The sequence below is a fragment of the Anopheles ziemanni genome, chromosome 3 (assembly GCF_943734765.1).
Source record: "Anopheles ziemanni chromosome 3, idAnoZiCoDA_A2_x.2, whole genome shotgun sequence".
Lineage (NCBI taxonomy): Eukaryota > Metazoa > Arthropoda > Insecta > Diptera > Culicidae > Anopheles > Anopheles ziemanni.
The window spans coordinates 53892407-53964495 of NC_080706.1; the positions used below are offsets into that span (position 1 = coordinate 53892407).

A 72089-nucleotide genomic window follows, 5' to 3' on the forward strand; every position below is an offset into this window, starting at 1 on the left:
CACTGACCTCTGGTGAACATGCTCGCTGAGGAAAATCTTTAAGAGGGGGACAACAGCACCGACTGCCCCCAGCGGTAGGAGGCATTAGGTTACTCACGTTTTCCACCTTCGGAGCCCCCCGGCAAACAGAGTGAGAGTGGTAAAGGTGTGTCTCCGGGGAGTGGACCATCGAGCCGGGATCTGCTCGATTTGCTTGTGCAGGAGCAGACCACCGTCTTCTCGAGTGATGCAATACTGGCCGCATAACATCACAAATATGACTCGCCACCGGTGGGAAGTGCGACGACACGGGGGGAAAAACGAAGCAGATCATGGGGTCCCATCGAGGTAAAGTTCATTTCGGAGGGCCAAACCGTTGAATCAGGATTGTCGATTTTGTCTTCCGCGAATAAGTTGCGAACTCGTGCGATATGATGAATTTCTGTAGCGAAAGAAATAGCTTGAAACATAAAACCTGGATGAAACCGTAAGCAAGTTAGAAGTTATTTTTCACTTCAGTATTCTGTCCAGCAATTATTACTATAAAAATGTATGGCTCTTTATTAACTAAAATTCAAATGGTTAACACATGTTATTGGATTTGAAATGAGTTAAAAAATCGGAATACTTTCTCACTTTATTAAAAGGATCATCTCACCCTTATTCAGTGAAGTTTATCAAACCAAATAAAGTAAAACACACATACTGATCCCATTCTCTTTCTCTTCCAGGTACGGTCCTTCATTCATTGTAAAGCACAACCCACAACAACCTAGTTCTGTTTCCGTTGCCATTGTGTAAGTTAGCCGTTTGTTAAGTGTATATTGATCGCTGTTGCCCATGGTTCTTATCCACGCGCGTTCCCTTTCATGTTACTGGGTTTATTCGTAACCATACCATTTCTCTCCAAAACCATCGAAAAGGCACGATTTTCTTCCAAGATGTTTATTATTCCATTGCTGGTGGGAATTGTTTCGTTAGTCATTGTCTCATAACTGCATGCTTTTTTCGTTCTTTTCAAATTGTAGCTAACAATCAATTCTTTCGTAGAGCTAAATTTTCACTGTAAGATATAAATGTTTGAGGTATAAAGTTATAAACTAAATGCATTTCACGCAGGACCTGGATGTTCCGGTATTGATCGATCTAAGATCTTTAATAAATTGGTAGTGTTATCCAATTGAACCAATTGATTCGTATTGATTGACTGTAAGATAAAGGGACACATATCGTCTGGCCAGGGCTAAGACAGACGCTTGCGAAAAATAACCAACAGCTGTCCGTACCATTTTCCCAGCCGGCTAAAAAATGTCTTTTTCCCATTTCTCACGGTCTTTAAAGTGTCCATCCCATGACCGGGCGGGTTTTTGCGAGCGTTATCTCACGCACGTCACGGTATCCTCTGGGAAGATGCCACGCTCGGACCTGGCAAGGATAGTCACAGGGGTGACGCGCATCCTTTCCACGCATTTCCCTAGCCCTCGGAGGATCTCTAAGGATGAGCCCTCCGGATGTGCATCGCGGAAAGAATGGGAACAGATTCGCCAATGATCATCATCGCCACCGTGCGTGATCATTCCCAAGACGGTGACGAGGTTTTTTATTTTCCTTTATATTAATAACCCAGATGGATGAAGGGCGAAAAAAACCCTCATCCTAGGAAACGTTAGCCCAATGTCGACGAAATAAACCCCCTTGGTTTTTTGATCGAAAGCTGCCAACGGTTGCGAGGGCAAAAAAAAACAACACAAGACCCTGAATTAAACAAAAAATCATCCCCTACCGATGATTGCTGCATCCTTCCCTACCCTACCGGTACCGTCACCCAGGTGTACAAGCCTCGTCTTATCTCGCAACTCCTCAAGAAATAGAGACAGAGAGAGTGTGAGTTCCTTACGCACTGCCAAAATCTCGAGGCATCCTTTTTTCCGAGGGTCAAAATCGAGCGCTATGAGCCGTTTGGAAGGGAGCAAAAACTCCTAGGGGGTAGTTTTTCAATCTCCCGTCTCCCAATTCACTACCTCGGACCGGTAACGCCGTGAATCTTAGAACACACGAAAGAGAAAGAGCCGCATAAATTGTTTTTTAACGCTTACCGTACCCTCACGGGGTCCTAAAGACGCACACTCGTTGCTAGCTGTGGGTCGCTCGACGCAGTTTTTTCTTTCCAATTTCTTTCATTTCCACTACCCCCGGTCCACGGCGCGTTTGTTTGCCAGATCATACGGGGAGATTTTTTTCCCTGCTGCACTTCTCCCAGCGGAATCCAGTGGAAACGCGATTTGATGTACGATCATCTTACGCGGGGTCCTTCGGCTCGAGGCGGATAGTTGGTCCGCCACCGGGGGAAGATGCTGGAAAAAAGTGTTCCCTAGGAAAAAAAAACAGGAGATTCCTTCATCCATCTCGCTCACACATCCTTGGTGTGTTTTACCGGGAAAGGAGGACAACAAATAAATCACGCATTCAAACACGCACGCAATATTCTAATGTTCCTGTCGAACGGCGGGGCTAATGGAAATCTAGAAAGGCAGGAGAATGGAAAAAAATCATACCCTCAGCGGAACAAGGCATGGACGGAAATTTAAAAAAATTCATCCTATTTGGTTGCTTTTTTTCTCACTCCCGATCCCGTGTCCCGCCAAAGAGTGTAACGGTATTCCAAACGGTGGGTTGAAGGATTCTTTTTTTCCTTGCCCTTCGCCACACCACCAGCCACACCGGGAATGTTTTTTCTAACGTTAGTTTTTTCCCTTTGCATGCGTGCTGTGTGTTTCTCAATTTTCCGTTGTTGTTTTCGCCCAAGCTCCCCGGCGCTCAGGTCGCTTTCCGATGGCGATGGCTTTGTTATTAATATAAATCAAAGATATAATTAAGCATTCATTCACGATGCGTTCCGTCTCTCTTTTTACCCGCTTTTCGCTCAGTCGTTTTTTTATCTCCCTCTCTCTCTCTCTCTCTTGCCCCGTGTCCCGGTGCAACTTCCGGCCAGGCGCGAAGTGGGCCAGCGGATGGTTTGTTGATGGACGGCGGAAGTCGATCGGTCCAAAGGACGACGGATGTGGTGAATTTGATCCTGGTTTTTTTTTTGTTGTTCCAAAAGCCTGTTTAGTTTGGTGGCCGATTTTTTTTATTTGACGCTCTTATTCTGGCAAGATCTTTTGTGCGTGTACCCGATACCCGTTATATTGTGTGCCGGTAGTTTTTTCATGTTATACCACGATGATCCTTTCTACTTGGCGCAAGTATTGTAAGAAGAAAAAATGTCTTGGATGTCTTTTACAAAAAAAGACCATCTTACCAAGCAAACTAACACGCGATAAGAATGTGTTTTGGTGGTTTGCTTTGGAAAAAGCGCTCCGGAAAAGATCCGAACTGCCAAGGATGTGGAGATCTTGAGGCTTTTCAAGTGCAGCTCGAGCAGCGATGAGAGAAGCAAGGCTCGTGTTTTTGAATTGTTGATTAATTTTCAATCTCCCTGGATGGCTGGTGAATAACGGAAATTTTCTCTACCGGTCGCAAGGATTCATACCAAGGAGCATGCACACTCACACCCTAACAATCCTGCTCCTTCACGCTTCCTCCACCGGATGCACCGGATGACGATTTCCACGGTCGATTGAATTGTATCCACCGAGCGAGGGCGAGGCGAACGGGCAGGATCTAATATAATACCGTCGACCGGATATAAGCCAATTCCAAATCGAAGTAAAATGCGGTCCGCTGCGCTTCTGCAACCTCCGCCCGTATTGCGTTTGGCTTGCGCGATCGCCAAAGTGATGCTACTCGAAAGGATAGTGGGACGGTCCCGCTTGGGCACTTGGAAAAGGATGCGGCGAAGCTGTGGGAGGGACCGTTGATGTAAGATGATTATTTTCTTTACGCTGCCCCGCTTTCCTCCGTTAATCGGTTGCCAGCTGCGTGACGGTGGAGGAAGCGACCGTCCTTTGAAGGAACAAACATAAAAAAAAAACTCACGGTAGCAAACGGAGGCGGCGTTGTCGATCGTGGCGAAAGGATCATTTTCTTGCGCGGCCGTGTTTCGATTCGTCACCGGGACGTCGATATCGACGGAAATGAATTTCTTTACAATTGAGCGTTTTTTACTCCCAAACCAGTAACCCAGTCTCGAATTGCAAAATGAAATAGTTCTAATAAGAGTAAAGCACCGAAGACTTTTAGGAAGGGTTGGAGGGGAAGGGTGAAATCAAAAATGATAAAAACGAAAAATAAATGTGGAAGATCATGAAACATATAATTGAGGACGATTCCATTGGTTTTGTCACTAGACGATACCTTAAGTGAGCTAATAGATTGGTTGAAAAATACATATCACATCTCCTTGGTTTTCACTCAAGGAAATTCATTCGGAGTAGTTAAATTGGTTATACAAATGAAAGACTTTTTTTTGCATTTTATAATAGTGATGTTCTAGCTTTTATTGATACATTTTCAAAATTATTTATCAAATTGGTTTTTTTACGTTAAATTTAAGGGAAAAATATTCTATTCATAATAAATTAGTAACTTATTCTACTCGCATTATTCGGATTAAAGGATAAAAGTTTACCTCGAAACCGTTTTCACCTTTTTGCGGCAGCAAAATTCAACTTCGCCTTGAGCTTATACCATCCTCCGCCGCAATCAATGCTGGCAAAAGTAAGACAAAGAAGTTAATCGTGCGTGTGTCCTTGCGGGGAAAACTATCACACAGCAGGTCGGAAAATTTTTCACCACCGTTCGGCGATTCCTATCGCCCGCTCGTACCACATAACAAGATGCTTGTCAGTTTTGCTCCATTTCGCTCACACATTATCCTGCTTTCCGTTCCGCCGGCTCGGACACGATGGCTTTTCCCGATGGCCAATCGTGTGCCGCTGGTGCTCTCCCGCCAAGGGTCGGGTGGGGTGGGTGGAAAACTCTCTATCACGCGCGATCCATATCGGGATGGCGATAAGGTACAAGGCATGTGCGTATGTGTTACCGAATGTCCCGCACACATGCACGAAGTGGCCTCACTTATCGACAATTTCGTCTGGAACACCCTGTACCCCTTTCTTCGCTTTCGTGGAAAATCGTACACCGCAGTGTGTGCTAGTGTGTGTGTGTGTGTGTGTGTTTGTGTTTTTTATATATAGGCTTCTCCGTAGTTTGGGCCGTTCGACCGTCCTTACCACAATGGTCAGTAACTAGGGAGCCTACAAAAAACAAAAAAAACCTCTCCCCACAAAACAAATTAAGGACGAACATATATCCTTTCCCGATGAGTGACTTTCGTATGGGTTTTTTGTTTCGCCTCCTCCTGCGTGGTGTCTCTTTTCATCGCTTCTCCTCCGTCTATTCCTTTAGCCGAAGATGCTGAGAGTGAAAAGCGAAGAGAAAGTAATATTTTTCACATAGCGCGAGAGCATTCTACCCTCACGCCGTTTTTCTCCCCTTTCTTGTGCTTCTCCCTCACTCAGCTTTTCATTCTTCGGACGGTGAGAGTCCTTCGTGCGGACATACCGTCCACCGTGGGTCACGCAAAGGATATATCCTTTATGTTTCTTGCCGTCCTACTCAGATTTCCGTCGTCTGAGAGGGTAGGAAAACCTCCTCGACCGGGTGAGCGATTCCGTGTCGCTCTGTGTGTGTGTTTGTGGGGTGGGGTGAGATTTTTTTCCATCATTTCGTCTCACAATTCTCTCCCGTATCCGAACACGAACTCCGAATGAAAAAAAAACCCTCCCCGAGGGTTCGGAGTACACTCACCAACACCATCCTAGAGGGTGTCCGTTCGTTCGTCTGCCCGTTGGTCCTTTTTTTATTTGAAGAGCCTGTGTGTTTTCTGCCCCGACCAGGGTGAAGGACGACCGGGAGTGGTGGCAGTGCACACACTGTCGCACAAGCGGTGTGTCTCTTTCTCTCCCGTACCGTCCCGTTTTTACGCTCGACGCCGTACGTGACCCCTGAGCCGATGTGTGTCCCTTTGGTTGGGTTTTACGTGAGGGACGTGAGTGCGTGCGGGGTGTGCGCGCACGCGGTGTGGCGGTGGACAGAGTCTCTCTCCCCGTGTGCTCGTGCTCGTAACGACCGTCAGTGCAATTCTGCTGATCGACGAAACAACATCAGCACCAGCACCAGCAACAGCAGAGCCAACGTCCAAGACGTTGTCCTTTCGCCCCGTGAACCACGCGCCCTCTCTTTCACTCACTCGCTCCCTCTCTCCCTCTCACACGCTCTCGCTGAAGAGGTGCAGCGGTGGTATTGGTGTGGCTAGAGTGCCGCCTAGACTCCAACGGGCAGGACAAACGCGACGTCGGCGAGAAAACTCGACCACACACCGGAACGTCGTCAGCGCGAACGGACACGGAAACGGAAAACCCAGCGGGAGCGATTCCGCCAGTGCAGTGTATGTAGTTCCTTGTCCGGCGTGGACCGAAAACATTCGCGATTCGCCAGTCCCCCGCCAATCGGTTGTTTGCAGGGCGCGCGTGTGTGTCGGCAAGTGATGTCCAAGCAAATGCCAATGAAACAAACCTAAAACAGCAGCTCCCCGAATACCGAAACAACTGCAAAAGGAAACGAAGCAGGCATAATGACACGCGCCAAAAGTTTTTCCCGGTGACAGTGAAATGCCCGTGTGCGTTGAGATTTTTGTTTACGTCGTGCGTTGGTTATTGGTTTCTTTTCCATGCCTGAAGAAAACAAAACGAATCTTTTGTGTCTGATGCTAATTACACCGGTTTTCCTTGGTCGTTTCTTTTTTGGCTTGTGTTTGCCTTAGTTCGCGGTTTTGTGATTTGTCCTTTCATCCTCCGCTCGATGGAAGGTTTTGGAAAAGCACGTGTGCGTTAATATGTTGTGCGAAGAAAGCGGTTTCAACTAAAATTATGATTTACCGCTATCAACAGTGAACCTAACCAATAAGTTATACGAAAGATTATCAATCCTTTTACGAAAAGGATAAACGGAAGTGAATGTTTTGTGGCATCGTTTTCACCGTGACATTTGAGTGCAGTGATAGTTAGGGTCGTGGTCCAAAACGGGGAGCACGCAAACATTTCTTCGGGAACACACAAAAAACACCCGCCACAAGATGCTGTCCACCAGCGAAGATGCCGGCTTCTACTCGCACAACCGTGATCGTGAGTTTCGTAAAAGAAAAATGTGTTTTTGTTTTTATTTTCCCTGAGCGGATTTCTTTCTTCGGTGACGACGACGACGACGACGACGACGATGCCGACTTCCTCGGTGACTTTAATTCGTCCTCGATAGGACGTGAACAGGGCAAGAGGCTTTAACAGCTTTATTTGGGCCGTGCCGGAACGTAGGGTCCTCGGGGCATACGGAACCTGGGCGTTCGGGGTCATATTTCGAGCACGTCCTGAGAAACCTCTAATTTGCAACCCCCGAGTAAAGCACCTCTTTTGGGAAGATTGTGCCCTGCGCCCGCCAGGTGCCCGCACACGCCCATCAATGCCGGGAAACCGGGATTGTACCAGAGTTCGTTGCCAACCGCTGAACATAGTTCGTTGAACTTGATGTGAATGGAGTTTGTTTAATGTTTGCAACGGTCGAAAGGGTTTGGAAACCATTTTATGCAAACTGTATCTCAAAGAGGAAGTCAACTGAATTTTCTGGATTTGAAAATTGAAAGACATTACTTTAAACACACGCACACACCCAGCTCCGTTTCGAATCATTTTCAGCTGAAAGAGAGAGTAAGGGAGGGGGAGAAAAACCGTTGACGAGTGTACTCCCACGCAGATAAGCCCTCCACCACCATATCGCTCGTGGACCCCGGTTATCGGGTTATCGATCCGCGAAAAGCGAGATCCACCCAGGAAGGTGTGGGGGGGGGGGGGGGAGGAAAATTGCAGCTGCATGCACGAGCCTTGTGCCTTCCCTGTCACTTTGTTTGCTCTCCCGCCCCCTTTCGATAACGCCACCGCCCCATGCCCACCCCACAAAATACTTTAACGGTTGTCAACGTTGGTGGTTTGAATTAATACAAACGACTACGACTGTTTCGCGTGCGTGGGTGAGTGTTCCAAGCCGTGGCTTTTGGCATTTTGTCCATCAATTGGGCAGCGTGTGTCACCCACACGCTACTTCCTCTGAAGTCTCTATTTTTCTGCCGTTTTAAATTCTTATCTTTCTTATTGGGGTTTGGTTCGAGCCAACGAACTGTAAATATACACCTACACACTCTCACACACACACACGCTCCCCACTTCACCGGTATGGTTCCAGTTAGACCAGCAGGTTCCGTTGCCGACCGATGGAAATGAAGTTATAAACTGGAAAAAACAACATTAAAAAAAATACACACACTCCACCGTGTATTAGCGATCCGGTTTTCATTTTCCTTTCGATGCTGAAACACGACACGGAGCGATTCGGTCCGAAAACCGGGAACGCCTGGTGGGGGTGTGTGGTGTGCAAACAGATGATGAGCAACAATGTGCCGGCTTGTTTCAGGCTTTTTTAGGCCACAACAAAACCACCTTGAGCCCGGGAGGGTGCCCCGGTTGATGTGCCGTAGCTGCGTTTCGTTCTTGTTCTTCACCGTTTTGCCCCGGAAGTCTCGCGCTTGGCTTGGGAAATTGCCCAGGGTGGCAGGGAGTGAGCGTGCGGTGGATGGAGGTGGTTTGGTCCACCTCCGCACACCGCAAACAACGCCGCACTGATAAGAGCGTCCGCCGGTGGACGAGAACCGCGCACAACGGACCTGACCAAACTTTCAATGGAGAGAAAAAAGAAAACCTAAATAAAGAAAGGAAATTATATTCTCGAACTACCCCTAACCAGTGTGTGTGTGTGTTCCAGGCGGGTGGCCACGAAGGTGTCGGCGTGGTCTAGTCCAGTCCCGGCGCCCTTCCTCCCACCCCGCCCTACCCTCCGCAACTTTTCTTTTCCATCCGTCTGCGCCGGTGCAAATGTTTAACTTTTGCGATAAGAGTATTCCTCGCGGTGCCGCGATCGTGCGAGGGCGTTCGGTTAAAAAAAGGTGACCGACTATGACCACCCTCTCACCTCTCCCCCAAGGCCCGGCCCCGCCTCAGCGTGTTCAGGCGGATGTGTCGCGGATGCCACGCACTGATAACGCGATATATGGGTCCTGCAGGCCTGTGTGTGGCCTCAACCGATTATTGCTCCAATGACCAGAAGGTTGTCAGGGTGTTGCCTTCGTTTCTGGCGCTGGTGCGGGCCCTGCACCTTCCCTTCAACGGTCGCTTCAACCGTCACACCGTTGTGGGGTTTTTTTTCATCGTTGTTGCAGGTCGTTGAAAGGGTCGGGAATGGTACTCCGAGGTGGAAGGGCTAGTGGCGTACCCGTACACCCACACGTAAATGCAAATATGTACGACATCATTTTCTTCAACCCCCCTCTTCGATACTCCTGCGGCCCCATGCTTGCCCCAAACTCCACTATCATCGATGGGTTTTGTTGGACCCCCTTGCTTTCTCTATCTTGAATGGTCGCGTTCGTTTGAGGTTAACCTTTTCTTCTTCCTCTTTTCTCATGTTTCGGTTCTGTAAATGTTTCATCCACCCTTTTTGGGGCATCATACCGCCCGCTCCGTTCGGTCCATTGTATGCAGCGGTTGTCTTAAGTACATGTGGAGCGGCCAATATTTGCACTATGATTATTCAAATTTACGACCACTGACGAGCTTGGGGTTTTCGTGCTTCCCTGGTACTGGTCTCTATTGACACCGGAACGAGGTGGCTATCGGGATGTTGCTGGAACGGGTTGTTTTATTTAATTAGCCAGTTGTTTTTTTCCCTTTTTTCTGTTCCCCACACTAGGAGCTTACTCATCGAGTTGCCTCGAGTCGTGGGATTTTTGTTTAGACTAACGGGGAACAGTTTACGTCTGCTCATTTCTCGTCAACGGCCGATCCGATTGCGTCGTAACGAAGCTGCGTTCTTCAACCATCCCACTCAGTCACAATATTCGAAGAAGATCTTTGCTTGGTTCCTGTTTTTGTTCTGCTTTTTCTGCGTTGAACGTTAATTCACTTATCGTGGCTGCGAGGTTCGCGAATCAAACAATCAACCTCCTTCGAGCATTTTCCACGTGCGGAACTGGCTTTTTCCACCCGGGTTGCCGCGGGGCGATTGTTTTCCCGTTCCGCACAATCCCTCGGTGCACCATGTTTCCTACCAAACGCCTCGAGCATCCTGGCTGGTTGACCGCCTCTCGTGACATCAAATCAATAATTCGACATTTGTGCCTCCTGAGCGGAGGAAGGAAGGAACGAATTGGAAGTGGAACATGGCTAAACAAAACAAAAAAAACGCACACCCAAATTGGACATATTTTCCGGGGACAGTTCCGTACGCTTTGTCCCAAATTTTTTTTTCGTACCCAAAACAGCCTATAATCATCGGAAATCGCCAGCGGCATCTTGCGGTGCTCGCGTCCTTGTTTTTCTCGGGTTTTGTTTCACCGACCTATTGTGGTGTTGCTCGCCAAGGGTGGTGGTGGTGGTGATGGTGGTGGTGGTGGGATGCTGCTACTGGCCCAAATATCATTTACAACTTCCTAATCGAATTTGTCCGTCTCGCGTCGATTCATTGGGTTCGCCCTTGTCGCCTTGTCCTCGTGCAGGACTTCCTTTCCTCTCGGTTGTTTGTTTCCTCTCGCGTCCTCTCCTCGTTTGTCCTCGTTGAACGGTGGTTTCCGTTTCCGGCGCAAATTTCGACGGTCCGCTGAGCACACGCAACCCCGACCCTTCCAGGGTGAGCATCGGTTTCAATCAAAATCGGTATGAATAAATAAATAAAAATATTCTTCCATCGACCACAACATCACTCTTTTCCTCTCTAGGCTTGTCGATATCGACGAGGGTGTATGGTTCGACGCTCGAATCACCCATCCAACATCGATAGCGCCGTTTTTCTACACGACCGTTCCGCGACAGTATCAATGAGCGGATAATAATTTATGCATCGAAAGTCAATCAAATAGTGATCAAACTATGGCGACCCCGCTGGGGAAAAACAACCCACGCCGAAACGACACGTTATTAACGTCGATTGGTTCTCCGAGGTCGAGATTGCCTGGCGACCTGCCGAATAAATGCGTCCAGTCGGACGTCTTGCCGTTTCGGGGATTTGCTGAAGGTGCAATTCCGCGGATTGCGATTCCTATCAGCTAATTTAGCGGAAAAATTGCTTTACTTCGCAAGAAAAACAACCATCTGGGATTGCTGGTACTCCGAACTGGTAGCGCGGGTTCCTTATGGCTGTTTGGTTAGATTTTTTGGGGCCAAGAAAGATTCCTGCTTTGGTGGAGAATATGTTTGCCAAATGTTGCCAAGAGCTTTGCTTCGTTGCGAATATGTTCGATCGGAATTTTATTGGCTCCCGCTGCGTGGACATGGCTTCACGTATCGTCTTGCCATCTTTTGAGAGCACAAACATCTGATAAGGTTGACTTCTATGTAGGGAGCGAAATAAATTAACTCATCATACATCATCATCCATCTCGTAGAATAGGATTTCAAGAGATTCTAATTAAAGTCCGTAGTGATGATTGCTTCACGAGCAGGATGGAGCGCGGAAAAATATATTTACTTACATTCTGTTATTTTCCATTTCAAGTCCGCTGAAGATTTAGACCTTTTATTTGTTTTCTTTTTCCTGTTTTTGTTGTGGTCCGTCTGTTCAAAGGATTCTTATGCGCATTATAGTTTACGCAAATGGGACAATTCGGATGCTGTGTCAACGAAGCACGACAAGATCTTGAGCTTGAAGGACAACTAGTTTGTTGCTCGTTGACCCCTTGTGGAAAAGGGTGAAAACTTTATTAAACCGTGTGCGTTTTTTTGTCCCAAGATGGTAGCAAATCGGGGAAGATGGACCAAAGAGAATGATGTTTTGCGTTTGTAGTTGTTTGGTGCGTGTTTCAAAAGTGGGGAACAAATTTCATGGAACATACAATATGTGAAGATTTTGGTGGATGGCCTTCTAAAAGTTCTCATATGGGTTTATGCTTCTTGAAATATGTCGTTTTCTCAATAACCTTATCGTAACTTCCATAGAGTTTCGAATTAAAACAAGCTTCAAACAGGAATGCCGCCGTATTTTCCTGCCCCGCTTTCGATTTGCATCGTTTCTACAATCAATATTCGCCAGCCTGATTCGTATTGATTAAACCTTTCCGCTTTATGGCTCCAAGACGCTAACACCAGCGCTCTAAGAACCACCGGCCTTGGCTTGGCATAGCTCCATTGTCGAGTGCGTGCATGCACTCTACGTGTACCTCAAGAGCCGTGAAGTCTCGTTCGCGGATCAAACGCCAAGTAGCCGCCCAAAAAGTACCCTCGAGTCGGCGGCCTCCAGCGCTCCGGGACGAACTGGACGAATTTCCATTCCATGGCTGCAGCTGCACCTCGGCTGTCGCATGCATACACGGCTGCAGTTGCACTTCTCAAGTGAGGGGAACCCGCGAGCATGAAGAGAAACGCGGAGAGAAGAAGGACCCGTAGGACCAAACGGTCGAATAAGGGTCCGATAACCGTGGAGAGGACGGGACGGTTTGCGGGGGCGGATTGGTGTGGAAACAAAACTGATCGCTGCAGATGATGATGATGTTGATGACGGTGATGATGGTGGTTGACAATGATTGACCGATTTGCCCGACCTTCGACTCCATTTCGGCCGCTCGTCCGCTCGACAAATCGGAACACGGAAAGACAGGCGGCTGACCGTGATTCGATCCGAGGGGACGGTTTGGCTTCGCAACGGAAGGACATTAAATCGAATTGAAACGTAAAACCTCTAATCTTCGGTTGTCACTTCCGTTGTTGTGCTGTGGAACATTGGAACCGGCAAAACCGGGGACTCGACAATGAAACATGGAGTTTCAGAAGCAATAATGAAGGGCTCGAATCAATGCGTTTCATACGCATTTCAAATCAAATGTCACTTTTGACGTTTACGGTCGCTGTCAACGAAATTTCCCGTTGTGCATTAATAAAACGGTTTAATCCTTTTTCGCTGTGGTCTAAATCAATCTGTTTAGAAACTGCAGCAGATGCCCTCGGTTGCAACAATTTCCTTTGGAGGACTCGATGCTCCCTTTGAAATTCGTAGGCTTTTCTCCTCCTCCGTTCGTCGTTCGTTCGTTTGTTTGCTTTCTCTTCCCTTCGCAACGCAACGCAGTCTCCATTGGTCAATTTCTGCAACGCGTGTGTGTGTGTATGTGGCAACCTATCTTCCGGACATGCACCAACGTGGAGTGTAGGCACGCATCACGCACCCCTTTCGGTTCGAACTCAACGGCCGTCCGCCCTGTCCATTGGTCATCGTCATGTCAAAAGAAACGGAACAAGAAATAAAAACATTCCCATTGCCCAAAGCCTTTTGCTTCGGCATGCGTGTGTGTCCGAAAGTCCAGCGAAGCGTAAAGCGGCGAGAGAGAGCCACCGAAGTGGACGCCCATTTTTCCACTCTACACGCTCGAGCGCGCACACACACGCACACTCGCCACTCTTCTGCTGGTCACTCTCTATCTGTCTCTTGCTGCAACCAGCCATCTCACTCTTTCTCCACAGGTGTCTCATTCCTTTCCATTCGACGATAGGGTTTACGATGTCGACATTCGGTGCGGGATATCGGTCAAGCCGATATGGTTTTCCAACCACTTCCCAATACTGTTTTCCTCCCCCTTCATCCCTCACTAGAACTCGTCCTTAGAACTGACCAAAAGGCGAGGGAAAAGTTCGGGGCGTGCTGAGACGAACGTGCCAAGTGGTGGGATTATTTACGTCCCTTCACGCAAGTTTTCGCCTGCCTTCCCGTGGTGCGAACATCCCGTGGTCCTCCCGGCGACATCGTGTCCATTGACCACTCTCAATAAGGGTAATTAAATAAGCCTGATTTACGACCGTTCGGGAACCGTCATCGCTCGGTGGGGGATTTAGGGCAGTCGAATCGACGGAAAGGAAACAAGTGTTATCCTGGGATGTTGTTGGGGCGGTCGGGAGGGTGGTGTTAATCCCGATGGTTCGGAAGTTGATGGTGGGCTCAGCATTCAATCCATCCAATCGAAGCGAAGAGGCCGAGGATTTAATGTCCGGCTTCACGACCGGTTTTAATGTGCTCTGTGCGGTGTGATTTTATTAATTTAATGACACCATGGTGCGGGGAGTGGAGTGCCCTGGAGCATTATTTTCGCACTCCCACCCCCGTTCAGTGAAAGCCCCTCGTTGTTGTCATCCCCTTCGTTCGCCACAAACACCACAAGTTTGCACATCAATTTGCTCCCGATTAGTGTTGCGCAAATCAATCGAATTGGGTTCGAACGACATACATCGTTTGTGTACGTGTGTGTGTTTTTTCGTCCTTGTGTTTCTTGTTTGCCGTTTAGCTTATCTCGTTCGCTGGCTCGGTCGATTTCCCCCCAGGGCGACTAAAACGCCGACGAGTGGTTATGTCCGCGGGGCCAGCTCGACCATTTGGCCAACACGTTTGATCATTAGTCATTTCCGGCACATCGCCGAGGGTGGGGCGGAGAGGGTGATGCAAGTTGTCATAATGCTTTGTTTTTGCGCACCAGAAAGAGCCCATTGTTCCCGGTCGTCGGATCGAAGCTGCCACCGGCCACCGAACCCCGCATTCGAGTCCGCATCTCTTCGCAAGAGGCGAACGATAACAGTTGTTTTAGGACGTTTTTTTCCGGTGTGGGTTTGGGAAAGGGATGGAAGCACATTCATATGACCGCTCGTGTGGACATGCTGTTCATTTATCAAATTATCGATTGTTGTTGGCGCTGTGGGACGAGGCCTTCGGTGTTCGCTTGACACAAAGTTGACGTTGAAGATAAGAACGAGAAAGGAAAACAATCGGTTGCGGTGTTTCACAAAAGAATCCGCTGCTTGAGTCACTTTCATAAAGAGTTCTACAATTAATTGCAGAATGTTAGCATTACATCTATATTTTTACGGGTGTTTCTTGCAAAATAAAAAGGTATTTTATGTTTTACGTCTTACTAACGATTGCAAATATATTCAGCTTCGTCAGCTTAACTACTCCTTCTTTTAATGATCCCCATTAAACCATTAAATAAAAGTGTCCTTCACATATGTCTTCAGATTCGCTTTCTCGAGAAACCGATTCGCCGCAGAGGACGCATAAACTATTATCCTGCACCAAATCTCACGTCGTAAGCAAAACACATTTACGAGGCCAGTGTTATTGGGACTGCCGCATATCGATACGACCGATCATAATTTATCGATTGGCCATTTCGCATTTTGGCGACAATTAACATGCACGAGATTTCTCGCGCTTCAGCGAAATAGGAAAGCGCTTGAGTCATCGACAGACCGCTTCGGCAGATTCGGGTGAAAATTATCATATTAATTGTTTTATTTCTGCGCCACAGTCGCCATTGAGGATGAAATAGTCAGTGTGTTTAATGTTGTCGCCGAGAAGCCACACCGTTTCGGAATCCCTTTCTGCTCAAGTGGGTCAATTTCGGGTCGGCGAGCATAAATATCAGCGAGCACACTTCTCGCAGGGATTGATCCAACACCATAGTGTGAGAACTCGCCTCTTGCCTTGCGTAGAATTGGGTTGTAGATGACACTTTATGGGTGGTACGGAATCTAAGAGCCAGAGGCGTTTAATGACTGCCCAAATGCGTCTGCCCGAGTTCCTCCGCTTCGCGCGAACGGTCTGTGATTTTTATTTCAATTTTATTTCCACCCTCGAAGTTGGGGTTTTCCGGATCCCAATGCGCTTGCACTTTTACGGTACGATCTTCGGTCGTCTGCTCGATTCAGTGAAGCTCGATCCAGCGAAGATGCCAGACCGTCGCAAGAACATCGGTTCCAGGTCGTGCCGGGTCTGACCGAGGGTGGTGGGAGGTGCACATTAATTACACATCTCTTCCGAACTGCGCCCAAGTGGTTCTCGGGCCGCCGCGAGAGGAGGGTGAAATTTGTGACCATTTTCTCTTCCCCTTCGGCTGGGAAAAGGGAAGAGATATAAAATCGAACGGATTTGTCCGACCGACCTTACGCCTGCATCGACGGGCGCGTCAAGTATCGAAGGAAAATGGCACCCTTTTTCCACCCGGTGGCCTCCCGACCGATGGCGAGAAATTTATTAGATTAATTCCGGAAAAATGAAAATAGCGCAATTTATAACTCCACTCGATATAAATAAGATACTCGGTGGGGACAGGCCGGTGGGAAGCCAGAGGCGTGGGGAAAGAAAGAAGGTGGCACTTTTATCACTCACTAAAACCGTTATGCTTCGGTATGTCCTTTGTTTTTCCCGTCACAAGGGAAGTGAAAGTTGGAGCGCACGGGTGAAAAGACCTCCCGGGACTTTCCCGAATGTAGGAATTCGTACATCCCAAGCGGTAACTTTATAAAAGTGCCAAGCTGGAAATTCCTCCCCCGTCCTTCCACAAGGAACTGGTCGGCGTGGTTCTTGGGAATGAGGGTAGCTATTATTCTTGTAGCTCATAAAAATAAAACGAACGTCCCCGAGCCTCTTCGGGGCCATTTGTGTGGTCCGTGTTCCTTCCTTCCGGAAGGGCTAACTGGTCAGATTTGGTAGTCCACTATCTCGCTCCACGGGCCCCGCTTACCCATTCTCGTGGGTTGAGAGTTTTGAGTTGCTTTAATTAAAATCGTAAAGAACAACACAGTGGCTGGCGTACCGTCTTTTGCCCCGCGCGTTCGGAATGCGTTCCGGAATGGACTTCCGGAATGGAATCGTGCGATCTGTGGGAGGTGGAGACATGATACAGGACATCCCGATACGCGGGCTCCTGGCTCCGGGTTAGAACTCTTTCACGTCTTGGCCTTCCGGACAATGGGAGCATACGCGCAAACTTGCCAGTTGCGAATGCGGGGGCCCGAAAAAGTCATCCCTCCACCGTCTTAGAACTCCGGGAACTCCGTCGCCACCGTCGACCGCTCACCGAACCAAAGAAATCTAATTAAATTCATTAAATTAGCTGTGATGAGATAATAATTTTTAATTCTTCGCCTATTTTCCTCCCCTTCCTTTTCCGCGAACCCAACGCCCTCTTCACATCTCTGCAATCCATCCGAATCCTTTACCCCCGTTTTTTCCTTCTTATTTTGCTCCTTTCTCCCTCTCTCTCACATCAAACACCAACACACACATTCCCACTCAATCACCCGAACCCCTGCTCGCTGCTGCTGCGCCCCCCTTCGTTTCCATTCGCCACCATTTGCAGATTCCGAAACGGGAGAATCGGACGGCACGCAGGATATCCTTACATGCGGGTCCTGTCAGAAAACGTTCGCCCTGTCCGACATCGTGCGGTTCATCCAGCACAAAGTGCTCCAGTGTAATAAGGAAAACTATGGCCAGTGTTTCACGCAAGGTAAGTTCGCGCCTGGTGGAGTCCTGGCGGAGGCCAATTCGCCTCCCAAACCCCAACACTCGCCCGTTGCTAATTTGAGTCCTGTTTTTCCCGTTCTTTTCTCGGTCGATCTCTCGACACGTTGGTGTTTGTCTCGGGGACACTTTGTGCCTCTTGCGACCTCCGGTGTACTTGGTGTACGGGTCCGGGACCTTTTGGGGTGTGTTTGTGTGTGCGCGTGTGTGTGGATGTATAGGCTCGTCCGGTGGCGCCGATCGCGACTCGGACGATGGCCGGCGGCTGATGTTGGCCAACACTAGCGGCGGCCTCGCGACCCGACGGGCCTCGATGCCGAACGTGTCCAGCCGAAGCGTGTCCTCGAAGCAGGCGAACAGTACCTCCACCTTCGATCGGGTCCATACGCCGCCCCCGACCAGCCCGGCGGAGCTGTTGCGCGATGGTGCCTCCAGCACACCGAAGCGGCTTGGCGACGGTGAGTATTCTTCGCTAGTGTATCCTTGTATCCGTGGTTAGCTTTGGCCTTAGCTCGCTCCATTCGGCAACGTAGAGAAGTTAACATAGTGTCCTTGTCAAGCTTATCCGCCTGATTGGGTTAAAAAAATCTTACTTTAAAAAATCACAAAATAAATCATCCGAATTTCGGTAAATTTTTAATGTCAAGTTCACTATTTAAATTTCAATAATTACCACTGTTTTGCTTGGCGGTATGTTTATGCGGTATGGCGGTTAAATGTTCGTTATTATTTTTATCTCTTTAGTATTGTTATTTTGTTGCTTTCTTCTGCATTTATTGTTTAATCTCGTTCAGCTTACTCCGAGTTCAAATTTATTTTCCCCGATTTAAATTATTTACTCCGTTATGAAACAAATGATCAGAAAACTAAAACACATCCATAAGTACACACAGAACTGCAAACAAATCTAAACCAAGTATCTCATTTTAGCGCGCCCTTATTTCCCACAAAACACGAGCCCGGGTTGTGTGTAGGTCCACCCCGCACATTTCGTCCGAGCTACTCCTCTTCCGTACCGCACCCAGGAAGACCCAAGCAGAACCATACGTTCCAGGACTTAATTCCCTTTCGCTTGGCCACAACGCGATCGGAACCGCTGTTCTTTATCCAATTTGTGCTAACCGAGTTAACTAACGCTCTTCTTGGTGTGTTTTTACTTTCTTCTTTATTCTAGTGAACAGAAAAACCGTAACTGACTCTCCGATTTCTTCCTTCCGAAATCTCTCTTTCCCATTGTTTGTTTTTTGATGGTATCCTTTCTCCAATTCCCTGTGCCCTGTGGCGCTCCGCCCTGCCCAACCGTTGGTTTTGATTTTGTGGGAAATGGGAGAAAAACTATGAATAAATCATTGGATCATGTAGTGTAAGGTGTCGATGTTAGTGGATGTCTTGGAAGAAAATAGAGAGAAAAAATCTGAACATCAAAAAACAAGAAAATCGTGACCTTTCCATCTAGCTTCGTACCGTGTTTTAGCCTATTGGATTCTACCTATAATCCTTTTATTTGTTTTGTGTTATTTTTAGTTTTGTGGGTTGTTTTAATCCGTCCCAGAAGAATTGTGCTTTGTTAGATGTTTTGTGCATTATTTAAGTAGAGCAAAGTTTCTTTTATCTCTTGCAATATTCTAAGAAATCGCACTCACTTCAAACACTACGACCGTTCATATATGTTGGTGCGCTCCCTTTTTTTTTGCAGAACCAGAAAACGCTTCCACCCACTGCGCGTCGCGAGGAGCCAGCCCGCTCGGTTGCAGCCTGGACGACGAGCACGACCAGAAACCGTCCGTCCGAGCGATCGAAATCAAACAGGAGCGCATGGAGGTCGATCCGCGGCCCGAGGACCTCGACTACGTCAGCCGGAAGCAACAGACGACCGCACAATCGCCCCGGCGGAACGGTTCGCTGGACCGGGCGGACGACATGGCGCTGCGCAAGAGCCGCACACCCAGCACGGTCTCCGACGGTCCCGAACCGCACACGGTCAACAGTGGTAAGTACGCCTTTAACATCATCGTTTCAAAGCAAAATCTTGATTGGGCATCGCTTCAAGTGCCCTTGCGGCTCACCTGTATGTCCTTGTTTCGACCGATGGTCAGCAAGGGCTCCCTCGCAGGAGCGACACACGAAAAGAAATAAACGAGCCAACATGCTCGAGGGAAGCTTATTGACGAGGACACTCATGATGACATGTGGGATGATTTTCATAATCCACCGGAGGGGGTTCTCTGTCCACTAGCGACCTGGACAACATTCAGAGGGGTGTTTTTTTTTGTTCACGCTGCCAAGACTCTGTGAGCGTGCAAGGGTTGTGTCCGGTCATATCAATTACGGTTGATTAATTATTCATCGCTTCCGGGAAGGGTACAGTTGGAATGCGTGAGCGAGGAGGATGCACGGGCTCTCGTGTACTAACCTTCCCGTCTAGGCGATTAATGCTAGCCAATTCCTTCTTTACCGTTGGCTGCGAACTGTCCTGCATGGGCACATTTTGCATATGCACTTTGCATTCTTTTTCTGTGCCTCGCTTGTATGACAAACCGAAGGGTCAGACCGGATGCAATTTACTTTCCGGCCCAGAAGCGGGCGACATCGCATCGTTGACTGCAGATGGTCATCATCTTTGGCGAGACGGCGAAGAAAAAGGGGTGGAAAACATCGTCAAGCACATGCCACTCATACGTGGCCAGGGAGAACTGATTCCGGTTCAACAAACGCAGACGGGTGTCCACATGCAAATCCTTTTTGCCAGCTTTGGCGAAGTAAAGTGGCGTTAATGCGTTCTGGTCAGCGAGCAGAGAGTAGTTAAATGCGTCCCTATTGTGAAGCCCGTTGAGGGAAAGCCTTAAACCGTGCTTTATTTTGCAGAATGGAAGAAATAAAAACACGCTCCAAGAACGCCGGGATGTGTTTGATCAACGTGGAAAGTAAAGCCGTGCGTTACGTTTAATGCCTTTAAACGTTACGCTTTCCGGCCTTTTCAAGGACACTACCAAACTCGAGCAAACATGGTCTCGAATTCTTTTCTTTTCCTCCGGTGGCCTGCGGGATGGCAGAAGGGAAGAGAACACCTTGGTGGTAGGTTTGGGGATTGTTTGCCGCCGGCCTAACTTCATTGTGTCCCGTAACACACCGGACAAACAGCTCCGAAGAGCCTTTTCCGTTTTCCATCCCCTCGTCGATGACGTCTCGACGTCGGTTCTCGGTTCTTGGCTGGCTATTGAAAGTGTCACGATTCTTCTGTTCGTTCGGATCGTGTCCACTTACATCGGAAAAGGGCGCGCCACACCGACCACCCTCGACCGCTCGGAGGACGTGGTGCTGTCAATAGGATCCCTGCTTTTCCGTTCGCCTCCCATTCCGATCGAAACACATCAAGTGGCCGTCCACCTTTGTGCATGCGGGATTCTTTGTTTCGTGCCTATGGGTAGATTAATGCCGGACACGACACCCATGGCCAGCTACTTGGCCTCTGAGGTCGCATCCACGTCGCCACACTCACGTCCCACGTCCGGCTTCCGGGGAATGTGTGTGTGTGTGTGTTTTTCTGTTTTCGGTTTTTCGTGACTTTTCGGTCATATCCTATCGTCGTGTGGCGTCGGTGGTGCACCATCGATTTCCCTCCAAAGGCCACAGGAAGTAATCCTATTTTCCCTGTTCCAGGGTCGTAGCCCTTTTTTCTTCTCCCTCTTAGTGTGTGGGAGGTGTATGTTTTTCTCGTCTTGTGTTGGGTGTTCTCTTTTCCTTTTATTTACATTGACTGCAATCCTGGCAGGTCGTCCCATACCTGAGTGGACTATGGAAAGATGGCTCACAAGAGTGTGTGTTTGTACGTGGAAAGGCTCAAACCATTAGGGAATGCAAATGAGCAGCGATGGATGTGGGCTAGGGTGCGTCATAATGACGCAAAGTCTCGGACAGCCCTGTCACTGGAAGCCACCGGAAGGACAGTAAGTTCCGGTGTTCCGTCACCCGGTGGATGACAAATGGGTTTGGGTGGCTCTATGAGACTTACGGCTTCAAACTGACACTTTCATCCCGTTCGCAAGTAAGTGGATTCGAAACAAGGGCATCCGAGAGAAAAATGATTCCTTGTGGTGAGAGGGGGTTTCCAGCGGAGGAGGGATGGCCGTTTTTACCGGTCACATGCTTGACGATACGCGTGTGAAGTGAGTGACTAAGGTGACTTACTTGATGACCAAGCACCGGAAAGCAACGATTGGCAGTGGCCTAAAACGTTCCAGAAGCCGAGTCCGGAAGTTGACCGCTGAGTGGTGTTGGGGTGCGGGGTGTCGTTTATCGTTCTCCAACGACGCACACTCCTGCGGGGCAAAGAGCAAGGGTTTTTTTTATGATGAACTGGAACGAGGCGATTCGTTTGGAATTTGTTTTGAATATGCCAACCTCCATTTCCATCATTTTCCACCCACCGTCGAGTTGAGTTGGAAGAGAAGGGTTTTTTTTATGGAATAACACTCTTTTCACACACAATTCTGCTTTTCTTTCGTCCCCCAATTTGGGTGGAAAATGAAAAAATAAAAATCCATCCTCCCCAAAGGCGACTCCTTCGGTCAATCCTACCCGGATGAGTAGCGTTTGATGGGGTTTGAATGTTTGCTCGCCTCGTTTTATGGTTATATTTTATTGCATTCGGAACAAGCTCTTGTGGTGTGTGTCTAGCCTGTAGTAGCTTGACCTCCCTTGCAGTGACATTGTTTTTTTTTTTTCTCCTTTTTCTCCCTTCGACTGTGCGGTAACTGGACCCTTTCCTCCACTCTACGGGGGAAAGCCGGCAGGGATTCTGTCTCTTGCAGCGGCTTCTTGTGGTGCATTGTTTCCTGGACGCCACCCGACGCGACCCCCACCTACCTGCCCCCCACCTCCTCTGATGATGGCAGGACACGGGCGAAAGGGTTTAACTGTTTTCGCTCGGTTTCGTCTTTCCGCTTCTTCAGCATATGGAAGCGGGCAGAGAAATATGCTCGCCATGCTCGGTCGATTTCGCAGCTTCTTTTGCAGACTATGGGGAGTTTTTTTTGTTTGGTCTCGCAGTCCGAAGTCGTTTTGCTTTTTCTGGTTTGTTTTGCCCTGCGGTTTTGTGGTACATCCGACTCCATATCCGCTGGCAAGTTACCAAACTGTTTGCATTATTTTTCACTTTCCATCGACTTTTCTGGACGCACGTTTGAGGCACGCAAGGATGTTGATGGGGGCAAAGGAAATTGTTCACTGACTTGTGGCCAGTTTACCCTCTTCTTTCTTTTGATTTTTCTTTTTCAATGAACAAGTTGTTAAGCACATTTGATAGGTTGGCACTAGAGAAGGTTGATTCGTACGACATTAAAGTTTATCGGAAAAAATTACCTTATCTAAGCTACTCCCCACTGGGAAGAGGATTATCTCACTCAATGGATAGCTGCAAGAGGTCGCCGTATACTAAAGAAAGGGATTCTAGAAATAGTTGTCCTAACGTAACACACTCCTCTCCCCGATCCTGGTGAACCCATCCCCGGGACGATGAAATTGACTGCCTTTTATGTGAAATCCTATTCCGGTTAAATAATATGAGATTTCCTTGGCGTATTATCCGCGCTCGGCTAATAGCCCTGCGTTGCCATTGTGCCTTGCAGCCCGTTTCCTACACCCCGTAGGTCCAAGGGCGGCTAAAGACCCGCTGCGACAGCCTAAGGTGGCTTAGTCCTAGCCATCGACGAAGGAACGGATCCTTTTCGCTCAATCCTTTCGATGTGCATGCTGCAAAATCCTCACTCGCGCGCTGGCCTCTTTGGAGCATCCGGGAAAAGGCCACCCTGCTGCCAGCGATGGTGTGGTAGTGGTGGTCCATTGGAAGGGAAATTAAAATGTCAATAGTAGTCCCCCGGAGGGACACGGCCATACGATCCCTTGAGGACGCGCCCACGTTCACACACACACACGCCGAATCCTTTTGGTCCATTCCTTGAGCCAGTTCGAACGAATGGACGGATGATGACGTCATGTGTCATGGCCAGCAGCGGAAGATGATAGCTTCTAGTTCATAGAGCTGCGATAAGACGCCCGGTCGCCATCTGTTCGTGACACGTCTTCTGGCTGTCGTCAAGCTCCTGGCGCGACTCCTCTCGAGGGTGGACGGGGCCGTAATCCTGCCGGTGGAAGATAATCCTTTTTCTCCTTACTCCTCATCTCACATCGCCAGGGATGTGCCTTTCGGTGATCGTCCTGTTGCGCCAGTGATATTTGTTTTTCTAAGATGGATGCTCCAAGCGGATCCGGCTTCCGGTTGATTGACAAACGAATGTAATTGATACGCACTCGTCAAGGGGAGACTGTTAAAGGATTGTCCTGATGGACACAATTAAAGACTGCGATTGTTACACGAATCCGGCGATGGGATCGTTTTTTATTAGTTCCTTTCCAAACAAAAAGAGTTTACTATTGATTTAATGTTAAACTTTTCGCATTCGTTAATATCGCATTAGGTTAATTTAGTCCCCTGTTGCGAACATTTTTTGACACATTGCCACTACACCGTTTGACAAATCCGGTGCTGGTCGCTTCCATCTCCAACCCTCACCCGATGTACCCCGATGTGCGGAGGGATTTCGGAAAAATGACGCAGCATCTGGCTGCATAAATTTATATTTTCCTCTGCGCTCGGCTCGCTCCTTCTCCCTTCTTACAGCAACCCGTTACGCCACCATAATCGAGCTCGAGATCATCAACATCATGCATCGCTCGGGCCGATGTAAAGGACGGCGTGGCGTAACCGAAAAAATCCAACGTTTTTATCCGGGCGCATTCAAAACCGGGTGCATACCCAGGGGGAGGAAGGTGGCAGTTGGTTTTCCAGCCGGTGGCGCACGCTGACGGGCCTGTCTGCGCGGGGGGAAACAACGGGCAAAGAAGCAAAACCAAACTGAAACCATCCCGAGGAGGAAAAAGAAAAACGCAGCTAGAAAGAGCATAATTTCACTTTCGAACAAAAGATCGACCCGCGCTTTCGGGCTGCATTCTTTGGCCGCGGTGTTTTGGTGTGTGTGTGTGTGTGCACCGGTAGCCGTGAAAATGAAACGAGTGTCCTTGTGTTCCTGGCCACCGTTGGCGGTGTGGTTTTTTGTTCCCGGTGTTTGTGGAATCGGTACGCTCGCTAACCTATTTATTAACCTTCATTTGATCCGCGTTTTGTGTCGCTCACAACGGGCTCAACGTGAGGTAGTTTACCCCTTCCGGAAAAGGGGTAAGTTTTTCGGCTCGACGCTCCGGGTGGTTACGCAGAACCAGCAGAACGACGCATAATGCACCAGAATCGCTCGTTCTGGCAATGAGAAGGGATGCACATGTGATGGATTTAATTTGATCTTCCATGTTGTTCTTGTCGTACTTTTGAGTTGCGTTTATGTTCAAGAAATTTTGTCAACTAAATTTTCTAAACTTTTTTCATTCCACAAACATTCAACATGTTAATGAATGGTAAATTACCAGGAACAAAACAAATCGTGCAACCAAAGGTCAATTTAAGTTTTTACCTTTTCCGGGTGCGTCGACGTATCGAAAGCGAAAGCATCAAACAGGAAGTGAAACTTTGTTGACTCAGAAAAGGATAAGGGAGGGGAGGAAGCTAAGGAGAGGAAACGACACGACACGGCAGGCGTCTGTCTCGGTTTGTCGGCTTGTCACCCGCCACTATCCTGGCCGCTTCACGGTTGACGGTATAAATATTAAAACCGTGTCGTCTCACGGCGTACTTATGTTAATTATCCGGCGATGCTTTAACAACCCCTTCGAATTACATCGGGGAAATCGAGGGGGTAGACAAAACAAAAAACTAAAAAAAAAACACCGCCGCGCTCGTGCCACGGACGCGGGCTCGGATGGGACTCGATTCAAATTAGGAAGGATTCATCGTTGCGTCTCGTTGTTTTCCTTCACGTTTTTTTTTCCATCGTCGCTGCTTCTCTGATTTCCGATGCGTCCCTTTCGCGGAGGTGATGGTTTCATTCCGGTTGTGTCGTGTTTTTTGCTCGTTCCGTACTTTTTTATGCCTCCCGAGCGCGCGCTTCATTGACGGGTTTCCGGTCGGTCGCGTTGTGGCTCCCGGTGGCTTCCCATCTTCGTTGGGTTTCACTTTACGGGTTGTACGTGAATAAACGGATGAACGGGTGTGACCGGAACCGGGAGGTTGACAATTAAACATCATCTTCTCCTCGGGCGGATGGATGCGGTCAGTAAGGCAGTGGAGACGATGGCAGGACACCATCACGCTCTCAGGAAGGGTTTACTAATGTTTGCCATCGTAAAGTGCGTCGGAAGCGGTCGGTGTTGAAAATGAATCTCCACTTCCGCTGCTCGGACGATGAATTCTCAACCTTTTCCGGAGCTTGCGGAACCCCTCGAAGAGGGTTAAGGGAACGATAAGCTGATAATGGCATCGGGGCGTGATGGCGGAGGGATAGTAAAATTGTACCCAAAAACGCAACAGAACCCCTTTAGGGGAGGCAGTAATAAAAAAAGAGGGGAAAACACCCTCACTCTCCACGCGGTCGCCTGTGAGCCACGTGAATGGGAATTCCTTTCCGGAAGTGATAACAATTTTTCGCTCTTCGGCAGATTAAAATCCCCCCGCCCGTCTCGGCACATCCGGGAGAAACGGATCCCACGAACCCTACCGTTGGCCGTTTGAGGTGGTCAGATTTTTTACCCCCACGTCAATGAAAGCCTAGTGAAAATAGATAGGAAAAAAAGGGTCAACAATATGTAAATCAATCCACCGGAACGACGCTACTCGGACGTGACTTTTCCGAGGAAAAACAACCACCGGCCCTCCGAGTCCTTACAGGCCACTTTGGCTTACTTACTGTGGATGTCCGGAATATTTCAAACCTAAATCACACACGTAAACCGGGAGGTAAATATTGCCCCAATGATTGAAAAATGCGAAAAATACCGGATTGTGGTTTGCGAGGTGATTTATTTATTTGCCCGAGCCTCCCCTAAAAGGAGCTTAGGAGGATTGGTTTCACATAACACCATCGACATGAAATGATAATGTGGTCGGAAAATGGATGGGAATGTAAATGTAACAACTCTAGGTCTTTGATTTTCACATTCAAACCTTAGAATTTTCTGTCCAAATGGTTTCGTTGGTTGAAGAAATTAGTCTTCCTGAAGCCTGATGTTTGAACTCGTTGGTTATACAACTCCGAACAGAAGCACAACATATGGACAGTGCGCGGAAAAAAATCATAAATTGTCTCCCATCGGGATGGCCATCCCGGAAGGACATTGAGAAAAAAGGGAAAAACAAAAACCAAACACATAACGATGACGATGAATCTTTTGTTTCCTTGCGACCAATCGTAGGATGATAAATGACGAACTTTCGGGAGGCGTTCTTGGGCGATCCTTGGAACCGGGTCCTTCACTTAGCGAGCAAACTCGTTTCCTAGGAAAGATCATTATCATCGCATCTTTCTTAACCGGTTCTCAACGGCGAGTCACGATCTCCGGGGTCCGTGCAGGATCTCCTACCCGTCCTGGTTGATTTATGAAAAAAAGCCAAACAAACCTGCCAGGGCAAGCCAAACCTTCTGGGTGCCCTATCTGCTGCCCTCTGTGTTTGCTTTGACACGACATTTTGGTGGGAGGATTGTGTTTATTTGTTGTTGTTTATTGCTTGATCGTGTAGGGATTTTTTTCCTTCCACTCTGACGTCTCACCTGTGACCCTTCTGATTTTTTATTATTATTATCGAACCGTCGTGTTCACCATTTGATCAGATGCTTTCGATTTCAAGATCCCCCGGCCGAGGCGACTGCTGGAGACTCTGCTTGTTGTACCAGCTGGCCCTGGAACCTGATGGGATCATATGCTCCGTCCTGTCCCGGGACCCCACTCTCGGATACGGAAGCGTCGACGTCCTCCCAGGGGATCGCGTTTTAGGCAGCCCGTGCCCAACACACGCACCTCATCGGATCACTTTCCCCTTTTCTTTCGAGATTCGTTTACTTTTCCGTGGTGTCTGTCGGTAGCTTTTTTACTCACCTCCCATTCACCTCTGCTCCTTCCTTCGGTCATAACCAAATCACCTGGCCGCAGCGCTATCTCCGGGTCGAAGTTGCGTCGAACGGGTTCCGCACGCGTGGTCCTGTTTGGAAAAAAGAGCGCGCGCGGCGTGCGCACGCGCCTCTGTCGAGCACACTTCAAAGGGGTTCCGGGGCGATCGTGCGCACGCTTTAAACCCTTTCCTTTTTTCATTTAGTTGTTTTTTGGGCCGATTTCAAAAGCAGCACGCTTGCGGAAGCGGATCTTCATCGGATCGTCGGATCTTATCCTTGCCCTTCCCCTCATGGTCATCTGTCGTTGTACCGAAATGAAAATGAAAGGCAAATAAGGTGCCCCTGATGGAAAGGGTGGAAAAAGGTGCTTTGGCAGCCGGGTTGCGCATGCCTGGAATGAGGAATAATTGTTTTTTTTTTGTCGTAGTTGAACCCTGTGCCACTTCAGGTCGGGCTTTAAATAATCGATCTAGGTGGTTGCGCATCAGTTTCCCTTTCCGCGAGGCTCGTGAAAAAAGCGAATTTGGAAAGGATAGTAAAAAACCACACCCAGAGGAAATAGACAAAAAAGGACGGGAGGTCATAAGAATTCTAGGGGGTCACTCATGTTTTTTTTTTTTATATATTAACGCTACCTGAATACACTCACCTACTCGTTCGTCCTGTAGAAGATCTCCATCGTCTGGGTCGCACCTAGTCGCGGTTGGACACATTCCTCCTTTCTGTGTGGGTGAAGGTTGGTGGTTGCTCGGTACAAACGCATCAGCATAATCGGCCCGGCGCACAATGGGTGTAATAACACTGAATTCGCCCCGTGTGGGCGCTATGGCGAAGGTCCACCGATGCAGACGTCCCTTCGCGTGGGGAGCTTTGTGTGTGTGTGTGTGAGGCGTCAGTTGTTCATTAATCTTTTCGCGCAAAGATGCTGTTTGCAAGCCAGAAAACTAACAGAAAATCCTGCAACACGTGGCACACCTTAAAATCGATGTGCAATCAAAAATGAAACGTGCTCGGAAAAGGAACAAAAACGAGTCTCTATGGAATGCGTCCCATCCGGGGAAGATCCGACGGGGGATCTGCGATGCGTCGACGGTGTAGACATTATCGGCCAGTCGAACAGCTCAAGCCGAGTGTGTGCAGCGATGACAGCTTCTTCTTTGTCTCCTCCACGCAAAGAGAGTTTACATGAGCATCGTCTGAGGAGGAGAAGGCCAAAGAGTGGTGAAGTAAACAATACCCACGGAAAATTGCCACGTCGATCGGTTTGAATCCATTCTCCCCGCCCCGGACTCCCTTCGATCACGGTGGATCGTTGCCGACCAAACTGTCCACGATGGTGGCGAACCTAGTAATTACAGGATTTTGCACCGAACGGGGCGTGTGCGCCATGTCGCGGTTATGTCTTACTTTAGATTGTCGAGCATTCTTTCCCTCTTTCTCTCTCTCGCATGCTGCATGATTAATTTGCCACATACGAGATCACACACACACACACACACACAACCTCTTCGACTCGTGGACAGTCTCGCCAGGGGACCTTCTTCGGGTCCGCGCAACAGTGGTGCGATATTTGCAACCCGAGACCCCCACGACGGTTGATGGCCGGGCAATCAACTTGGCAACACGATGCGTGCGGAGTCGCTGCGTTGGCGTACGGAAAACAATGACATTATTGTTTCCGACTTTTCCCGCATTATCGTCACCAGGTTGTAGAGTGGAAGCCCATTACTCTGGCGTGTGGCAGGAATAGTTTGGCGTGAGGTTCGTCGACCCAGTTCTGTCATCCCTGGCGGGACTAGTTTGGACATAATCACACAGACGGTGGCGATTGTGATCGATCGTGTGTTTTTTTCTTCTTAAATAACATGAATTAACAATGTGACGTCAAATAAAAAATAAAAGATATATCTGTCACCCTAACTGAGATTGTCCTGGCGCTTGGTAGTCGCGAAACACACCCGATTATTGGCCGTGATAAATGAAGTGAAAATCGTGTCCAATTTTGCTTTAAAGTAACAATAAAATGTAGTCCATTCCTGTGTCGCAACGATGAAGAGTGAAAGAGAAAGAATCGAAATGGTTTCAGTAAAGCCACACATGATGCCTAAAAAACCTATCATAAATGTTGTGGCCAACTGTTTCATCCTCCTTCTGGCCCTTATTTTTTCTCTAGCCCTCCCCCTGCGCGTTCGGTTGTTGCGATTTTTAGGATAGCAAAATCAACAACGCATGGATTTAAAAAAAAAGAAAGCATCCAAAATCTGTCCTTCCCGAAGGCGGGGTACGTATCGCTACCGTACGTGCCCGGAATGGTGGAGTGGCATTGAAAATGTGTCGAACGCGACCGAAGAGCAGCAATTTGGAAACGGCTTTTCCCCCTCGTCGACAAAAAGCCAGCTCCGGACGATACTGATTAAGTCTTGTTCGGACAATAAAATAAATGTTCTCGCCAATGTCCTTTGGTTTTTTGTCTCTACACACACTCGCACACATGTACATTGAAGTACATTTATCATGTGTCGTATCGAAAGTGATTACGAATCATTGATCATATCAAGCGTGCTTGTTTGCTAGCCAACGTGTTCGAGGTCCAATTCCCGGGTGGGCGGAGGTGTGAAAATTATCTCCCAAACCCCAAATTCAATTTTCCAACCGACGCCCATGTTCCGTTCGTGCATGGTCAATTGGTTATGGTAGTTTTACAATTATCCAACGGTAGGCAGTAAGAAGCTACCGAGCTGTCGATTTTAAAGGAAAATTGTGTTGAAGGGAAAAAACTCCGGCCACTTTTACCTATTTTCTTGATGGCTTAACGAGAGGCACGGACGTCCTGTCGCCCTCGTTATGCTCGGGATGGGATGTGGTAGTTTTTTTTTGTCACTAAAAAATTACATTTGACACACGAAAAACACACGAGGTTATTCCAGCTGACCGTGGGTTGCGGTAATGGTGTTTAAGGGCTGTTGTTTTTTTAATAAAACACTATAAATTTCCATAAGGCAATATAAAAATGGAAAGTCCCCTGTTTTTCTACACGGCACCGTCCACTCCTCGCACCCTGTCACACATGTGAATGTTAGTGTGTTGGTTTGTGTGCGTTTTTACAGTGCACAGGGTGGTACTCGATGGTGGGGCTCGGAAAATTCACCACGAGGCCACGATGTGATGGGAAGGGAGAGCAGCAGCGTGCACTCGCAACGCTCGATGGATGGATCCTTGGTGGGAGGAAGTGACTGAAGGATGCAACTGTGTGGGGGGAGGGGGAAATAAAACGATTCCCGGAACCATCTGCTGCGCGTTGGCCATCCACCGGTTTCTTTGTGTAAGGGAATGCCACCTTTTTTCCCCTACGCCATACGTACGCCTTTTCCCGGAGGCTGCAGAAGAGACGTAGGGTCCGGAAGAAAAAGCAGAAGCCCATCGACCATTGGCCCATTGGCTCGGGCTGAAACTGAGGGGGGGGTGGGAGGGGGGCTAAGGAGAAAAAGAAAAGGAAAACGACAAACCACCATCCATGTGTCCGGGCTGTCCGCTCATTTGTATTCAAATGATGCCCACGAGCAAATGCGTGTATGTGTCTAACGCGGGGGGAAAATGTGTGCCCATCCGTTGGGATCGATGGGAAGAGTCCTTTGGAAATCTCCCCAAGGTGGGCGGCTGTGGGGAGAGGAACGGTTTCCTTGGCTTAGAAAATGGACGGTCCGATGTGTGATGTTTCGAGCGCAGGCTCTTGGGGAAGCTTTTTTCTTTCCTCCGGGAAAAACACGGACCATGTGCAGATTATGGACAGTTTACGCATAAGATTGAAGGTCCCACGTACGAAGGACGGTGTTAACTGTAGGTGTTTTTAAAAGTATATATTACACAAAGCTGTTCTGTTTTTAACACAAGACAAATAAAAACGCTCCTCATTTTTCTTTGGAAAACCTCAACCGGTGGTCAGTTATCAGTTAAAAGTGTCGTTGTGTGACTGCGGAAAAATGACAAACACGAACTCGAAGCTATTTTTTAATTAAAAACCAGCACCAGGTTCTTGCAAACAATGCAATCTGCAGTTGCGTTGCGACAAAGAATGTGGCTTTCCGTCCGTTGCACCCCCCGTGTTCTATTTTCCAACCAATCGCACATACGCACACGTGTGTTTGTTCACAGGAACTGCGAATTAACGAACCTTTGAGCCGATTTTTGTGTGTGTTTTTTATGTCGTTTTCCCCCTCCTTCCTTAACCACCCCACCACCCGTCCCGTAACTGCATATCCACCGACACCGAGCGGTGCAATTTATAAACAGGACATCGACGCAAACGACGAATGTAAATAGCGCTGCGTTCCGTGTGTTGTTCCGCTCGCTCTTTGATGCAGTTTTTCCGTTGCGCGGGCCAGGCTTAATCCATGTCGGCGGACATCCTCTTCAGCCGGGCCGCGTCCCGGTTGCCTCGCTTTTGGCAAAGAATTCGTTCATCAACCGCCTGCATTCCTCTCCACGTTTTGGGGCAGTCCCGTTTCCCACAGGGGTTGGAGGTTACAAATATTTATATCATTCGCCCGTTCGTTTCGTTTCCCAATGCCTACTATATCAAAGGAAAACAAAACCAAAAAAAAACTGAGCATCCACTGTAGGGCGAAATGTCGAATTCGATATGAAATACTTTGATGTGATGGGCCACCCAGCGATCACGGGGTAACACCGCTGGCGGAGAAGAGCTTATGTTATTTGTGTCATGTATATGACCAAAACAAAAAATAATCCTTTCGTTCCTGGCGTGCCACAGTATGTTTCATAACTATATGTTTTATTTTTCGTTCTCTTCCTGCTCTCTTCTCTCCGCGCAGAACCCAGCAATTACGTGTGCTCGACGTGCAAAACCAAGTACCATTCGGCATGGCGGCTCGTACAGCATGTCCAGCACGCCCACGGCGTGAAAATCTACGTGGAGTCGCTGGCTAGCACCGGCAACCAGGATGGAGGAGCCGCTCCGACCGAGGACTCCGACGCGCCGGAATCAGCAGCAGCCTCCGATGAAGCTACGCCACGAGACGAACCTGAAACGATCTGCTCGGAACGATGCGCGACCGACACGAGCGAGATGCTTCCGGTCGATAGTGCGTCACCAGCGATCACCACTTCTCCGAGGCCAGCATCACGGTGTGCGAGCCGTAGCCGAAGAGATGTCTCGCTGGACACGACCACTGAAGAGAAGGACCAAGCACGTGACGTTCGGGAAAAAGACTCCCAAGAGAAGGTTACGATGAACGGTGTGGAGAGGAAAGAACAGAGGGTGCTTAACGGAGATGGGTATGGGTCCGACGAGGAGATCGAGGTGCGACCGAAGCGGACCAAGTTGTCAAATGTAAGCAACAGCAGCTCGGACGGTGGCGAAGGTAAAGTGTCCACCGGCAGCCCGAAAGAGGTGATAGCCTTATCGCTCACGAGTCCACAAGCGCTGATGGCACCGTCCGCCGCTTCGAGGCAATCGACCACACCGCAACCTCCGTCTATGCAGTCCCCTTCGCACCATCAATCACCACCTGCCTCGAGTGTTCCCGCCTCGAGCAGCGCGATGGCGACGGTCACGACTCCCATCACGACCACTCCGGCGCGTTCCGAATCGACACAGAGTTTGCCACCGCCGGGATTGCGCGGCCATCACACACTGTTGCCCCCGCCGGAGATACACCAGAATCCGTTCGGACTGCTACGAATGCCCCACCATCCGCACAACCCGCTGTTCGGGCGGGCGGCTCACCATGATTTCCGCATGGAACACCTCATGTCGGAGCAGTTCCGGAACCACGGCCTGAACCTAGCAGCCGCCGCCGTTGCCGCGGCTAACCAGCTGAAATCGCACAGCCAACCGTTTACCCCCGCCACCGGAGCGACCGCCTCAGAGCGGCCACCATCGGCGGGAGCGGCCGCTGCAGCCGCCGCCGCCCTCACCCTCACACCGGGCGTGCCGGGATTGGAGCCGCACATGGACTACTACTCGCAGCGGCTTCGACAACTGGCCGGCACGACCAGCCCCGGGGCGAACATCACCTCCAACTCGTCCAACTCGCCCAGCCCCCGCAAGCAGCCACACTCGCCGTCGCATTTCGCCAGTCCCTCGCCCTCGCAGCTCCCACCCACGCCACTCACCAACAACTCGCGCCCGCAAAGCCTTACGCCGCCGGAGAAGCACACTGAGCTGGGGCTGGACGCCGGTAGCCTCATGGCCAATACGCCCCGCTCGGCGTCGACGCCGCCGAATAAGCAGAGCCAGCACCACAACCACCAGGCGTCGGACGGTGCGCTCTACTCGTGCGACTTCTGCGGCAAGAAGTTCCGATTCCAGAGCAACCTGCTCGTCCATCGGCGGACGCACACGAACGAGCTGCCGTTCAAATGCACCAGCTGTGACTTCTCGTGTGCGCAAGCGTCCAAGCTGAAGTCGCACATGAAGCTGGTGCATTCGCGCACCCGACCCTCGGTGGCCATCAGCGAACCGGACACGGCGAGTAACGTGGACTCGATCGAGAGTGACTCGGACGATTCGGACCACGACCTGATGGACGCGGATGATCTCGATGCGGATGGGCGCGACGGTGAGGATCGGCATATGGCGCACGATGGTGACGGTGAGGACGACGACGACGACGAGGACGATGATGAGGACGATGAGGCGGAGGATCTGAGTATGAGCAGCACCCAGAGTCAGTCGAAGAAAGACGGTGGCTCGCTGCAGATGTCCACGTCGCTTGTTGGCGAGCTGATGGATAAGTTCGGACTGTCCAACATCGCGCAGTACTCGGAGGCGTACAAGCAGGCCCTACAGGAGTCCGGTAACGCACTCAAGCTGCAGCTGACGAGCAAGGATCGGGACAACAACAACAGCGCCATGGCCATCCCGGGGTTGGCGGAAAAGCTGAACGGATTGCCGACGGCGCTGCGGATCAAGGAGGAGTTGGCGAAGAACATGCTTCAGCACCACAACCCTCAGCTGCCCCAGGTACCGCTGTTCAATCCTTTCGAGAACCCGTTCGAGGCGTCCAAGCGAATGAAGCTGGAGGGTGGTGAAAGCTGGTGGGGCATCCCCGGACTGCACCGGAACGAGTCACTGTTCGAGAACATGAAACCGGGTCGTGACGGAGGAGTGCGAGGCCCTTCCGGCGGTGGAGGATTGCTTCAGCCGATGATGAAGAAAGAGAGTAAGCTGCGCAATGACACGTGCGAGTTCTGCGGGAAGGTGTTCAAGAACTGCTCCAACCTGACTGTGCACCGACGGAGTCACACCGGAGAGAAGCCGTACAAGTGTGAGCTGTGTTCGTATGCCTGCGCCCAGAGCTCAAAGTTGACGCGCCATATGAAGACGCACGGGCGGCTCGGGAAGGACGTGTACCGGTGCCGGTTCTGCGAGATGCCCTTCAGCGTACCTTCCACGCTCGAAAAACACATGCGCAAGTGTGTCGTAAACCAGGGCAAACTGCAACAACAGCAACAGCGTGAACTGCAGCAACTCCAGCAGCAACAGCAGCAACTGCACCATCAACAATTAGCCGCCCAGCAAATGGCCGCCGCCGCCGCAGCCGCCGCACAGCGTGACCGCGACCATCATCGCGACCGTGAACGTGATCGGGATCGTGAACAGCACCACCAACACCTGCACCATCAGTCGCAGCAGCAACAGTCGGCGGCCATCCTAGCAGCCGCCGCAGCCGCCTCACCATCCCATGCCGGAGCGCCTCAAATACCGCCCGGCTTACTGTTGCCTCCACTGCCAGCCGCCGTCGCAGCAGCCGCCGCCGCAGCCGCCGGCGTCTCTCCGACGGACGAAAACCTCACGTCCGGATCACCCTCCAGCTCGTCGTCATCAGCCGCCGCTGCAGCAGCCGCCGCCGCAGCCGCCCTTATGAAGGAGGAGGCAGCATCGGCATGACTTTACCCTCCCTGGAGTGCGTACGAGCTACCCCCCAGTCGAATGATGTCCCGCATTTACTAGCCGCCAGTTCGGCTGCAGTCGCCAACGCCCTTGACCCTGTCGGCCGCCCGCTTCGAGGAGCGGCGGACGATCGGGCACGGCATGCCAAACGGGGGAAATGCGCTGCTGTCGATAAAACCACCAACACAACCACTACCACGCATGCCCTGACGGTCGTCCACCACTCCCTGCGTCACACTTGTGCCGGCAGAGCACGCCGGTGGCCGACGGGACAGTTTGGCGGCTGAGCTACTGGCGGCTAGGGAACAGTCGCATCCGCAGGAGCGCACGATATAAGCAAAAGGTGATCGATAAAACAACAAAACCATACCTTTTTATTGTTTTTCTAGAGGCATTCATACCAAAGTTACAGTACTTAGAGTGTAGCCAGACGGCTAAGTAGCTGGCGGCTGAGTTCGGTTTGGATGAATTTTTTTTCCACCGATCTCGAGATGTCTTTCCAGTCCTGGCGGGCTGGAACTGAATCAGTTCCCCCCACCTGTCCCAGCTGTTCGTATTTCTCATTCGAAACATAGTGTACATAATAATTTTAGCAGTTTCCCTACATCGACGTTCACACGTTCCCCTCCCTTCTTCCAGCCGGACCAGTCGGGTAAAAAGAAAAAGATTAAAAAGACGAACAGGAAACAGAAAGGCATTTATCTTAGATTATAGCATAAAATCGAGGAACAGAAAAGGAAAATGGGATTGCGTCGGAGTAAAAGACGCGAGAGATAAAGAGAGTTAAAGGTTAAAGCACGTCTCTGTGGTGTGCCGTACAAGAGCACACTCGAGAAGTACAGTGTACAGTATTTTAAGCGATGATAAAAAGCAAAACCCCAAGTATAAAACAACAGTAAAAAGAAATAAGAACAATAAACCTAAAATGATACCCTATGTAAAGGCAATTTAAAGTGGTGTAATAAGTAGAATGAATTGAACGAAATAAGCAACCGCGCATCTTTGAAAAGCATTAAAACACACACAAGGCGTTGGGAGGCAGGTAGCATAAAGGACGATAGGAAAATTTATGGATGTCTCGTGTGGATGTGTGCAACTAGGTAGTATGCACGAGTGCACCACCAGTGAGGATGTTGGCCAGTAGTATTTAATATTTTCGAAACGTTTTTTTAATGCTGTTATTTTGTTGAGGTGTACTCTCCGGCCCTGTTTTCTTTTAGGCAAATTGAGGAAGAGGTCCGTTTTTCAAGCACAAGAAAATGGAGGACACAGTGTACGATTATCTAGTTTGGCCTTAATTCGATCAATGTTTTAGCCTTTATTTGTGGCATACCTCCGATGAAAAACACTGTAAACGTTTCTTTTGTTCTTTGTCTTTCTTTTCTTTGTTTGTTTAGCCTCTGTTGACCGTTTATGCTTACATTAATGTGTTAGGATTTATGAATGATTGAACTTTCTTTAGCACCCTAATTGGGAAATTGTAAAAAAAACCTTCTTTGAAGCACCCTGTATAATATAGCATAAGAATGCAACAACTATATTATTTTATCTTGTGCATTTTACTTTCCATAACAGTACGGCATAAGTTGTGACACCGTGCGATTGTTTCCTTCATCTTACTTTAAGACTGATTAAGCATGATAAATTGCCTTTGGCCTTCTTTTACATGATATGTGTTTTTTTTAAATTACTTAATCAGCAATTAGAGCGGACCCGTGGCAGCTAGGTTTGTTTCCATTTATGCATATATTTATTGAAAATCCACTGATTAAGTGCGGACTTTTCTAAGAACTTCAAGCGTATGCGTCGCTAGCAAAGAAAGCTAAACAATTCCTTTCAACCGATTTTCCAACGATCCCGGTCATGTCAGAGGTGAAAAGAATTGTTTACCCAGCTGTAATTCCGAGGAACTCCTTGCAGGGCTGTTCTTTTGATAGACTCTGTAAACATTGTGCGAAAATAAAGACGACACAAATTATTGAACAATGGTAAAACATGTTTTTCATTCTTTCAGTTTAGCATGTAATTTGTTACTTATTTACACTCGTGTTGCATTTTCGTTTTGTACATTCCTCAAGTGATGAGACAAGTCTTTGCTGACTTGAAAACTCGCAGCGCAACATAAACTCTTTCTTTAGCAGAAAGCAAAGAGTGAGACGAAAAAGACGGAAAAAGAAAAGAAACATCCTTGACATGGTAAAACGGCACCGGGGAAAAATTGTTCTAGTGACTCTCAACAAGAAAAAGATTCCTATTAAACATTATGAATTTATATAAATGTACAAATTGGAGCTAAGTGTATGACGTACCGGCCGTAACATGACCAGCGGGGATAGTTTAAGAGGATAGGAAGATTTAAGACATCCCTTGGACAACCTAGCGTCTATATATGAGTCGTTAGTGGAGGGTCATAAGTCGAAAAGTGCGGCGAACATTTTTTTAAAAGGACAGTAAATTATAAAACATAATTAGATCACCCATTGGTGAAATTTATTGGGTAGAAAAAAGTGAAGTGATGGTGCACATACGTAGGCATTATAAACACAACATACTAAAGAGACAAACAAATACCAGAAAATGAAGAAATAGTGACTCTCACAGATCGTTTGAAACATTAACATGTTCTCTGATGTGAATTCCGATGCAGAACGTGTTCATGCACAACGTTCTTTTAGAAACAGGCGAAGCAACAAAAGGCAATTAATAGAGTTAAATAAACATCTGAGGTTTGTAACCCAACCGTCGACTAGTAAGAAAGAGCCAGTCTTAGGTTCATTCCAAAATCATCGGTGAATGAATAAAACAGATAAAATTCAAAATGAAAAAATTGTACAGAAAATCTACAATCTTACAAATCCCACGGAAAAGCATTGAAATGTGCTAAAAGTGAATAAAAACAATTCCCAAAATAAAGAAATCACCTATATTGTATAACGAAGACGGAGAAACGTACTTACTGAAAAAAGGGTAAATAAAACTATAAATGTTTACAAAAATTAAATCTTGTGTCATTGTTCAGGGATTGTTCAGTATTTCCGAAAAAGGGTAAATTTCTTTAAATGTGCTCTCTCAGTTTGATTTTTTAGAATTTTCATCATTTTAGCTTGAACGGTAAGTAGTTTAATGTTTGAATCATTAACATTTTCATTGTATATTGATAAAAAGGACCATTGTTTAGAGCAGGTGTCGGCATTTCCCTAAAGGGCCAGATGATTAAAAGGAAACTGAAACCGCGGGCCGGATACCTGAAACGTAGACTGAATATTTTCAAAGCAGTAACCTTTGTAATGGAATATCATCTTTCTAAATAGTAAAGTTAGAACATCGCCCCATGAGCGCCGGGGCTCACCACCTCGACGGCGTGGGTTCGAATCCCAACCGAGACCGGACCCTCCCCTGTACGAGAGGACTGACTATCCACGTACAACAGGGAAACAAGTCTCGTAAGCCCTTAACGGGCAGGCATGACCAAGAGGTCGTTACGCCCAGAAGAAGAAATAGTAAAGTTACATAAAAAGTGGTAAAAGATAAAATATTTGAAATTTTAGTATTAAACTTTTTAAAACATTTTCATACTTGTTTTTGTTGAATTTTGATTTTGAATCCCAACATATAACAGGAACACCTCGTTCAACAATTTTAATCTTCATTTTTGGCAAAAAATCAAACCTGACAAATCCGACAATAATTTAGATGGGTTTTATGTATGAACCACGAAAATTTTCTTACGGGCCGGATAAAATCAGTTGGCGAGCCGGATTTGGCCCGCGGGCCGGACTTTGCGACCCCTGGTTTAGAGAACAAACTCAGTTCGTTTATTTTAAATTATTTGGGAAAACGTTTGAGCTTATAATCTACACAAAAACTTTTAAAAAGTAATGCGGATTGGTTTCGACAAATCATCAATGATCAATAAATTTTACAGGAAATTCATGAACCGTTAAAAAGCGATCGATTATTTGATCTATAAGATCGTTGCCCCGAAATATATGCAACACAATCAACACGCATTTTAAGACCCTAGACCTCTGTCTACACCTCGGTCATCTGGCACATCTTTCTGTAGCCACCTCGTCCAAAGACCTTACACGAACCGGTAATTTAGCCGGTTGGACAGGGGTCATTGAACCGGGAACCCTCTAGCGGCCGGGACGATCAACGATCAACGATCTGGTTCTGATCTATGATCTCAGATTTATTTAAATGAACTGATTAAAACGGAAAATGGATCGCAAACTTTCGACAATCACTTAAGTGCAGGATTATGTAAATACCTGTCTACGATATTTTCTTATTCCAAACCGAATTGGGTTATTATTGGAATAGGAACCTATCGTGCTGGATAAATACAGTTAAATTAACTGATGGATGGCTTTAGAATCTAACGTTTTAATTCTAAAATAGTTTTGCTCACTATGCTCTTCTTTTCTACTAGAAAGTTTGTATTATGCTTGATGTCGAACGAACTCAGCTCAACTTCATATTTTTAGTTTGTTTTCTGTGTATTGATCCAGCACGATAAGTTCCTATTTATTTTACACTTTCACACAATTAATTTTAATGACACAAAGCCCCACGCTCATTCAAGTTAGCTGTTTGCGATTTTTGGCAACATCCTGTAAAATATTTTGTCATCGTTTATAAGTAGCTCATTGCCAAAACACTTTGTCTGAACAGCCTATGTCGATTACTTTACGATCACTCTTAATTGGTCCATTTTCTGGTTCATTTTACTGGACCAATGTTGTGGAATGGAAATTCATGGTCACTTATAATGAAATCTTGGAGCATCAGAGGAAACTTATCGCGCTGCGTAATCTATTCAACGCGAAGAACGATGCCCGGGAAGAGTCATTGGCACATTCTGGACGATGAACATAAAAATATTGATCCTTGTATTGATAGTCGGTATCGTACATAAGAGACAAATAATTGGTGATGAGATAGGTGCAAGGTCTTGTGACTACCTGATGTTCCATACTTTCAGTTTGCTCTATCCTATGGATTCCACTCTTACGGAAAGAGTTGCCTTTTGCTGCTAAAGCTATTATTTTTGTGTTTAGCTTGGTGTACGCTTTACGGCTTCAATCGAAACATGAAAGCAACCATTCCGCCACACGACCATTAATTATGTCAAACCACATGTGACAAATACATCGCTAATGACAATGAGCCGGATATCCTTTTCAGTTGGCAATGTCATTTGTCACTCATCGTTCACGCATTAGCATACGCGGTCGCCACTTTCGACTCCCCGTCGAACGAAGGCGTTTTCCACAGTTTTACGCGTATTTCGACCTTCGATAAACGACTGCCGGCCGTTAAGGGAGGCCCACTGGAAATACAATACGTACATCATGTTCGCAAAGAAGTGCCATTGAACGTGCAAACCACCCAAGATTTCGTATGACGTACTACGAAAAGTTCAGAAAATCATCCGATTTAATTACTGCCCCACCATTTCGTTGGCCGGTGGGTTTTCTTCTGGCCGGGGTTTCACGAATCGATAAGGAGTTAGCATCGAAGCGGACTTGCGCCCCAAACCCGTCGGGAAATGGTGAACAAAGAAAAACGATTTTCAATACGGTATAAGAACGAGACCTTTGGCCAAAGTCTTATAAGAACTTGGTCCCCGCTCGTGGCCCAATGCGTGTGAAACAGTATATGTGTGCGTGTGTGTTTTATACGATTAGTAAAAACCGAGGTGATCCTTTAGAAAAACGATTCCATGTTCAGCCTTTCCCCCCCCCCCCCCTCACCCCCTCCGAACATACCAAGCATTGCAAATACGCCGTTTGCGATGATGACCACCAACACAAGCATACACTCAACGTATATTAATAATTTATTACGACTGGATCACTTACGCCGCCTGTGTTTTTCGCGGCATTAAAAAAGTAGCAAAAGGAAAAACCATAACAACCAACACACATGGGAACGGACGAACTGAAAACGGGTCTGCACACATCGAGGAAAATCGGTTGGTCGGGCAGCGTTCGGATGGTTTTATGATGTGTGAACACGTACCGAACACAAACGCGAGTCCATGTGTACGGTCAACACATGTACGCGAAACCGTGTGTGAGCATGTGTGAGATTGAATGTGGTGGGGGGAAAGGCTCGCCGGAAAAAGGAAACGAACGGGGTAGGTTAGTTTTTCACGTCGTCCTCTGTCTCCTTTGGCTTCGTCGATCTTTCATTCTCGCTCACATGCCTTTAAAGGAGGCTGTGGAATCTTTCTAATCATGCTCTCTCCCTTTGCTATATACTCTCTCTCTCTCTCTCTCTCATTCTCTCCATTTTCTATTACCCTTGTGGTTTCTAGCACACATACCGACACTGCCGACCAGCTCGCGTGTAACAAGGATACCCTGGGTTTCCCCCTCCACAGTTCACTCGTTCCCCTCCTCTCGCACTCCGTTCGATTTGCTTTGGAAGGTATCGGCTTGGAGGACTCGTGGGGGAGCGGGGTGGAGGATTCTATTTTTCATAATTCTTCCGCTCGGTTCTGAACGCCGTATCCTTAGCCTTCTATGGTGGTCCAGCGGCAGGATCAGTAGCATCGTAGCTAACCGAATCCGTTCGTGCGAGCATGTTTATGTGTGTTTGCAGCGGAAAGCTACACATAGTGAGCGTGTGTCCATATTTCGAGGACAAAAAAGGGACACGAACGATGCTCGTTTGTTCGCAGGATACGTTCCCCGGCCCGTGTTTCATGGTTGGGTACACACACACACATACAAGCGCCAACAAGAATGTGGGCAATGAACAATAAAACTTTCCGCAGGCTACAGACGAGCGACGTTGTGTTGTTTTGTCCAGCGTCTGTCCACACGAACAGCACGAATGCTTGCTTGTGCGAGGACCGGAAAGGGAGGGGTTGTTTTTCCTGCCGCTGCAAGAAAAGCCATTAGAACACCCACCTACCGGCGGGGCAGAAGGGACCATAGGGCACCGTCCATCGGATGATGCGATGGACGAACCGATGTGCTGGTGTTGGTTTTACGGGGTGGCGATTTGGCGTTTGACCAATGGCTTCGAGGGAAATTCGGAAAAGGTTGTAATCCGACTGTGTTGGTGTCCGGCGCGGATGCCTGATCTTATCGGGCCAACCCGAGCGCGATGAACCGGAAAGGGGAAATTGTATTTCCCGAACTCGGCCGCACCAAACATAGGTTGACCAAGAGGTGGAGGGTGGCGTAGGATGAGGCATCCAAGTGTGAATCAAAATGGAGGATTACAGGAATTATTTGCTGCCGGGCGACTATTTCAGCTTATCATGTTTATTAGGTAAAATTTAGTTGTTTTTGTACCGGTAAAGCAGTCTAATTGAATTTGTTTGGAGGAAATCTATTCAACTTGGGGATTTTGGTGTACATTTTTTTCTGTCTATACTATTTTTTGCCCCGCCAATACATTTTTGATGGAAATTCAGCCATCGGTTTAAACCGAATATGTTTCATTCAAGCGAAAACTATCAAGCACGATGTTTGCGATGTTAATTGAGACAAAATTGAGCATATTATTTTTCATTCAGTTGATTTAAGAAAATAACCTTGTGATATCAAATTCATTGAACATAGTGCATTGTTATTGTGAAGAAAGTATTCTCAAGTAAGTCATTCTCGAGTCCATTGACCATTTCATTCACTGGTCCTATTGATAAAACTAAAATCGTTTAAACAATAAAACGTAAATTATTTAGTCTCTGTATGTCTTTTTCAACTCCTTCACCCAAATGTTTGGACTAATGGACTTATACCCGGATCGGTATAATGCAAAATATGCAAATCAAACATTTTAAAACAATTGATGCTACTATTTCTTACTCATACCCAGCACAGTAATTGATTCATCGATGATTTTTGGAGAATCGATGGCTTTTTTTAGTTTAAACATGTAAAGCTTTGGTTCTATAAGACGTAAGTCATTGAAAATGGAAACTCAGGTTCTTGACAACATTACCTATTCAGAGCTATGAAATTTAGCAATATTCCACAATTAATTAAATAATTAATTAATTAATTAATAAAAAAATAATTAAGCAGATTAAATTTTCATTTTCACTCGATACTCAGTTATGCTGGCCTTACGTACGTGTAGTATTTCATCTTCAACATACCATTTAAGCATTTAATTTCATCATTGTAGGTTGATTATTCATCTGATGTTATTGGTTTCGGAATTCTTTAGCGAAGTGATTTAATAAAAAGGGCAACACATTTGAAACAGGGTTGAACATTTTTATTCCTTCTAATCAAAGAAATGTGAATAACGTTTGCATTAAACACAAATCAACAAATTTTCGTCGGCGATAAGAAAAATGCTGACCAAGCTGATTGAATTGAGTTGTTGTGAGGCATTCATGACTAAATGCTACTCCGTTTGGGATTCAAAATGTAGGAATATTAATTTTTAAATAACCTCTTAGAGTTGTAAATGTTTTCTTTTTTTCGATTGATTGTAGTTGAGAGGCATAAGAAGGGTTAGCAGTGCTGGCTATATTAATTATATTTGACTGGTTCAACTTCTTCGACGATCTTTGGCCATGATTTACTGTGGCCAGGTGGATATACCACTGGATCGTACTCTTTAGGATTTTCTGTTTTCTGTTAAAGATGCTTAATTCCGGAAGGGACTGTACACTATAACTTTGTTTAAATCTTTCTCGCTGGTTTTCAATCACCATATTGGCGTTCTATGAGAGTTTAGGGACCCCAAAACATTTGAAATATATTGTAATATGATTCAAATGGAACATTAAGTACCTTGATTTTCTACCCTCCCGTCGACGTCTAGTTTCAAACATCCATGATGGTTACGACGTCGCGATTTTCCGTAACATGTTTGATAGGAGCTTCGAGCCGTTTTGTTTAATTGACTTGCTTCGATCGACTCATTTATATAACAATGTCCATTTTCTCTATATTTTTCTTAGCTATATGGCCAGTTGAAGCAACCTTCTAGCCCACAGAACAGAATGATTAAGCCATTTTTCCTTCTGCCTGTCGTTACGGCCTCTTGCAATTTGGGGTTCCGCAGCACTGTCCGTGGAAGAACCAAGGCTTCCAAACAATTTTAACTTTTCTCCATATGTGACACATTATTCAAAATTCCACATCAACTGAGATTGGAGATCAAGAAAAGTCTCACTTGATCAACCAATTTCGTTCCGCGATAAAGCAGGGAGTTCCAACATGGAACAACGTAGTTGATTTAACGTTTTGACCACGACGGATTCAATTTAAATGTTAATTTTGTACTGAATTTAAAAGAAGTGTTACTCTTTATGTGATTTTCAAAAGAAAATTGCTAGCGTTTTCCAATTTTGCATTAAACATCGTTAAAATTTGTCTGTTTTTACTTATGCAAACGTTGCCTTTTACAACATTTTGTAAATAAATTAATCAGATGTATAAAACAAAGCATCGAGACATAATATAAACGTATGCAATATTGATGCTTTTTCCACACTTTTTATCAAAACATTTATATATTGTTGAAAGAATTGTTAAAAACCTGTTGATACGAAACCTATAATTTGTTTGTTTTTCGGAAGCAGTGAAGGACTTGTCTCCGTAATGTGAGAATGTCTCCGTAATGAAAGCAACAATCGCAGTGCAGCAAACAACAATCACATTTTCTGTGTTTCACAACTCTTCACAGCAGTCACGCTGGTGAAATAGGTTGTTTTACCTAACCGAGAGCCGGTATGAGTAAATAGGAGAAGCATTTAAAGAGTTTGATTGCCGGCTAAACTTCAAACGGCTCACGCATGCAAGCGCTTGTTCCTTTCGGTTAGTTTTGATTGATGTTTCGAGAGTGTGCGTAAAGAAGGATTTTCATGTTTGGTGTTTTACACCGCTTCGTTGGAAAAACTATTCTATACAGAAAGTGCATGTGCATAACGATTGCGTCGTTGCATTTCGTTCTGTTTCCATATTTCTATTCCACTTCCCACTTCACTTGTTGGTTCTCGTAAGAGACAACTGTGCCCCTGTACCGAACATGCTCGGAGCCCTGTGGGGCCGCTATCTGGTTAAGAATTTAGCGGTTTTCTCTAGTTAGGTCCTGCTTCACCCGGTGGTGGTCTGGTCTTTGTGAAGGGTTAATGTAAATGATTTAAGCTTCGTGATCAGGTGCTTTATTACGATTTTAATTTCATTTCCACCGCAAACTCTTCCAGAACCGTCCGGGCACCGAACATCGCGGGGACAGGGCGGAGGCTCGTGGGCACAACAATGGCCGTAGCAGACCGGTGGCAGAGATTTCCCTCGACGCCCTGGCAAATCTCCGCCAGCCTGACGAATAAATCATTTTTATGTCCACCCTCCTTCACGCCACCCCGGATTCGGGCCCGTTTTTCCGAGCTGCCGGGAGATAGGAGCTTCGTATGCATCCACACAATCGGAAAACCTGGGAGTTTGCTCCCGAAAAAGGAGTACCTCCAAGGGTATTGTCGAAGAGACCAGGGTTAGTGTTGAACGGCCATTCGACGGTGGATTTCGGGTGGATCGTTGCCCCGAATAAAAGGGCGGGTTTGAGGACCTTACCCAGACAATGGTGGAGACTGGCCGCAACGGCAACAACACCGACCACAAACCTACGATCCAGGGGCACCACTTATCAAAAAGTGTCATCCGGAAATGACATCCATTCCTTCCGGCATGGCGGAGAGAAGGATAGAAGGGAAATACAATTTACCGAGAGGCACACCGTTCGCAAATCGTCTATTCGAGGGGATTAGTTCGTTCGATTCGTCCCATGATTCGACAAATATGAACCAATGGTCGAAACCTTGATTGCTAAGAATTTTGGACAAGGCGTAGAAGACACACTTCGAACCGCTTTAACAATCTTCCTTCCGGAAGTAGTTATATTCATTTGAATAAATTATTTTCTCCGAGCGATTGGTTTGCAAATAATCCAGCATGCGAAAATAAGACCGAGCCGGGAAACCCGTATCTAGCTGTCGTTACCTTGCTAGGGCATTTAAATCATCCAGCGCCGGGATGGACGAGCGTTAAAGGGTTGAACATTTTCACCCCCTATCTCTAACGCACGGTCCATTGAAATGGCCGGCCTGTCTCAAGGGCCTCCCGTCGTGTCAGAGTCACCGAATCAGCGAACGATGTAGCGCACAGTCTCGGCACAGGAAACACATACTCTTTGGCACTTCACAATGCCTCCCATCCTACCCTCTGCCCGTGGCCATTGAAGGAGATGGTGACGCGTTTCAGAAGCGTCGAACGGCGCCCCACGCTTCCTGCAGGATTTGTTGTTTATTGTTTTATATTTGTCCTGCGTGGGGTTAGAACAATGACCGAAGCAAGGGACGTACCTTTGCAAGGCCCGAGCGAATGCAAGGGTTGTTCTGTGTAGTGCATCCGTGTATGGTTGTGCGGAAAACTGTTCGTTCGCAGTGTGTGGAACCCCTTACAGCGTCAGTGGTTGAAATTGAAGGTTTGCACTCCATAACTATAGTGGAGAAACAGACAGAGGATGAGCCGCAGTGTACACAAGGGTCTCGAGATTCTGATTTGTAGAGTTGGAATGAGTGTTGGAAGGATGCGATTGAGGATTGCGCAGAAAAAATTGCTATATTGATGTTGGAATGGTCAGGTGCATCCAATTTCAATACATAATTTGTAAGAAATACGTAGGTTTGTTTTGAGTCTTTCTAAACCTACTACTAAAATTGATAAATAAGAAATGATTGGTATAGCTCGAGAATTAACGTTATGTCGGAATCAAGACCGGACCCTTCCCTATCGAGTGGACTGACTATACACGTACTCAAGGAGAAAAAGTCAAGGAGAAAAAAAAGCAGAAAAAGCCCTTCATGGGGCATGACCAAAGACGGTCGTTATGCCAAGTGGAACAAGAAAATGCATAGGCAGAGGATCTTTTCCACAGTTTTCTTGGAATTAATACTAGAATTCTAGAATACTAAAATACTAGAATAGAAAGGATTTGAATCCTTTCAACTTTTGTTTTACCAAAATGTTTATATTTTGTAAATTCAGAAAAAAGATTGCGCTAGAAAGCAAGTTTAATACATTAAGCCACCTACAAAAATAATTTATTTTTAAGATGACAAATGACGTCGCAAATTGAACTAGAAGTTGGGATTTTTTTAATTTTCCATAGGTTGTTTCTCCGTACGCGAGTATTTCGATGCGTCAAACGGGATGCGTCGTTATAGAAATCGACGTTATTTTCGATCTTTGTGGTCAATTTATGATGTCATTTGTAATCGCAAAAATCTCACTTTACTTTTTTAATGTTTCTTAATGTATTTGATTGCTAAGAAATACTTTTTGTTTTCAAATTTATATTAAACATTTTGTGAACATAAAAGTTGAAAAGAGTTCAAATTCGCTCAATTTTATTAACACCGAGCTGACGATGATGAATGATGAAGAAGTATATCAAAAACACTAAGTTACAGCGTGTTGCACAGAAAATGTTCGTTATTCTATAACATCGAATCGAAGTATGATGCCCGTAACCCATCGACAACAGAGCAAATTTGCATGGAGATGCTAGTCTAAATTAATTGCGTCAATGAAGTAACATGCATGCATGGATAAATATTCATGAAATGCAAAAAACTACGCTAAAGTATAACAAAACATACAATCAGCGTTATCGGCCAAACAACCTAACCAAACATTTTGCTCATGTGACAAACATGAAAAGGGAAAAAGGTACAAAATGAATTAATATCGCTGTTAAATTTAGAAAGTGAAAAACATTAGTACGGAACTTTAGATTTTACCAAACTAATCCAGAAAGCACGATTTAAAGTGTTTCTGTTTGCTTCTTGACTAGACATTCCTCGTGCATTACACATCAGCAGGGAAACGTATGACTGAAGAACCGAATAGGTAATCTGATACATCACGCACGGTACACGGGATTGTACGTTTTACTCTGCGCCTTCTCACAGAAGGCTAACTGTCGAGCCACCGTGTTGTCCCAGGTCTCTTACATTCGTTGTACTCGCGGTTGTGTTTTTATGAACTAATAAAAGGTACCCAGCATCAGCAAAATTATATTGGAAAATTCTTCCCTACATATGAAAAGAATGAGCCAATAATGGTAATAATAAAAAAGGCACCAGAACCTCGGGTCTTACTTTTCCGGGTATTATTTTCATTCGTCCCTTCGGTTTCCAACCCTTTGAGATGACGTAGAGCTCAGCAAAAGAAAACGCTCTTGTGAGCTCTTGCGAAGCTCATAACCTGGCTAAGGCGGTTTGTTTGTGCTGCTGTCGTGTGTTAACGGTAGCATCGAGCATACCCGCATGTAAGAAAGAGGGAACGATTAGGGAAGATGTCTTCAAGAAGGTTCAAGGTATTCCTAAAGACCGCATACGAATTCGTCCTTCAAGGAGTCACCTCACCATAGTTCAGGAAGAAGTCACAATTGCAGTGATTTTTGTTTTCCTTATCGCTGTCTTTTGCTTACTGTGTGTGTATGTATGAAAAAATGTGTGCTGCTGTGGAACTTGTTATTTTCTTGATAATCTGAGTTGGGAAACCAACCTGAGGTTGACTTTCAAGACATTTTTAATTCGAGGTAGAAATGCAAATCCAAATGTCATTATTACTTCAGCATGAATTTTTATTGTAAAACCATGAATGCAACAACATTGTATTCGTCGCACTTTAAAATATGAGAGAATCCTATTCAAATGTCACAGGAAAACTTAACAATATTTATATATAACAATAAAAAGTACTACACCAAGGGATAACACTGATCTAACCAAAAATTTAAATAGCTAGTTTTTAATACACTTCACATAGCAATCGGCAGTAAAGCTCTTCATTATTTTTTGTATGCTATTTATTGTATTATTCAGTATGTAAAATCATTCAACAAATAGAAACAAGCGAAGGAAAAACTAAAAGAGACACTATTGTTTCAAGTACACAGCATGGGGAGTTTTATTTCATAATCTATTCTCTATTATGAAACGTAAGCCAACCTTATACTTTAAATAAATAAAATTTACACAAGGTAGTATACAACAATTTAGTTAACTGTTTTAACTTGCAACATAACAACTCAATACAGAATGCGCCCATTTTGGTCCACTCTCACTATGGCTACCCCAGCTGTATCAAAACTCCCTTCGCAGGTAAATTCGATCACTTCCGCTAGGCGGTCGTTTGCACACCCTTCCGGGCGACCTTCGCGGCCAGCGCGCACCCAGAGGCCATGGCGCCATAAATCAGCTGGTCCATTAAAAATCTGTCTACAAATTGAATTCGACCAGTCCCGGGGCCCGAGGGCTAATGTGTCGCTTTAACGATCGCACTGTACGCACCGGCACTGTATTCCCTCCCGAGGCTGGTCAACGTTGCAAACTGGCAGGAACCAGGCGAACCCTTCTGATTCCCAGTAGAGAATTTTATTTTGTTTCTTCCCGGGAATGGTACCCTTCGACCAACTCTTTCTACCGAACTGGCCAATGGCGACGGCGATGGTGAAAATATGTAAATTAGCTTCCAGGAAAGGGTCATCCAAAACTGTCTCAAATATTGTCGTTGCGAAGTTTTAATCTATTATTTATACGGACGCGCTCGGAAGGGACACCGGATGCGGACGCACGTACTGCCGACGACTTTCGGGGCCACGCACGAAGGTGATGGCGGTAGACAAGGACACCGGGCGGTTAGGCGAGGAAGTAAAACAAAAAAAACTGTATGGACGCAGGTACAGGAAAATGCTCTTAGGCACGCTCGCATACATTTCCGTACGGGAGAATTTTCCGCAATTGGCATCGGACGCAACCGGGAAGGAACCGCGTGAAACACCCTGCGCTTTCCGTACCGTGAGTGTCCGTAGCAAGCAATGACGAAGCACGCTTCCGAAGAATAACAACAAAAACAACAGCGAACTACACGCCGATGAAGGGTCGAAGGGTTTAATTAAACCTTTCGGTCCCTGCCCGGTCACTTGCGGGCCTCTGCTCAGGTCGCGCCGGGTTCATGCGGCCGTGCGTGCATCTTGTTTTCCCGATGTCGTCGGTTTCGGTGTTCCTTTTTTAAACACTTCGGGGTTTTTTCATCTTCCGCATGTTTTGTCTGCTCCCTCGTGCTTGCGTTCATTTTATTTTCACTACCAAATTAATGGCGACTCTTGGTGTGGCAATGCGACCACTGGAACAGGACGCCGGCGTCCGGCCGAAGTATGTACAAGCCGTACAAAATGTCCACCACCTCACGCTACGGAAATGGCAGGAGTGTTTTGTACATGCGCCTCGAGGGCGCACATGGTAAAGGGTTTACGTAGCCGTTCTGGTGTGTTCGCTTCCTTCAGCCACTCGTAACATGACGAGAGGAGCTGTAATTATAGAATCCTTAAGTATTATTGTACATTAATTACATCCCACCGAAGCACAATCCGCAGAGGGTAACTTTTTTCTGATGAGAGCCTTTACTGGTCGAAATAAGAAATTTGTTCTTTGTTATACTGCATGAGAAACTATAAATAAGCTCGTTAAACATATGAAATTAATTTTAAAATATGTTTGTTTTGTGAATATAGTTTTCACTAGTAAATTATAATCTTAAACGGTTCCAAATACCTGTATGTGAGAAATTACACTATTTCATATTTTAATGACAGCAAAGCCCCGATAAAATCTTCCGGTTACACGTGGAAATTCCTACAACTTCCGTTTTCGGTCGGTGTCCGGTGTAAGAAAGAATTATTTGATTTTGAGTCAGTGTCCAGGATTTGCTTAATAAAAAAGGCCATGTTACATGGGTCCGTGTAGAGTCGATGATGTGTCTTACTAATATAAGTTCACTAAGGAAAATCATACTGAAACACAAATTATGGAAACCGATCTGTGCATGGTTAAACTATTGAGGATGCAGAGCTACTTACTTGAATATGAGCAATACTAACCTATACTTACATACTTATGTGGCGCTACAGCCGCTGAGGGGTCTTGGTCTGACGAATATTAACCTATACTCCATGAAAAATGCTGTTAGCCAATAGTTCAAAAACTCTTGTAAATCACATGTTTACTTGCGTAATTTTGTAATACCCGGACCGCTAACACCACAATTGCTCAATCGAAGTTATTTATTACATACTGAACTTCACTCATAAGTTAGTTGCCTTGGAATACTATTGGAGCATATTTAGACAATCGATGAGGTTGATTTTCGGCGTCTCAAGTAATTAATAAACGGTAATTCTCATCTAGGCGGTCCGCGATAGTTTAGCGGTATCGAAGGTAGGAAAATCGGTCCAGCGCCGGATGCCTCGAACGCATGGATTTGAATCCCACCCGAAACCGGAACCTTCCCCTGTACGAGAGGACTGACTCTCCAGGTACGCAAATACGGGACTAAGTCTATTAAGCTAGCAACGAGGCACGCATGTAAGAAGAAGATTCGTCATCTGCTTTAAAAGTTTAAAATAAAAAAATTACCTAACTTGGTTTTTCCTTTCTTAGTATAACATTTAGTTCATAAGTTGATATCGTCAAGCACTCGTCCTGGACAATATGACCATATAAATCATGTATAAATGGAATACAATTATATGCTGAAACCACTTTTTGCCAACCAACCAAACCAAACTGAAAAAAAACTTTTTCATTTCATAGCACAAACAAAATAACTATGTATTGCATTGAGAAATAAGCCCTCCCTTACTTAATTTCATTCCACTAATTCTGTTCAATTATCTGCACCATGTTTTTTACACCGTTTTTATTTCAGCATTCTATACAAAAATCGAGTCTTCAAAGACATGGTAGTAGAAATTGTTTCACCAAAAAGATGTTGAAAATTTTGTGGTTGGTTAGAATCGCAGTAAATTGGAAATTCATTTCAACGAATCCAGAAAGTATATGTCTATCTATGAGCATGATAAATATCGTCCCAGACCAGCGTTCACGTTCGTTCGTTATCTATTACGATAATTACAAAGAAGTCACAAGTAACAAGATCAACCGTTTCAAGACGAGTTTAGAGCAAGATTGCAGCAAGAATTTAACAATTTCTCGTGGTACGTATGTATGAAAACAAAATGGCAACAGTTATGCGGATTTTCCAACTAAAATTGTGTAACGTGGTTTCGTAAAATATGTCGCATGAGGAATAGTTTAGAGTGAAATATATTTAACCTATCAAATTGGAATAAAGATAAGTAACATATGTCCTGGCAGCTGAGAATTTGAAGCTGAGTTACTTGTAAAGCGTTAGTTTTTAAAGACATCTTTTAAATAATGCTTTATATTTGAACCCATTTCATAACCTCTCACTTGGGAGACTAGCTCTATCCGTTTCTTGCGACCTCCTCCGCTGCCAGCACTGACCACCAACACAAATCCCCGAAATCCCCATCCGCTGTAAGATCTAACGAATTTGACCGAAAATTTACTTCATAAAATATTTAAGCTGCACCCTTGCCCGGACCGGCCAGCATTCTTTGCGCCTTCTGCTTCCCCTACCAGCTAGGCAGAGGCGGCCCTACCGTCTATGGTCCAGTAAAACTCACTAATTTCCCAGCGCCCCACGAAATATAGCGTCCGAGCGAAAGGACCGCTCGTCCCCCCGACCGACATCCTTCCGAACGCATCCAACCGAAGCCGGCGCGGGTCCGGATACCGACCGGCGGGAGTCCATTTTGGTAGCTCAAGCCACCCGAGGACCTTCAACCATTCCCGGCCCAGAACACCGCTTTCTTTAGCCCAAGCCCCCGGAACGTGGAGCGGGTGAAGAATTTGATCGGTCGGCGGAGGAAGCTAACCGGGGCCAGCAAAGGCAGAATTCGAAGGCAAAACTTTTCATCTTGGTTTTCGACGGAAACCGCACCCAACGGACCAGGTTTCCACGCCAGAGAGTGTTTGTTGCGCCCCGGCGTGGACGTGCCCCGGCAGGGAGCGGAAGAGGATGGAAGAGTTACGAGGTCCGCTTTCTCGACGGCGGTTAGAAGTCGGTGGATATCGGGGCGGAGGAGGCATCCCGGAACGTGCCGTCAGGAACCGGAGTGGGCGAGCGGGGCAGAGGTTGTGGCGAGTGGCCCGGCGATTGGTGAGAGTTTTGTGAAAATATATAGTTTTAGTGTGCTACTTTTTGCTTAACTTTCTAATACAACCCACCGGAACACTGCACGACGGAAGCGCACCCTGCGAGGGATGAAGGAAGTTGATGGAGAAAGGGGTGAGGGAGGGTGGTGATGGTCGACAATGGTCGGACAAGCGGAACGTTCGTATCCGGTCGCTGAATAACGTGTTTCTGGACGTGCCCGGACTTTGGGCAAACCAATCGGCTAGAATGTATCCTTGGAGAAGAATCTCAAGAAGAACCGGCAATCTTTCGTTGCACTGTGGAAAATTGTTTAAATTTTTGGTTGGTAACATATAAAAAAGCATTCTTTGCAAGTTCTAGTTTTCTTATCTTTACTATATCAACCTAAATTTGTTTTAGTTTGCGATAGCATTATATTTTTCTAGTAGTTATGAGTAAAAAAAATTAAAAGTTCAAAACCATATAGTCCTCCTTAAGAACCCGAGTTCGGATACTGTTGACATCGAATATTTTTGTAGGCTGTCATTTTCATGACGTACAATTAGAAATGTTTCTAATCAACTACAGAATATTATCATCCCATTTTGTCCATTTTCACCAACTTTTCGATACAATAGTGTCATCGTGAAATTTGAGAACATTCGTTACACGCTACATCTCGGACGAACGAAAAGCGGTCCTTCAACACACCCACCCTTGGGAGGGAGGGTGTCTGTGGGCTGACAAAGTTTCGATTCTGCCTCCGCATGCCTAGTGTGGGTGTGTGCGTGTGTATGTGTGTGATGTTTATTTTATTTCGCTTCTGTACAGCAAACCACCGACGGAAAAATGGAACCTTCCCTATGGTCCTCACTGGAAGCCTGTGGAGTCGGTCGAAGGGACCGGTTCCGGGGGACATGGAAGGAAGCGGTTGGTGTGTAGTTGGAGTCTCAGTTTAAAGCGACCCTTAAAAAGACACCCTCGGCCATACCCACACGTACTATATGAGAAGGAAGTGAACCGAGTTTTCTATCAACTTTTGATGGTCGATGGGTGAAAGTTTGCACTGAAACTCTCCGCCTCCCTTCGACATTGGGTCTTAAGTACACACATGCAAACACACACACACACACGAAGGTACACTTGTGTGTTGGCTGAATGTTGTCTAGCGTGCAGTTAAATAGATCACGCCTCACACACCAAAAAGAGGCTCTCTTTTTACCTTACTTTGCGCAGTGAGGTTCTTTATGTGACCACAGCCGCCTTCCGAAGGTGCCAGGTAGGGATGAGATTTCCCCAAACCGTTTGCCCGACGATGGACGATGGGGCGTTCGGAAAATTGCCACAGTATATGGCCATAGGAAAAGTTCCAAAATTTCCCTCGAACAAACTTCTTACCAAACCGATTCAGTTCATCATGCCAGTTTAGCGAGTTTCCAAAACCCGAATGGAATGAGGTGAGCATGTTCAACGATAAAGTAAAAGAAACCCGAAGGCAAAACCTGCCTTGTCAAACCAGAATGCACGATGACCAGTTTGTCAGCACATAAACATTGAACTGGAACCTTAGGAGGCCAAGACGAACCGAACCGGGATGGTGCTTGTAAACGCGTTTCTTAAGGAGTTTATTAGCGTGTCCGGTGGAAAAGGATTAGTTGAGGTCCCGCGGCCAGCAAATCGGCCAGGAGGAAAAATGTGCTAGGAATGGGCCAAGGGTTAATGGAAGTTTCACTACTTTGCGGTGTGTTTACACGGACTCGCTGACAGCTAGGCTGGCCACTGGAGCCGTTTCCCTCCGGAGGAAGAATGATTTATTGTGGACCATAGAAGACGACATTTGCGTTCGCATGTGTGTTGGGGCAAATAATCCATGGTGCACACGTGTTGCATGTGTGGCCCTATGACCTTCCACTTCTGAAGAAACACGAGCAAATGATGGATTTTTGATCATGAGTTGTCTGATTTGATCTCGTGACTCAATACGTTTATTTTTTAATTGCTACGTAGTCGCTTGTTCATATAGTGTTTTAACTAGTTCAATAAACCTTATCACGCTTTGCAACCTCCAGCGAAGTAACATGTGCTTGTTAAATACCTTATATTAAACTTCGATACGTTTTCATCAACAGTCTTGTACACAATTGCAAAAATAAAACAAAATAAATTTTACCAAAAATGAATTAACCAAACTCAGCTTCATTTTTCTTTGCATAAATGGCATTAAACAATTTTTTTGTATTAATTGCAAAAAAGTCCTCCGAATACTCTCAAAATTGAGCTTAGTATACAGTTTGAATTGATGTTTTAATGAAACTTGGAAAGTAAGTATTTGAAACAGTTTGACAAAGCATATTTACCAACTCATTTTTCGACGTTTTAATATTCAAAGAAGTGTCGCTGTGCAAAAGCGTTTGCACTGAAACAAAATTGTACTTATTTTGATTTGATAGTCCTCAACGATGTAAAATATGTTTGCTTTTAAAGCTATTTAATATGATCGCTTCAAATGATTCAAAATTATTTTTAGAGACAATTAAATTAAAATAAAATTTAGCGGTTTTGCATTTTATTTTTCGAAAATTTCAGTATAGTATAGTTTTAGAATTTTTTAGTGACCAGCAAGAACTCTTCATATTTTTGCCTTTTTATCAAATCGTCTGCTTAAGAACGTTGAAAAACATACTATGCTCAGGTTTTCTGAAGTACGGTTGGTTCCAAAAAGCACTCACAAGCATTGTATGTATTATTTTCCGTAAATTTCATTGTGTTTGCATGTTTCCTTGCAGGACAAATATCTACCATCTCAAAATACCCGTTGCTCACGGAGGACCCTATCCAATTATCCAAATCACGCTAAATTGGGCAACCTAATTGGATACCCTTTGTAGATATTTTTCTTTTCCGTAAGGATAAATAATACAAAAAAAACCAAGGGGATGCATCCTGTACCAACGGGACAGTTCTAGGGTTTGTATGAGAGTACACTCTAACGACGATCGAGGGATGAAAGCAAGCGAATGAAGAAAAAACCATTATCCACCGACCGACGACAATTCGTCCACGGGTTTAGCCTTAGCAATACAATGACGCTACTAAATAACGACTGAGTTGGCTTTACCAAAGCAGATCCGAAATGCATTCAGCAGTCGGATATCGACTGCTACGTGGGCTACAAAACCTCATTCCCGATTGGAAAGGACCCGATCTCCACAGCCGGCCAAGAGGTTGGGAGCTAAGGATTTCGCAGGAAAAGAATGGTCTGCCATCGCTGAAAGGACAAAACTCGAATCGCTCGAGAGGTACGTACGTACAGGTACCGTACGGGCCGTCATTGGTTTCCTATTTTGCTAGTTTTGGTTGATTTTTCCCGCGCTTCACATCTCCGGATAAAGTCACGGGGCGGAATGGTTTCGTTCGTTTGCGACCGGAACGGCACTGATTTCATCTCACCTTCGGTCTTGTCGGGATGCTCGAGGATTTCTTGCACATCCGACGTCAGCAACAATAATAACTACGGCTGCAACGACAAAGCGTCAACAACGCTAAGGCTAGCAGCGCGGATCAGGTTGTTGCTGGGCCAGAAGAAACACTCCTCACACAACTACACACACCCATCCCCTCAAAAGCACCGGGGGTACACTTTCTAGAGAAACTCAGAGACCCCAACCCGTCCGAGAAAATTCCTCCTCCAGCAAACCACATCCTCGCTGGACGACGGGGGAAGAAAATGAAGGAACGCAGCACATGCACACAATGGGGAAAAGTTCGGAAAAAGATGATGACTATGAGATGTCGTCAGCGCGATTCCGTGGAATTTCCCAGCTGCACCCACCGAGCGCACGGTGGTTCCTTGCGATCACCATTGAAAAGCCGCCTTCGTCCTGGCTTGATTTGAGCCACCACCTAGCACCGTCCGCATCCACCGGTCCGGAAACGAACGCCCTCCGAACGCCGGCGACAACAATGATGATGATAAGTTCGTCGTCAGTTTTCCTCACGACGGTGAGCGCTGGACAACCGGCGGATCCTGTGGCACCAGAGCGAAGGGGACGCGTGGAATATTCTTGCAGCTACGTTACTCAACCAAAGCCAGCTCCCCCGAACTGGACGAGTCGGCGCCTACTTGGAGGGCTGAAGAGGGCTTGTCCTTTCGCGGTGGAACGGGAGTCGTTGCATTCCGGTCGAAAGGACAACATCTCCTGTTGCCTGTTGTACTTTATACCCCGTCCCCACAAACACTCACCGCCCTCCCGTGCTTCCCTGGCTGCGGCGAAAATTTTCAACCAATCCGATCCATTTTCGATCCGATCCACCGAACAGCGTAACAAGATGACGCTCCATCCGGCGAGGGAGCGGAGACCGGAGTGAGGCATGTATTCGACGTTAATAATATGTTTTATTTGTTAAATTTGTATACCTTCATTTGGCGCGTGGCAGGTGGAGGAAGGGTACTCTGGGGGGAAAAAACTGCTGCTCTTGCTAACCAAATAGCACCGACAAGACGAGTGGTTGAGTCCTGGAGCCATTCGATGATATAATAGGACGACATACAAGTCCTTCGGACGTTTCTTCCTCGCCATATATTGTAAGAAACATTGTGGAAGGAGGGGTGCATATTTCAAGCAGCTTATTGCATTCTGCATCCGTAAGAAGGTGGAAAACTTTTTATAATGCTGGACAGGACACCATTTCTGCCAGATACTCAACATCGATAGACTTTTGTCAAGCTTTGCATCAGGAATCGAATCACATTTCTTTGTAAGTATGTAGTATATTAAAAGAAGTATTCAAGCATTTTAATTCTAGAACCTGGATAGTGATGCGATAATGTTAATAACGTTAAAACGATGTACCAAAAATTTAATTCATGTCTAAGTTTATGTTTGATGTATGAGGAAAGCTTAGGCCTTACAAAACTTCTGATATTTTTAAAGTAAGGAAAGTCAAATTTCAATATGTGTTATGTATGTAATATGTGTAATATTTGAATATATTCGACACATTGAAAGTATATTCGAATTTCCGTCCCTCTAATCACAAATAAAGACTTTTTCTGAAGTGAGATGTATGATTCTATTTTTTGTTTTTTTTTAGATATCAATCCTCACAGTTTATCAAACATTTAATGTCTTTTCGACTAACCTTTCTTCATTTACCATAAACTATACTCAGGACGAATAATTTTGTTAGCGTGGAAACCTTTTTAATTTTGTATGTTCTGTTTAAAAATCACTACATTTGTTAAGTACTAACAAGGATCAAATGAGAAGTAAACAATTTTAAAGGATTCTCAAAAACGAAACAAATGGAAAATTACTAGATCTTAGGTACATTTTGTAAATTTTAAATTAACGATAGGACTGTAAGCAAATTGCGAAGAAAGTTGTTCAAACATTGATTTTACACCAAGTAAGATAAGATCACAGAAATCTAGTTTAATAAACTAATGCATACAAAAAATGCTATAAACAACAATAAACTTCTTAAACATAAACAAACATTAAAATATGTTCGCGATGTGACTATATTTTATTTAACCTCTTCCTGACATACCGAAATTAATAACTCCGAAAAACGCTTATAATTTCAAGCATCATCGTCGTTCTACACGTGCACACGATGTAATGAAGATCAGTATTGTTAAGAAGCGCCTTTCTCTTCCCCGTCGCACTGCAAGTCCTTACCGAGACTACGGAAAACTTGTTAAAGTTTTCCAACCACATCTTAACTATCCCGCATGCCAAAATCTTTCCAATATCTCCCATCCCAGCCATCCCGCAAACCAACACTTGGAAAACGCTTTTCCAGGTCTGGATGTTCGGTTTTGCCACCAATCGATCTCCCACACCTACGCGCAGTAGATTGAGTCTCGTTTCGGTAAGCCCGGCACGTCTCTCTTGCCCACAGTTCCGACCGGCTTTCGGACCTCGGATGCCCGGCTTTGGTTGTTCGATTGTTCGAAAGACATTATCAGCACAAATTGCTGTAAACATGTTCAACAGTGGTTCCTAATTAATTGAAAGCAGATGGTACCCGTCCATCCTGCGGCGAATCGGTTGGAGTGTGACGGAGTGGCCGAACGACGAATCGCTCTGCAGTATCCGCGAACTCTTGCGATCTGCTTGCGCCGGTTGAATGTGTCCTTCCTATTTGCATTACATCTTCATACCAAGGGGGTTGGTATGTGAATGTTTGGTAAAAGGAAGAGATTTTGGGTAACTTAATTGCCTTCGAACAGGAACAGCACCGAGTTGCGACGGTGGAATTTTCCGATACGTTGTTTTTGTTTCGAAAAACGAAGATTACCTCTACTTATGTCCACTAACGCATATGTTTGAAAGAAATATTGGATTATTTGAAAACTAATAATGTATAAGTATCCAACAGGGAATATTTTTGCTTACATTTATTGTCTTCCTAAAATGAACTTTGATGCACCCACTCTAACCATAATTAGCCTTTTTCATATGCACATTGCACATGCAGGGCTTTTCATTCCAGCGATGAATGGCTAATACGTCGACGAGAACTAAAACCTCGCTGAAAAGCACAAACATTCCGGGTTCTCGATCTGCGTATGCGATGAAAAGATCCAACTAACCGCATCGCCTCGGTCACGGCTCAGCGAAACATTGCCAAAGGACTTTCGGTCGTGGCCGCTTCGGATGCAGGCTGGAATTATTTTTCTGCTTCTTTGTTTCCATTTCAGCACAAAAAGATCCTCACATCCTCATAATGAAAAATTTCTCATTTCCGTCTAGAAAACACGGCCCATCCTGACCAAAAACGGGGGGCTTTTAAATAGTTCGACAGAAGGGAACCCTCTCAGCCGGAGTGCCGCCCCCAAAAGGCCACCATCCAGACGCACATACGCATATTACTATGCTCATGGTCGATAGCGGGCCGCTTTTATCATCATCTTCATCATGGCTAATAAAAGTACCCACTATCTTCCATCGGTGCCGGCACCCTTTCACCTGTAAGCGGCCATGTCCTTTTAGCTTTGCGCACGAAAAAAAAAGAACCAGAATCCTCCAATGAATGCTTGCGGCCACCGCGTTGGCTCATTTGATGAGCTGAACCGACTACTTTCCCCGTGAGCTCGCCTATGAGGGAATAATTTGAGTGCAAGTTGATGAAAACAAAGCAAAAAAATTCGAACACACTGGGGTGCGGCGGGAACACACTCCCCGCCGGCATAATAAACCAACAGTCAAATGTTGCTCGTGGCCGGGGCAGAATAAGGAGGCACCAAACAAGATCGGCACCAACATTCATTAGCCAATAGGCAAAACGTCGGCCTTGCACACAGGTAGGCTTTATGTTGGCGCGTATGTGAGGTCGAAGGGGTTTTTGCACATGGCATGCCGGGAAAACGCGGAAAAGCCTTTCAGTGCCGCCCGAACAATGCCACTCGTGCAAACAATGACCATTCATCAGCCTTTTAGAGGACGTCCCGATTCCATTTTGTTTCCTCGTCGCAGATCAAAGCCTCGAAACTGAGCCGGCGTGGTGATGACTAAGACCGAAGTGAGGTTGGTTTTTTTCACGAGTGAAAATAACTTTTCCTGATGAAAAAGGATCTTCGTATTCAATATAATCATATTTGTTCTACATTTAGTGTTCCAGTACAATATCATTGAGGTGAATCTGTACACAGCCAACATTTATTTCTATTTTTATTAATATCTTTTGTTGATGATCATTATTACCGCTTCATTGTGGTTTGTTGCAATTTCTTTGATCTTTAATGTCATTTTTTTCAATTTTTCAATTTATACTTGCCATGAAATATTATGCGTTGCTAACAAAGTATATAGCAAAAGTTTCCCAACAAGTACTTCAAAGGGAAAACAGGAAAATAATGTTCATTCAACCAAAAATACTGTGAGGTAGTTCCTGGAAAACAACTTTTTCTACTACATCGATTGGTGCACCATGCAGCTCATATCCATTGCCATTCAAAAGTCATCGAGTCGAATTACAAACACGGTACCATTTGCGTTTGCCTGATTCTTGTTAGTACGCTTCGCTGAACAAATTCCCTGCGAACCAGCGTTGTTCTCCAACCTTGTCGCCCTCTTTCGAGTACAAGGCCCAAAGGCCCAACCCACTACCGGTTTTGCTGAATGTACCGGAGCCGCCCTTTTTCAACCATTCCGCAACCAACCATGGATTTGCCCGGGATGGACCCACGATCGCGTGGTCGCGCGCGGTTTCGATAATCGAAAATTTCACTCATCGGGCCCGAGGGGCGTAGATTCATTAGCGAGCGGGAAAATGGAAAACTCAATCGCTGTACGCTACTTGCCAGCACATGTAATTTTTAATTTCCGACCGGCTTGTTCACCAGCGGCCACCGTTGCAGCCCGCCCGGCCATACCCGACCCGTTGTTATGCACCCGGAATGCAATTGTGCCGCATTTTGCATGGACATTTGGGCTACCGAAGGCCGGGCCCGGGAAGTGCGGACCGACAGTGGGCGGAGGGCAATTAAAACACAAACCGCACCCACGTAGGGAAATTGACAGGGAAATCGACAATTCGGCGTGACTTCCCGCGGCCCCAACGGGATGCCACGTCAAGCTGACATTCGGTGCTGTCAACGACGTTCGAAGAGGCATGACTGGGTTTTCGGGGGCTACCATTATGTTGCTCAAAAGCCCGTAAACCCACTCTAAGTTTGTTGATCAACTATAGTTTGATGCAATAAACTCCATCCGACTTCGTCACAAGGTCATTAGAAATCATTTTAATTTTCATACATTGTGAGTTACATTATATGACAGAAAGTCTTAAAATTATTATGAAAAAATAGTCTGAACTTTACAATCGTCTCAAATATTTGTGTTAAAAGTAGAAATCCGGCAAAAATAAGAAATTAAATCAATAGGAATGATTATTTTTAATCTCATATGTTTAATTTCAATACACTTTCTGTTCATAGCACTATGCTATCTAAACAATTTTTCCTCTAAGATACACCTTATATCTATTCATAAAATCTTGAATATAAACTTGCAGTAAATTTCCCTCTTTAATAAAATAAATACAAGAAGTATAAAAATCTCAACTAAATTTTGCACCAACGGCTCACATTTCGGCAGCAGCAAAATCATGCAGTGTCATAACGCCCACATACATCCACTCCGGACCGGTGCCCGCCCGTCCACCGCCCAACGGATGGCGGTGTGTGAAGGCATAAATCAAAACATTACGGCTTTATTTAACCCTTTTCATTTACATTAAAGCGACGCCCAGTCGCAACCGTTGCCGACGCCATTTGTCCATGCGCGCTACGCCGCGACCGGTGATAATAATGCAGCCGGCTGCGCGGTGCTACCGGCTAATGGGTTGCGATTTTGCGAATCAGCTCGTAGAATTTCGGGGCCATGACGGGTGGGGTGGCTAAGCCCGTCCATTGTGCCAGGCCGCTTTTGCCAGACGCGACTTTTCGCCATTTTCGTCCAGACCCGTCGTCGTCGTCGCGGTCGTCGTCGTTGGCGCTGCAAGAAGCACTCGGCCCTTTTCAGTGGCCGGTTTCCGCCGGGTGTGAATATGTCACTGTAAGCGTGTGGGTGAGTGTGTGGGACGATGGACGGATATTAACTCGCCAACCCTTTCCCCATTTGGATTCGTCGTAGGCATGTTTGCATTCGCGGTCATAGATGTGTGACGGTAGCTGCGCAGCCTCTTCTTCTTTCAGAAGCCATTTGGGGTTCGTCATGAGATTGTTTTTCTTTCTCACTACTTCATACCACCGCCAATTATTTAATTATCTCCATTCGTTTGTTTGTATCCAATAGCTTAATTTTTCAACAACATGTGTAGAGCATACATTTGAAACTAGTATATTGGTTTAAATTTTAAACTTTCATAAACATTTGTATACGAAAGGCAGAAAATAAAATAATCTCATATTGTTATATTGAAATGAACTTAATCGAACTCTATAATGTTTCAATGCTTTGAATTGTTTTCAAGGAGTTTAAAACAAAGTTCACAGAAGAAATAGTGTTCAAAGACTAAACAAGAGTTAGAAGAAATGTAACCAATAATTTAGCATAATATTGCTTTGAGTGCAAAGTGTATAATTGAACATTAAATTGGTTGGGATGAACTATATTGAATGTGTGTGAATATATCCTACTATGCTTGAACATCCGAAAAATGTGAACAAGATAATACGATATACCAAAAAACATACTAGCACTAGCGAAATCTGCATATCTCACCCTGGATTTGGGACAAAACACATACCAGACAAAATTACAGAATGGTTTTAATTTTTCACTTTTTTCAGTATATCGTCCTCATATAATAAGACCAGTTGTTTCCCAATCCGGAAGTACCACTTGCACGCGTGTGTGTGAATGTGCTTGGAACGACAACGTTTCCACCTAGGCAAAGGTCAAAGAAACGAGGGTCGATTAAATTTTTCACGAATTGATATGGGTTTGTGGACATTTTGGCATCTAACGGACCCTTCAAAGGAACCTTTTTTCCCAATCGCTCCAGATGTCGTATGCCGGAGTCCCATTTCTCTGTCGATTCGGGTCGTATCGGCAGGAGAAACAACCGTCCGACAGTACATCCGGACGGACACGCTGGTTTCCAGTCGAACCATAGTCGAATCCCTTCTCACTTGTGGTGTCGACTCGCCACGGTCACCGGATCATCACGATAAGCGCCGAAGGACCAAACACCAACGGCGTGTGCGAGGCCGTTAGAGCTTGATCGAATCTTAGATCGTCCATACTCCGTCGATATTTGTGATTGTGTATGTTTTCGTGATTACATTATATTTATACATAACATTATATTCCTTGACGCTAGAAAAAAGGGTGTTAAATATCTGATTCTTAGTGATTCATATGTCCTTGTTCTTATCCTCTTCTAGACTCCTTCTTTATGATGTTGTTGAAGTCTTCGACAATAACCTCTTTGTTTATAACTGTTTTTAGAAAAAAAAACATGTTTTTCCATAAACACTACTAATCATTTAGCTGCCAAATACAAATGTTAGAGTATACTTGCTTCTTCCGGTGAGTTTTCGGTTCAGTTTAATGATTTGATTTTTTAAGCAAATATAAAACAATAAGCTTTTAAAAACATGTTAAAAAACACCAAGGTTATTAAATTTACCAACTTTTGGATGTTGGTAAACCACCGAACCACAGAGTAACTTTTGATTCCGAAGGTGCTCTCTAATTCGGTTAGCGTTCGGTAAAAGTTTTGATCGCTAAATAAATCGGTGAATACAACTATTTCATCGCGACAAAACGAAGAACTTGCATGAAAAGTAGCGCAATGGGTGGCGACTAGAACTGCTGAAGTGTCCCATACGCACGCTTCGCTGCTTAAGATTGCTCGTGAAAACTCCACCGTTGTCTTCAACGTCTTTTCTTTGCAAATCAGGAAACAACACCCACCAACGTTCCACATAGATTCCATGTATGGAGGGTGTTCGCTCGGACCGGTTGGGACTGGCCAGAGCTGGGGTGTGCTATAAGAAAATATCTTAATGAGTTATTTTCCCTTGGCGGCAGTCCTTCTTCGGCCACTCCTCCACTCAAACGAGCGCGAAAACCGGAGGTTCCCCTACCGAGATGAAAAACCGTTCCATCGGATGATCTTTGGCCGGCCAACTTCAGCTCCGCTACCGTGGGGGTTCGTGGTTCCCGATGGACCAAGAACGGAGGCTGGTGCGCCCGGTCAAAACTAACCTCAATCTTTGCGCCGAAGGTTTTTCGCAAACACACATGCACATAGGACACACGACCGGGGGCCCAATCGCGCTGCGAAGGAAAACTCACCGAAAAGGCAAACTTTTGGCCGGGGTTCCAACTTTCCCCGAGTAGGTGCGCGGCAAACGTAGGTGCCCACTCCTTCGGTTCCCCGGTGCCAACGATATCGAACGGAACTGTAACTTTTCCATCCGCCCAGTCCACGCGACCCCCAGCTCCGTCAACGTCGCCGACCAGCGGATGATTTCGGACTTGCTCTTTGCCATTCCATTCCCTGCCGTTTGGCACCATTTTGAAGCGATGTGGGCGAAGGTGTCCCACGATAGGGTTCCCTTTTTGGAGGACGCAAGTGAACGTAGAGGCGGTCAGGGGACACACGAACACATGCAGCACTAGCGCACGGACGGAGGCCACATCCGTAACCGGCACGGTTGGACGTTAGAAACGGACGCTTTTAAATATACATGAATATTACATCCTACCGTTCCCACCCTGGGCGGTGTTTCGCACTCCCCCGGGTCGCCTACGTACGCCGCAGCCTTTCCCCTAGCCCGAAACGGACCGTTTACATAAGCGTGAGGAATGGCCGGTCGGGAAAACTGAACCCTTTTTGTCTAAACCCTCGAAGCCCGGGTTGGGTTTGGGTCGCATTCTTCGACCGCTTGGACGCTTCGGCGACGTATGGTGAGGGTGAGATCCCGACCGTCCGTTTGTGCAGCGAGTGCCCTTTTCCTTTTCCCTGGACTCACACATACACACCGGTCAGGCTATCTGATTTCCCTATTGCCTTCGCATTTGCTCAAACGTCCAACCCGAACCCGGTGGACTCGATAGAGAACGTTTCGACTTTTGTCCTACCAAACGCAGGACGGTTGGAGCTGGGAATGAGCCCGGGGTGGAATGGCCATCTCACGGGAACCATTGTGGTGGTTTTTGCCATGGCCGGTTTTTCTCGGTTTAGCTGGCACATCTGTGGCCACGCGGTTCGCTTTGTCGAATTCGACTGGACCCCGCTTTTCCCCCGCCTCCCTTTTTACACCGTTCAAGGACGGCCGGGGTAGCGATGGTGGGCGGATGGTGAATAATCTTCAGATAAATATGGCGACCATGAGTTGAGAAATGGTTCATCCTTTTTCGCCCCGTAAACCTAATGGCGCCGCCAAAGCTAGGCAAGCGAGTGTGGGCCGGTATGGAAAACCACACAAGGCACCGAAGGGGATGGACGAGATAGTGGAAAACGAGGGAGAGAAAGGTAGGGGAGAGGTGGGGAATCATCCCCCAAGTTGGTGGTAAAAATTCTTGGAATTCTAAGTTGGACCTTCTCGATGGTGTCCCTAATGCGCTCAACGATACGGTTGAATAAGTAATGTGAAGCGTTTTGAAGATTTGATTTCTATTAATTTCATTTATTTCACACATGAGTCAACTTTATGCTAAACCATTCTTTTTTTTATTCGCATCAGGTTTTCTCGTCCTATTCTGGGAACCATACTTATTTTCCTTCTAAGGTATTTGAAATTATGTTGACGATATTTTGTAACTAAATCTGTTCTCAACAAATTAAATGGCATTTCTGTTGAATATATAATGTCACACAAGATTCTGGCAATACGACACGTATGAAAGAAATTTTTGTAACTTAATGAGACTCGTTTTTAAAATATCCTATTCATAATGTTGCCACACTCACAGACGAATCAATCTACCCGGGGGCGCCAAGCGGTGGCAATATCGGAGCCCTGAAACCCGTTAATTGTTTTAAAAGAGCTTGTAATTCTTTACACATGTTTTTTGCATTGTCACATACCCTTGGTAATTTTTTATACTTGCCTTAAGTTGTTATAACAATTTTTATACTTGTTTCTTTAATAACGATCCTTGGTGTTATTTTTCATAACTCCTATTCATATTTTATAGCGAATGCAAAATAATCTACTTGGGAAGTATTTGGAGACGAACCTAAAATAGCGATTTGGTCTTTGCCATTTGAAATTCTTTAACAGTGTTTGATTAAAATTCGATTCGGATATGATTTCCAATTATTTCTTTTAATTCATCATTCTATTTCCTTGTAACTTCTTTTGTAACTTGAAATATTGAAGTTCAACATATGCACATATGTAATTTAACTGAGATAAAAAAAATCCTTTCTATCCTTATGGGTCCATTTTATTATAAAACTACTCTTTTTCCCCAGTTCCAAGTTCAAATCTATTGGTTTGTTAAAAGAGGATATTTTTCACGGTCGTACAATACATTTAATATCACTCCTTAATTCTTCTTCTTCTTGACGTAACGACCTTGTTGGTCATGCCTGCCCCGTCAAGGGCTTACGAAACTTTTTACCCTATGTGTACGTGGATAGTCCGTCCTCTCGTACAGGGCAGGGTCCGGTCTCGGTTGGGATTCGAACCCACGCTATCGAGGTGGTAAGCCTCGGCGCTCATGGTTCGATTTTCTAACCGGGATACCGTTCGGCTGTCGCGGACCCTCCGCTGTTTAATTATTAACCGTTGATGAATAGTAGCAGTAAGGAAATAAATTATAATAGTAAGTAACAATACTCACTTTTAGTGGTGGTTCCTGAATCCATCCAAATGGACATAATCGATGTAACAACGTAAATGTAATGTAAAATGCGTGAAATAAAAGTGATAAACAATCTCGGTGGTTTCTGTCTGGTGCCCCCTTATGATCGGGATCCCCACAGCCGCTCAGTCCCCCTATGTGGTAAATCTGAAAAAAATTGATAAAAACTCTACGTAAAACCAAATTTAGATTTCGTAATTTGAGTACTACGGATTCACTTTTCTATCACCCTAAAAATTATTTTTGTTGTTCGGTAACAACCGACATTTAGTTCACTGACCTCAGTGCAGCCTTTCGGACACTGAACGTGAGGTTTGCAAATGCAAAACAGCACAACACCACATGTGCTCCTCGTGGCTCGTAAAGCAATTCGCTAGCAATCGATGGTTATGTGCGTCAGCATCAGATTTTCTTCTCTTATTGCATCCTTTCTTGCAGCCTTCCCTTGGAAGCCACCTCCCTGGGTAGGAGTGTGCAATGTTCGTAATGATTCTTAGGTCTACATGGGGCACACAGAAGAACGAATGCAATAGGAGGAAATGAGATCCTCTGACGAAAAATTTACCATATCCTTGACGGATGTCTCGTTCACGGAATGCTCATGCTGGAATCAAAAAGGGAAGAGCGGCTGCCGGGCGGCAGGAGTGGCCACGAATGAGTTTCCCGGGTGCATTGGCCACTCGTTGCGACCGTAGGCTGCACTGCCACAGGGATGCATAATTCAAAACCATCCTTTCCCCCAACGCAGCCTCATTCTCTGGTGGCTGAAAGACTTTGCAATTGGTTTCGACAGCTCGCATGTGCTGCACCGATGGGGTGACCGATGATGATGATGAGGATGAGGCTGAGGATGATGCCGATGGGGACCTCCCAACGACGCTGTCTGCAACCGAGTAAGGACATCCGTGAGGCCCAACCCTTCGGCGCCGAAGATGGGCCCACAAAAGGAGAATGCGAGTGTAAAATGTGGAGTTCAACGCTGGTCGAGACCGGTGTGCAGCGTATCCAGGCGGACTTCATGCAGGACTTCATGGACACACGACCACTTGACGTGATGTACCGGCGAAGGACACTTGGACAGGGAGAAACCCTGAGAGTGCCCGGTCGGGAGGCTTTCAACGTGAAGATTCATGTCCATTCCGGCCAACGATGCTCCACTGGAGCTCTTCATACGATTCTTCAGTAGACCTTGCATAAAAAAAAAAATCCAACCCAAACCATCTTAGTAGGCTTCCGCTAGAACGGTCGACGCGAGTCTCCGGTGTTGGTTGCTTGTACATGTTTTTCTTGTTTTTGCCAGGATTCTGATTTTATGGTTGAAAAAGGGTCCAGCGAAACGGCGGGACGATGGGGTTTCGGTGCGGGCGGAAGCTTTTTGTCCTCTCGTCAACGGTTTGATGTGGACGCTGGTTGCTTACGGGTCGAACGTTTCAAAGGGTTGGTGGCGGGGAATGATGCGAGTTTGCTTCAGAACGTGATGAATTTAAATGCAGTTGAATCTGGTCACTAAGCACTCTGTAGGAAGGTAGTTAACCTCCATGAAATGGAGGTTTTTTTAAAGTATTTTTTTGACAATCTACAATGAAGTAAGTAAATCAATTGTCTTATTTTAATTAAAACTCTTTTATAAAAAATAATTTATTAATTTTATCCTTCACTCCGGAATTCTGTGTAGCTATTACTTCATTCAAACAGAAGTTCAAATTCATTTTCAAAATGATAACCCAATAATCAACGATCGGAAAATAATTGGCTAGACATCTCCATAACGATTATACAACTTCATAGATAAAAAATGTTTTACTTTTATTGCACTTTTGTTTGTTTTTGTTTTTCATTCGTATTTGATTAAATTAAATTATACCGTTTTTATTTAAACTTAAGCGGAATTTCATCAAAACCAAAAATCTGTAAAACACGGTGAAAATTCAACATTTTGTTAATTTTAAGACTATATCTAGGGGTTCATAACCAAGAAGAGGCGGTATTTAACAGGAAAAACCAAGGCGCAACCTTCATTCCTTCTACATATGACGGTAAGAGAACCCACGCAAATGTGACCACCCTGGCCAGTCAGCTTTGGACGTGCCTTGCCCGTCAGTGCTCGTATCAGTAAAACCGGTGACCCGGTGCGAAGTATGTGTGTGCTTCTCGGTGCGACCCTGTACGATACGTGGCTTCTCGGAAGCAATTTAAAATTATGCACAACTGCACTGGCGGCTGGTCGTCCGTCCCGTGCTTGACATCACTGTGACCGTGACATCTTTGCGGATGCCGAGCAGGATGCAGTGAGAACTCGCCTAATGGTCGACCGGGCGAAGGCTAGCATGCGAGAAAACTCCTCGTGGCCAACGTGGGTCCCCATCATGAGTGCAATCATAATTGAACAGATGGGGACGTCCAACAAATTGAATTCATTCCTGTCCATGCAACCCACGCTCCGGTTGCGCCCCTTCTCGCGTTTCGCCATCCTTGATGCTGTTGGCTTTGATCAGCCAAGCGACTGTGCCACGTGTGTGGCACTAAGACGGGCGGAACGGTTTTCGAATCGAAGGACCTTTCACTTCGTACGACCATTTCTGGATTTCTCGAAACCGGTGCAAACGGTTCCGTTTCAACCATTCCTCGCTGGCACGCTAGGGACTCCGGACCCCGTGCTACGGTCTGCGGACTCCAGCAATTCGATGCAAAATTGCATCCTTTCGCATCCCGGACGAAACATAATACGGTGCTTCACAGTGAGCCCGTCAGCTTCACCGACCACGGAAGCGGGCGATTTTCCAACGTGAAAAACAAAACATGCACACGGGACATGCCCGCCCGCAGACCCGTCTCGTGTTCATTTGACCTCGTCAACCAACCGTTGCCGGGCGACATCATTATCCTTTCGCGTGTTCCCACACGGGTCGCAAAGGACCAGGTTTATACTAGACAGACGAAAAGGATGCACCGGTTTCATTCAACCGAATTCTCCACCAAATTCTCGATGCACCTTTGTTTTTTGCACCTCAAAAGTACTAGAAAATTTGAAGCATTACAAAAACTTCAAATACTTCTCATTGTAGCTAACCTTATCCTTCGCATTGCATGATTAAAAATATGTTGATGTCATCCTTTCGATTCCTCCATCGCTTTTAGGGCATATTTCTTTTAGATGGACCTCTGTTTGATGCTCGATGTTTAAAATTATTAGGATCTCTTTAGTGTATAATGAAACCGTAGTATATATCATAACTTATTGATTTGCATATTAAGAATATTTCATATGGAAGAATGTATTTTAAAAAAAATATTGTAAATGAGAGATCCTGCTTGCACACCAACCAAGGAGTCAAATTCACTTTGATACGATTCGCAAGCACATAACCATTAATTTATGTGTATGCCAAATGTCTCTTTGTTTTTCTTTAAGTTAACATTAAAACACTTAATGTGTTTGTAAAAAAAAAATTATTTGGCATGACATGTACTTACGTTACAGTTGGAAATAGCTTTCATAAATTCAAACACCGTAAACAGCGGCATGTATAAAACAACTGGGTTTCATCCGAAAATCGAATGTTTTACTAATTTTTATGTAGCAAATTTGCATCTCGGACTAATACATTAATTATCTTTTGTCATTAACATAAGTCAAACATTTTATTAACTTGTTATTACCATCACCAAGCACGAATGGAACAAAATCCAAAATCCAAATTTATTATACTACTCATCGTTCGAGAGGGAGACAAACTTGTTTCCATGGAATTTCCAGCCCAAAACGACCTCGCCACCTCAACAGAATCCGATGGCCAACAGGTTTCATTTATGTTTGTTCCTCCAACCACAAACTGACCAACGTGACGTATCATCCTCACATCAATTGACCTCCGAACTTAATCTCTGTGCCCTCGAAAGCGGATGCTGACGAATCTCAAAATCCTACCAAACACTCACATATGCATTACCTTTACTTTGTTTATCTCAATTTGCTCATCATTATAATCCGGTTTTCTAGAAGATTTTTTTAAAGCAGTTTCCGCTGACCGCAGCACGCTGGACCAGTTTTGTGTCGTTTGGGGAGAAAAATGAGATGATCGGAACAAAAACCGGAAAGCGTAAAGAAAACAAACAGGAGGGTTTCTCTTATAAAAAAAACCAAATTGTCTCCGGCCAACCCTGCATGGATTTTCTCGTGAATGTTGTCACCCTTCTGGAAGGACAATTTATCTGTCAAAATTAACACATACTTTTCCCAAACTTGAGACAAGTGGAAATCCCCTCCCTGGCCTGGTAGTGGGAAACTATTTCCCGACTGACTGGGGACGGCTCTTTCGGTGGCGCTCAACTCAACTGCTGGAAGTTAAATTAAAATGCGGCTTTTCACCCGTAATTCATC

At 45.9% G+C, this 72089-nt stretch overlaps 1 protein-coding gene across 1 annotated transcript; it reads left to right on the top strand.

Moving 5' to 3' along the window:
* Positions 1-7054: 7054 nt before the first annotated feature.
* LOC131287336 (B-cell lymphoma/leukemia 11A) lies at positions 7055-35322 on the top strand. The gene is made up of 5 exons (XM_058316377.1): positions 7055-7106; positions 17195-17344; positions 17580-17816; positions 19055-19348; positions 32243-35322. The coding sequence occupies exons 1-5, from the start codon at positions 7058-7060 to the stop codon at positions 35320-35322; spliced, it is 3810 nt and encodes a 1269-aa protein (XP_058172360.1). The 5' UTR covers positions 7055-7057.
* Positions 35323-72089: the final 36767 nt, after the last annotated feature.

Coding starts and splice junctions, on each gene's coding strand:
- LOC131287336 (XM_058316377.1), top strand. CDS start 7,058: ATGCTGTCCACCAGCGAAGATGCCGGCTTCTACTCGCACAACCGTGAT. Junction 17,817..19,054: donor ACCGAAGCGGCTTGGCGACG/GTGAGTATTCTT, acceptor TTTTTTTTGCAG/AACCAGAAAACGCTTCCACC. Junction 19,349..32,242: donor ACCGCACACGGTCAACAGTG/GTAAGTACGCCT, acceptor CTCTCCGCGCAG/AACCCAGCAATTACGTGTGC.